Genomic DNA, 72,089 nt, shown 5'->3' on the forward strand with positions numbered 1-72,089 from the left:
TGTGCATCAGATTTGCCAAAAATCTCATCCACACAGGACAGCCAATCCATCGCGGATTCCCTGGCCACAGCATGTCTATTTTATTTTTTTTCCCCATTGCAGGCGCACTCTCCTCTATGGGAGCGCTGGCTGCCACGGTAAAGCATGTGGCGAAGCCGCTCCAAAACCCGCAGCTAAGTGCCACGGGTTTTGAAGCAGCGCTTTCCAGGCGGAAAACTCACATTTTTTCGCTGCGGCAAAACCACGAGATTTACACCGGGAATACATCCCATGTGACCCCAGCCTAACTGTCCCTTCATTTCACCCTTTTCCTCCCTGTGACGCACTATTAAGTCACTGCAGGGACTGTGGTCAGAGAAGGGAAGTTATATTACCTGGTGCCGTCCTTTCTCTGAATTCTGTGACACTCCATTTGTTTCTGAGCCTCTTTTGCGATCTCCCAAGATCGCCATGGTGCTCCTGCCAGTATTAAATGCACATTGGGCATCAGTAGTCAAATCCTGCCTGTTGCTTGCAGATTGGTCAGTGCTGCTCATATGAACTGTGCTGAACAATCAGAGCAGTGTGCACTGTCTTGGACTACTGATTCATCATCCATGTTCAGTGTGCATCGAGTAGTCTAAAAATTGACACAGCCATCTTGGAAGACCACAGAGGTGACCCAGGAACAAGAAGGGATGGGGAAAAAATTTCCACCTCCCAACTCCAGTCCCTTGACAAAATTTTACCTGGGACTGGAGGGTCATGTTAACATAAGACGCCATAATAGCACGTCACAGTGTATATTATTGAGCACACTGCTAAAATATTGCAGTAGATTATACCAGCAATACGAAGATCAGATATGGACATGATGTTCTGTTTCATCAGTTAGTGGCTTGATGAAGACCTAATAAGGTCGAAACGTTGCCTTTTTTAACAATGAAACAATAAAGGTGTCCTTTTAAATCGAGAATTGTTCTGTGCACCCTTTATGCTGCCACTTCTCTTTTTGTCTGTGCAATTTTGATAGGGGTACATATCCATGGCCCCGAAAGTGGCTCTGCATACTACAGTGAAAGAAAACCTTAAAATTGTTCTCCTCCCCAAGGAAGACAGTATCTGGGGATTAAGTGTGTGCTGCGGTGAATTTCTACTTTTCTGGAAGGTCAGATATTGAAGTCCTCTAATGAGGCGGCAAAAAAATCTGCAAAACGTTTTCAGAAAGATAAAGAATAATGAAGGAAAACAACACAAAAATCCCCTTTTTACCATTAAAAGTCTATTTATGGAAAAATAGATACATAATTGGTATTGCCACATTTGGAATGACTCATAAGATAAAATGAACACATTTTTATCCCACACAGTGAATGCTGTAAAAAAGGAAGCCAAAAATGTTATTTTTTGTTCATACCACATGACTAAAATACCCTGAACTACATGTTGAAATAATAACATAAAGAAATGTCCGTCCTTACCTTTTTACGTGTTTTGAGTTCCGCTGTGATAAGTGGCACAAGATGATCAGCTTGGAAATCAAAAATAAAATGTGTTACTTGCGACACTTATCATGGTCAAAAAGGTAAGGACGGAAGCATCTTCCATGTAACATAACAGGATGTCCACAGAAATACCTATCCAGAGGCAAAATATCCATTAGGGCTTGAACCAAAGAGCTCCTGTGCTCCAGGCAACAGCTTTCCCTGCTGAGCTATCCAGCCATCTGGACGGCTCCCCTGCTGGACCTTAGCCCTGTTTTTGGACTCCTGATCCAGTCTCCTGTCTTGGCTCCACCCTGCTCTTCATTGGACATACAATAAAAGCCCAGCCCTTCCAATGCATGATTATTGTGCCTCCCAGCCCATAGTCAAGCTCCACCTGCCTGCTTCTCTGAGACAAACTGCTACAACTGTGCACCCACTTCTGGCTTCCTCTGACTACGCTCCATGCCTACTCCTTTGTACTGCGAACTGATTGTTAGAGCTGGCTGCTGGGATTTGTTGTTCTACCTGTTTTCCCAGCAGCTCAGCTTCGCATATGTGGTTGATTGTGGTGGCTGGGTGTGGTTAGCTCCAGTTAGCCAATCGCTCAGGTCTGTTGCTTATATATACCAGCTGCTTTTCCAGTATCTGTTGGTTTTCCTCTTGCAGTGTGAGCAGTCTTGTGTTCTTATTTCTTTTAGGCCTTCTGATCTGTCTCTGCTGGCATGGTCGCCTGTTCTGTTTCAGTATAAGGTAAACTCAGCCTTCCATCCTTCAGAGCTCGGCAAAATGAGTACCCAGTAAACAAATTACCAGAGAGCATTGCAGAATAAGATGGTACTATACAAATAACAAGTCCCTCCTCCTTCCCATTACAAACCTCTAGCTTCCTCTGACTACGCTACATGCCTGCTCCTGTGTACTGCAAACCAATACTTCCCGTTACTGACCTCTGGCTTCCCCTGACAACACTATCTGTTATAACACAGAGACTCAAAACCAGAACCAAATCGTGACAATATCATAGTAGGAAGGTATGAGTGTAGAGCTGTTTCTTCTAGTTGTAAGTTAAGACAAATTTGTCAATATGCACATGGACAATTTAAAAAGTTACACCTTGGATACAATTTGCATTGGATAGCACACGGGCACCCCTTTATTATCCTAAAATGTTCAAAATTACATCATAAACTCCGATACAATGTTGTACACAATTGGAATTGACAGCATGTAACATTTTTGGGGTCACTATTTCACAGGACACTTATATTCATCTCTTCAATTCATCAACATCATGAGGTGTTGCTGAGTATCCATCATAAATAGCTGCCCTAAGGAGACCACCATGGGAAGAAATCCAGAGGTGTCAAATCTGGGGAATGTGGTGGCCATTAAAAAGGGTCACGTTGTCCAGTCCAGTGGGTTCCAAACCAAGCTGTGAGCAACTGACACACGTCTTTCAAGGAATAAGGTGGAGCACCATAGTGCTGGTACCAAAGCCATTGATGTTGCACCACTGGCAAGACATCAGGCCATTCATCCACCATGTGATTGTCATAGCACCCTTTAGTTGACTGATTTATTTTATTTCTCTAATTGCATTAATTCACTCTTGCATTCTTTAATTGGGACTAATGTATAACACATTGTTATACCACTTCATCTTAGGCCGCTTTCACATAGACCATTTTCTGCAACTAAACTACATGCACCAAAAAATCCCGTTTAATAGAATCAATCACTTCCTATGGAAACCTTCAGATGAACTATTTGTATCCGCATCAAAAAATTGCAACAAAAAAGATAGAACATCTGTGGCAGAATTCCCTGCTGCATCAAAAACTAGGTATTGACCTATCTTTTGCTAGAAAAGACTCCTATGGGAGACTATGCGAGCTGGCTGTTAAAAGGAAATGAAGGGATTTCCCCACAGCAGAGAAAGAGCAAGGTTAGAGGCTAGAGGGATTCCTCAGCAGCGGAGCTGGAAGGATATCCCTGCAGCTTGGAGTGAGGGATTCCCCTGCAGGGGGGAAGGAGGATTTCCCCAAAGCAGGGAGAGAGGGATTCCCCTGCAGGAGAGAAGGAGGATTTCCCAGCAGCGGGAAGAGAGGGGAACCCCTCTCTCCCCACTACTGGGGAATTAGTCCTTCTCCACTGCAGGGGAATCCCTCCATCACTGCAATGTGAATATCCCTCCAGCTCCCCTGCAGGGGAACCCCTCTCTCCCCGCTGAGATGAAGGGAGTCCCCAGCGATGAAGGGAAGCCCCTCAGAGCTTTCCTTTGTCTCTATGTCTCTTCCTGAAGCAGCAGCGCTTTTTTCAGTGACACACAGGTCTCAATCGTGTGAATGGGCAATTTCACAGCTAATTTAGCCCGGGACTTGAAAGCAGGAAATTGTCCATTCACACGTTTAGTGCACCTCATCACCCATCACAATGATGGGGTGCGCTAAAACACACTGGTGGTCGCAGGGAGCTGTGGCCGAAAACAAAAGTGAAATCATGGCACTTTGCGGCGTTTATGTGTGAAAGGACCCTAATTCCTGTGTGATTTTGTAGCCCATGTGAATTGATTCTCTTTGGTTATTTTAGTACTGGTACAAGCGCTCCATCCAACACACCCTACTGCAATGTTGGAAATATCGCTTTTGCCCCTGGATAGGTATTTCTGTGGACAACCTGTTTATATATGTACCACCAATATGTTCTGCAATAAAGGAGAATATTAGGAGAAGCAATAAACATAAAATAACTGGAAATGAGAACAGTGGAGCACCCTATTGTAGATTGCTAAATGGCAGCTATATGTAACTATGCAGTAATATGATAGGGGCTCATACTGGTGAATAACTAGGTGACTGTTATTCTGTGCCTTGTCCTATGTATGTGTACATACATAGATGCCTCTTCTGATATATTCATTTTAAGCCTGAGGAAGAGCCCTGAGTAGGTTCAAAAACTCGCATTAACATCATGTATTTTGGCTAGCCATTAAAAGGTATCATATCTACAAGATTACCTGGTTTCTTTGGCTGAGAACAATCAGATTTCGCTCTACTGGCTAAGGCCTCATGTCCACAGGGTGGGTCAGATTCCGCATGCGGGAGCCTACAACGGAATCCGACCCTGCCTGCAGCTGGCGACTCCACATACCTGTCCAGGTCTTTTTTCTGTACTTCTGATGTGTGCGGTATTGCCATCCACCGCCCCGGCGCACATGTGCAGTACAGTTTTTTTTTTTTTACTTCTGCTTTTCTGAAGAATCCGCGGTCCGTCCACTGTGTTAGCTGAGGACAGACCACAGATCGGATGGCTTCCATTGACTTCAATGGAAGCCATCTGCATGGAATCTGCCCTAAAATGGAGCATGTTGCAAATTGTTTTCCATATGTGGATTCTACAAATCAAATCCGCCCATGGACATTGGGCCTTACACGGTACCAAATTTTTTTTCTGTTTTACTAGTTGACTTGTAATGGTGGTGCAGTGTGCAAGGAGCAGGCCCCCAGCCGAGGAGACAGCGAGATAGAATAGTTAACCTTGTCACGGGGCTCTACCGTCTCCTTCCCGTAGGGAAGCTAAGGGACGCCACCTCGCGTTGTGGTGAAGCTTTGAGTTGAAATAAAGTAGTCCACGCACACAGAGTATCTTTTCTGGACAAAAGTCGGGAACGTTCAGCTCCGTCCTTTTACTTAATCATGTATAAATGATAGCAGTCCAACAATTCTTACAGTGGTGAAGCAGGGAGGATTCTCGGGGTATTTGAATCTCTACAGTCCCAGTTATCTGTAGGCATTAACTCTCCCAGTAAATCTCTTTCTCTCTCTCCTGCCACTCACTCACTGTCTCTCTCGCTCTCTGGTGCCTCTTGTACTCTTTCTGGACACATGCGGTTCTTGCGTGGCTTCTCTGGGTCCGGGCACATGCACTCTTAGGGTCTAGTTATGATGGGGAGTTGCTTGGGAAGGATAGGCCCAAGTGGGAACAGCAGACCACCTCTCAGCCTCCTACATGACTCCCAACTCTCTGTGTCTCTCCTCTCCACTCAACTGAATAACTCTCCTCTCCACTCAACTGATTAACTCCTACCAGACTCACTTCTGCGAACACATATACCACAGAACATCACGTGCACACAATTGCTACACACAAAACAATACATTTTCCAGACAGGACCAGACATACCAGACATTAATCCATTCATGTCTGCAGTCATTAAATACACATAACAACATTCAACAGCCAAGACAGTGCACAAGACAAACATGAAACAGGTATTAGTGTATCTTGACACCACCAGAAAGTCCAGGTAGAGTCAAGATTGACAGGGGGGTGACGCCCCCTGTACCTGATTGGCTGAGCTGCATCCTTGCCTGCAGATCCTGGGAGCCTACAAACTTGAAGCTGTACGAGGAACAGCTTAGCTAGCAAGTGGCCCTTAAGTTTTTTACATTAATGTACCCCGCAGGAGGTGCACATTGGCCCACCTGAAAGGCCGTTCCCCGACGCCCGTTCAAAACACAGCACCCTGCTCTGTGTTGAAGAGCAGAGCGGGGTCCGTGTGCATTGGGCATCATGAAAGCCCGTTCCCGGCCATCGGCTTAGAATACACCACCCCACCCTGTGTAGAAGAGCAGAGCGGGGTTGGAATTACAGACGGCAGAGTGCCCAGGAGCGCCAGTGAAGGTGCTTCAGCCCCCCAGGCAGCACGGAGGACACAGTGGTGGGGTGGGGGGACTCTCTGACGGCATGCAGGCACAGCAGCAGTGCACCAGGGACATGGCAGCGCCACGCTGCACTGCCTCTGATCGCACCTGCCGAGAGTGCATACAGTTCGGAGGCCACACTTGCGTACACGGGGTATGGCCGGTAAGCACACCTGGTCAGTTCCTTTGCTTACAGCTCACACTAATGCCATTTCACAGCTTTCAGGACCTTACAGTCTTTACCCTATCGGGAGCTGGGGGTGTGACACAGGTATTCCTCTGGTCAAACCCCTAGCTTCCGGTGGCGTCAAGATACACTAATACCCATGAAACATACATTCTGAGGTGCTGTGCAGTGGCCACAGTGGTTGTGATCTAGCTTTCTCAGGAAGAATATAGCTAAGAAACAACTCATAATTAGCAATGAATTAATTATTTAAGTCCAATATCTATGAGTCATCAATCAGGGTAAGCATAGCTCATTGCATATGCCTCATGTCCTGATCAGAGCCTTGTAAGAGTTTTGTAAGACTCTGGAGTGAGCCATAGCCAGTAAAGAGTTTTTGATGTTTGTATTTAAAAATTAATTACCAAAGTCAGAGCGATCTTTTAGTAGTGTCAAACTGTCTCAGCAATACCAGCAACATTTGAGGATATAAAGTAGAAGTGTGATGTCATCCTCGCAGCCCTTGCCTGTACATTTACATGGTCTCCGGTCAAGTAATATTGATTGGGATCTTGCCCTCTTGTTCTGAGTCATGGCTGTGCCTTTCTCTCACTCCTATTACAAATCCTGGTTCTACCGATTATGTTTCTATGTTCCATGAACTTCACTTCTGGTTTTACAGGCCGCATGGCTTTTGTGTGACGCCTGTATGGTAATATACTGATTTCACATTACTAAGTACTTGCCAACTCTCCCAGAATGTCAGGGAGACCTCCTGAAAAAGGGGAGAACTCCTAGACTCCCAGAAGAGCTGACAAATCTCCCGACACCCCAGTCCCCTCCCCATTCTTGCGCTAGAATAAACCAAAACCTGGCCAAAGGCGTATTCCAGAACTTTAACTTTTTTTATTCATGAACAACGGGTCATCAACAGATGATCGTCTGGGACCTGTTTGTTGTTTCCTTACCAATCAACTAATTTCTGGTGCTGCTGTTGCTATGGTCAGCAAAGGAAGCAGAAAGCACTGGCCATAGTGCAACATAGTGAATTCAACAGGAACTCCGCTGCAGTACCTACCCCAGCCATTGTGCTATCGTCAGCACTTTCTGCTTCATCCACTGGCCATAGCAAGAGCGGCTCCAGGAATCAGCTTACCAGCAGGGATTTGAGCGACTGGCCCCACTAATCATCTATTGGTGACCTGGCAGTCATCAATAGAAAGTTAACAAAGCCCCAAAATACCCAGTTAGTATTGCTATATGTTAAATTGTTGGAGTGTTTCTTTAGAATTTTGAGGTTATTGTAAGAATAGATGGCATAAAGTCTCATGAAAAGTCGAAATTTGTGGGTAATAAAAAAGGATAGTGCACATGTACACATGGCAAGCAGCTAGTTGGAGGCGACTTTAGTGCCTGACGTATGCTGTTCAATGGGAGAACAAAGTGGGCCCTTATGCTATGTTGAAGCACCCGTGTGTTCTTCACCGAGGACTAAAAAGAGAGACTGCAAATAAAGCTGTTGATTGGCGGGTTAGCTTTTTATTGAGACTGTTCCACTGTGCCATCTCATCATCAGGAAATATTTTACTGGTAGGATACATCATCCTGTACCCATGGCCGTATTTGCCACTAGGCACTGTATAAATAGCCTAAGGGCTTCTATAGATAAGTGTATGCACAGTGAGCAAGGTTGATTTGTCCACGTATCGGCAGATTGTACTGTATTTTTTGGCGCACGCAGGGACTGTTCATATGCACATGTGACAAAGCCCTGCCCTGATTTAAAAGGCTATTTAATTGAATGAGGTCCAGATGTGTTCTTTTCTCTGTGGTTTTGCACTGTGTTTTACGCATCCTCTTGCGTATTGCATGACCATTTGCACACCTCCCATAGTTTTTTACCGGGCCCTATTTTTTTACTACTCCCCATGTATTGCATGCGCATATTTCATGTACTACACTACTTATGCATGTGTCCCAACTATGCCAGATTTGGCAGGACTCTTCCAGATTCGATCATAATTACTGTGGTTTAGGGGGTTACTGGGCAGTATTACGGGATACAGAAGGTGTGGCTTAGCATAAAGTGGCATGGCTTGTCCTAAAAACTTGCTGCAGTGTCCTATATGCCCCACTATAGTCGTACCTTTTCTCATTGCTCAAGAGTTGGGAGGTATGTACACGTGAGAACTGGTTTTGGGTTTGTATACATGTGGGGACTGCTCTTTGAAGAATCTAAGATGTAAAACATAGGGCATCTTCAGAAGAGTGTATTCGCGAATACACATGTTTCGGCGCAACATATTTATGCAGTGAGCAAGGCTATTTGCGCATATATGGGCATAGTCCTGTACTTTTTTACGCATGCAGGGTATGTTCACATGCGCATGCAACACATGCCTGCCTTGATTTAAAAGACTTTTAGCCTAATGAGGTCCAGGTTTTTTCTCTTTCCTGCAGTTTTGCGGAGTGTCTCAGGCATCCACTTTCTTATTCACACATTTGCACACATCCCATAGACTTCTATGTGGTACTTTGGTGCGCCAATATGCAGGAAAATAGAGAAGGTCCAATTTGCACACAACCGAAATACATGCAAAAAAAAACGTAATGGGAAAGAATCCATTGATATCAATATGTTCTATTCTCCGCATATTGTGCACCAAATACTTCGGTCTGAGCACTTTTTTGTTTACCACTTAATTCTATTTATCTCCTTTATATTTTTCATGACTTCAAAATGAATTTATTTACAATGTAGAAAATGTGAAAAAAAAATAAAATGTTTAAATGAAAAGGTGAGTCCAAACTTTTGACTGGTCTACTAATTAACCCCTAATTGACCAAGCCTGTTTGCGCCTTAATGACCATAGCAAATTTTGGAAATCTGACATATGTCACTTTAACATAGAATAACTCCATAAAAGCTTTGCATATCAAAGTAATTCTGACATTGTTTTTTCGCCACATGTTGTACTTCATTTAGGTGATAAAAACAGACCGATGTGTATATTTATTAAAAGCGTCAAACTTAAGAAATTTTTTTTTTAAATATTATCATTTTTTATCACACTTTTAACTGCAATATCTCAAATATGTGCAAACATTTTTGATAAGATATACATTTCCATCTGTTTACTCTATTCATGATGCCCATTTGAAGAACTTTAGTTTTTTGTTTTTTTTTAACCATTTAGGAGACATACAAATTTAACATTACTTATCAACATTTTGAGAAACATTTTGTTTTCCTACACAAAGCCAAGATTGCAAAGGCTCATAGGTGTCAGAATGATAGATACCCCCACAAATGACCCCATTTTGGAAACTAGACCCCTTAATGAATTCATCTAGGGATGTACTGCACATTTTCATCCCTCAGTTTTTGAATGAATCTAAGTAAAGCAGAAGGAAAAAATTACAATTTTAATTTTTTTTGGCAATTGTGTCATTTTAAAAACAGTTTTTTTGTACAGCACACATAGGAATGAAGACTTTCACCCCAAAATGGATCCCCCTGTTTGTCCTATGTTCAGAAGCATTCCAATTGTGGCCCTAAAATTATGCCTGTATGCCCAACGGGGCCCAAACCAGCATTAAGGAGCATTAAACTTCATGTCTTTTTACTTTTATGTGATTGCCATTATCCATCTCAGCTACCTTTAGTAGCCAGGAGCAAGGTGATTTTAAATTTCTCTGGCCCTCCCCAGCTTCTGCGCTTGTGTCCGCCATTTTGGATAAGGATCTTGTCATAGGACATCGCCGGAGGCCTTAGGTAAGTAATTTCACCTCCCCTCATGGATTAACTTTTTTTAACTTTTACGTTAACGCCGTAATCCAATGGCCATGTACTGTGGCCCCCTGTGAAATCTCCGGGCTCTTGGCTACGTTTGGTAGCCAGGAGCAGGGAGATTTTAAATTACCATGGCAATCCGCTGCTTTTGTGCATGCATTTGACACTTTGGCGAAGGGCGCATGCGCAGAAGCCGGGGTAGGGTCCGCGGATAAATACGGGGGACTTAGGTATGTACTTTCATCTCCCCTCATGGATATGATCCATGAGGGGAGATGAAACAAAGTTTTTTTTTTGTTTTTTTTTACACCGGATAACAGCGATCATGTGACTGGTGACAGCTCCCTGCTTTTGACTACTCATACTAGCCGGTAGCAGGGAGTTTTTAAATTTCCCGGACCTTCCAGGCCTTCTGTGCGTGCGCGTGACGTAACACCATCTGCGGCGCGTGCGCTGACGCCGGCGTCAGGTCCTGGAAGACCAGAACGCCACGGGATATCGCGGAGGATGGGGGCGAGTACTCTCAGCTCCTTTTTACAGATTGGATCCGTAAGGGGAGCTGAAACTTTAAGGTTTTTTAACTTTGTATTTACTTTAAAGCGATCGTTGCTATCCATTGGATAGCGGCAATCGTGTGACTGCGGGTCGGATATCCCAGTCCCCATGACAGCTCCAGATTGTCAGCTACCTCCGTTGTTTTATGGCCCTGAGGATTAAAGCCCAGCCAGCCAGGACGTATAAACACTATGGGGTGGTCAACAAGGGGTTAATGTAACTGACCCTCTGAATGTTTAATTTTGAGTTCAAATTATTGAATAATGTACTTTTCTTTTTTTTCTCTTTGTCAAAATATTTCGTTCTGTGCATAAACATGATTCCAAGAGATGGAGTCACTTTGTTCTGCTCTCGACATATTACCGACCCACTTTTTGCTGTAACTGTATCATCCTAATAGTTATTGCACCAAACAGCAGTCACTAAGGATCTGTCAGTGTGGGAGTCACAATGTCTCAGCCTCTGAAGTATTGAAACAGCCAGAACTGGAGCCGGGAACAGACTATTGCTCATAAAACACAGGTAATAAAACTGTAACCATTTCAGGGAAGAGGCAGAAAAAATAACAAATATTCTGTGCATATAACAAGGAAAGAATTGGTAGAAGCCAATAAAACTACTAAAATGAATTATGCCAGCAGGCTTAATGGGGGTTTCAGTTTCAATAAATAATGCAAATTTATTGTATGATGAAAAGTTCTAAAAATCTTCCATAAACTTTCTGCATTGATTCTTCATATTCTTAACGATCTATCGTGTATCCCCAAAAATATGACACTGTCTTATATTATTTTTTGCTCCAAAAAGGGCACAGTGTCTTATTTTCGGTCCTGGTCCGTGATGTCTCGATGCCTCCCGATGGTCTTCTTCGGCGGCGGTGCTGCGGTAAGCTGCGTCCTCCTCGTCTTACAGCGGAGCTTCTGCTGGTCACGGGGCTTTTAATACCCTGCCTCCAGCAAAGTGAGTGCTGTGATTGGCGTTGCTATGGAAAGCGCAGCCCCCATGTCTACGAGCGGAGAATTATTGCAATTCTCTGCTCGCAGCCAGCAATTCACAGCATGCTGCGAATTGCAGCAATTCTTCGCGGTGAGCCTATCTGTCAGATCTGTCTGCCGGCTCCTGCTCTCGGGCAGCGGCTCCCGCAGCGAATCTCCACTGCGGGAGCCAGCAGACGGATCTCTGCGGCGATCCTATCTGACATTTTGCAACGCTCATGGACAGGCAGTCTTAGTCTCCTCTCAGCCTTCTTTTTTTGCAAGCTAAACATTCCCAGATCCTTTAACCGTCCCTCATAGGACATGATTTGCAGACCGCTCACCATCTTGGTAACTCTTCTCTGAACTTGCTCCAGTTTGTCTAGGTCTTTTTAAAGTGGGGTGCCCAGAACTGAGGGCTGAAATGAATCAAAGTGTAAAATTATAGTTATCACCTGGATAAAGCTTCTCCTATGTGGCCAAGGAATATTGGTTTATATTATTTTTAATCTCCCCAAACGATTCATGCCTGCTTGGGAATGGTACCAGGATGTATTACTAAATGGGCGCATACAATCAATGATCTCATTTGAGTCTAGGATCCTTTCTCTGAAGACCCGCCATTTCTTAAAGAACTTTGATGCTTGGGATTCTGCACATGTTTCTATTTCCAATCTCTCCATTTTTAAAAAGTATTTTAACTGCTGCAGTATATCTGATAGTACCGGGGACTTGGCTTGTAACCAGTTTGTCAACCAACACCTTTTGCTTATTATAAGGATGGTGTGTATCATTCACAAGCTTGTGGAGTTAACGGTATTGACAATCCTCTAATTTCACGCACAAGTGATTGGACAGCCTAGAGTGCTTTGATTTTAGGGCAATGCCAGATACAGTGTAGAAAGTCAGATTTTGGTTGGTAGCATCTAGGACTAGAGATGAGCGAACGTACTCGTCCGAGCTTGATATTCGTGCGAATATTAGGGTGTTCAGGATGCTCGTTACTCGTAACGAGTACCACACGGTGTTCCGGTTACTTTCAGTTTCCTCTCTGAGACGTTAGCGCGCTTTTCTGGCCAATTGAAAGACAAGGAATGCATTACAACTTCCCCCTGTGACGTTCAAGCCCTATACCACCCCCCTGCTGTGAGTGGCTGGGGAGATCTAATGTCACCCGAGTATAAAAGTCGGCCCCTCCCGCGGCTCGCCACACATGCCTTGTGAGTTAGCTGAGGGAAAGTACTATCGTGCTGGTGCTGCTGTAGGGAGAGCGTTAGGAGTCAGTGTAGGCTTCAAGAACCCCAACGGTACTTCTCAGGGCCACATCTACCTGTGTGCAGGCTGCTGCTAGCAGTGTTTTTGTTTGTTTTTTTCTCAAAATCGGCAGTGCAGAGCATTGCACCCGGCATTAGGGACAGAAGTGGTGTATAGGCAGGGAGAGTGTTAGGAGTGAGTGTAGCCTTCAAGAACCTCAACGGTCCTTTCTAGGGCCAAATTTAAGCGTGTGCAGTACTGTGCTGGCTGCTGTTAGCAGTGTTGCATTTTTTTTTTTCTAAAAATCGTCTGTGCAGAGCATTGCACCCTCCATTGATACTACAGGGACAGAATTGTGTAGACAGGGCCACAACACAGTTATTGTTCATTGAATATACACAGTGGGTCCTTCCCTTTGCTAAAAAGGACAAAAAATTATATTTGGCCTGCCTGTGTCAGTCCTAAGGTCTCCGTGTACGTGTGTGCTGCGTGTACAACGTACAAAAATCAGACGCAACCAGCTACGGTTTACTGCAGGCTTGCGCCATTGTCTTTCCTGACTGGCAAATACCTGCTCTGCTAGAGTTAATAACTCTGCTACACTAAAGTTGTGTGTCACTTTTTAAGGGCCACACTACAGTTCTAAAAGTTATTGTTCATTGAATATACGCAGTGGGTCCTTCCCTTTGCTAAAAAGGACAAAAAATTATATTTGGCCTGCCTGTGTCAGTCCTAAGGTCTCCGTGTACGTGTGTGCTGCGTGTACAACGTACAAAAATCAGATGCAACCAGCTACGGTTGAGTGCAGCCTTGCGCCATTGTCTTTCCTGACTGGCAAATACCTGCTCTGCTAGAGTTAATAACTCTGCTACAATATGGTTGTGTGACACTTTTTGAGGGCCACACCACAGATATTAAACTTCTTGTTCATTGAATATACGCAGTGGGTGCTTCCCTTTGCAAAAAAGGAAAAGAAATTATATTTGGCCTGCCTGTGTCAGTCCTAAGGTCTCCGTGTACGTGTGTGCTGCGTGGACAACGTACAAAAATCAGACGCAACCAGCTACGGTTGAGTGCAGCCTTGCGCCATTGTCTTTCCTGACTGGCAAATACCTGCTCTGCTAGAGTTAATAACTCTGCTACACTATAGTTGTGTGACACTTTTTGAGGGCCACACCACAGATATTAAACTTCTTGTTCATTGAATATACGCAGTGGGTGCTTCCCTTTGCAAAAAAGGAAAAGAAATTATATTTGGCCTGCCTGTGTCAGTCCTAAGGTCTCCGTGTACGTGTGTGCTGCGTGGACAACATACAAAAATCAGACGCAACCAGCTACGGTTGAGTGCAGCCTTGCGCCATTGTCTTTCCTGACTGGCAAATACCTGCTCTGCTAGAGTTAATAACTCTGCTACACTATAGTTGTGTGACACTTTTTGAGGGCCACACCACAGATATTAAACTTCTTGTTCATTGAATATACGCAGTGGGGTCTTCCCTTTGCTAAAAAGGAAAAGAAATTATATTTGGCCTGCAGGCTTGCGCCAATTTATTTCCTGCCTGGGAAATCAAATCACTGGTAATACAGCATGCTGAGGGGTAGGGGTAAGCCTAGAGGACGTGGACGTGGACGTGGCCGAGGACGCGTAGGCCCAAGTGAGGGTGTGGGCACAGGCCGAGCTCCTGATCCAGGTGTGTCACAGCCGACTGCTGCGCGATTAGGAGAGAGGCACGTTTCTGGCGTCCCCACATTCATCGCCCAATTAATGGGTCCACGCGGGAGACCTTTATTAGAAAATGAGCAGTGTGAGCAGGTCCTGTCCTGGATGGCAGAAAGTGCTTCTAGCAACCTATCGTCCAGCCACAGTTCTGCGCCGTCCACTGCTGCAAATCCGAATCCTCTGTCTGCTGCTCCTCCTTCCTCCCAGCCTCCTCACTCCACTACAATGACACCTGCTCAGGAGCGGGAACACTCCCAGGAACTGTTCTCGGGCCCCTGCTTAGATTGGGCAGCAGTGGTTCCTCTCCCACCAGAGGAGTTTATCGTCACTGATGCCCAACCATTCGAAAGTTCCCGGGGTCCGGGGGAAGAGGCTGGGGACTTCCGCCAACTGTCTCAAGAACTTTCTGTGGGTAAGGAGGACGATGACGATGAGACACAGTTGTCTTGCAGTGAGGTAGTAGTAAGGGCAGTAAGTCCAAGGGAGCAGCGCACAGAGGATTCGGAGGAAGAGCAGCAGGACGATGAGGTGACTGACCCCACCTGGTGTGCAACGCCTACTCAGGACAGGTCTTCAGAGGGGGAGGCAAGGGCATCAGCAGGGCAGGTTGCAAGAGGCAGTGCGGTGGACAGGGGTAGAGGCAGGGCCAGACCGAATAATCCACCAAGTGTTTCCCAAAGCACACCCTCGCGCCATGCCACCCTGCAGAGGCCGAGGTGCTCTAAGGTCTGGCAGTTTTTCACAGAGACGCCTGACGACCGACGAACAGTGGTGTGCAACCTTTGTCGCGCCAAGATCAGCCGGGGAGCCACCACCAACAGCCTCACCACCACCAGCATGCGCAGACATGTGATGGCCAAGCACCCCACAAGGTGGGACGAAGGCCGTTCACCGCCTCCGGTTTGCACCGCTGCCTCTCCCCCTGTGCCCCAACCTGCCACTGAGATCCAACCTCCCTCTCAGGACACAGGCACAACCGTCTCATGGCCTGCACCCACACCCTCACCTCCGCTGTCCTCGGCCCCATCTAGCAATGTCTCACACCGCACAGTCCAGCCGTCGCTAGCGCAAGTGTTGGAGCGCAAGCGCAAGTACGCCACCACGCACCCGCACGCTCAATCGTTAACCGTCCACATAGCCAAATTTATCAGCCTTGAGATGCTGCCGTATAGGGTTGTGGAAACGGAGTCCTTCAAAGCTATGATGGTGGCGGCGGCCCCGCGCTACTCAGTTCCCAGTCGCCACTACTTTTCCCGATGTGCCGTCCCAGCCCTGCACGACCACGTCTCCCGCAACATTGTACGCGCCCTCACCAATGCGGTTAGTGGCAAGGTCCACTTAACTACGGACACGTGGACAAGCACAGGCGGGCAGGGCCACTACATCTCCCTGACGGCACATTGGGTGAATTTAGTGGAGGCTGGGACAGAGTCAGAGCCTGGGACCGCTCACGTCCTACCCACCCCCAGAATTGCGGGCCACAGCTCGGTGGTGGTATCTGCGGCGGTGTATGCTTCTTCCACTAAAGCACCCTCCTCCTCCTCCTCCTTCTCAACCTCTGTCTCGCAATCTAGATGTGTCAGCAGCAGCAGGACGTCGCCAGCAGTCGGTGTCGCGCGGCGTGGCAGCACAGCGGTGGGCAAGCGTCAGCAGGCCGTGCTGAAACTACTCAGCTTAGGAGATAGGAGGCACACGGCCCACGAATTGCTGCAGGGTCTGACAGAGCAGACGGACCGTTGGCTTGCGCCGCTGAGCCTCCAACCGGGCATGGTCGTGTGTGACAACGGCCGTAACCTGGTGGCGGCTCTGCAGCTCGGCAGCCTCACGCACGTGCCATGCCTGGCCCACGTCTTTAATTTGGTGGTTCAGCGCTTTCTGAAAAGCTACCCACGCTTGTCAGACCTGCTCGTAAAGGTGCGCCGGCTCTGCGCACATTTCCGCAAGTCCCACACGGACGCTGCCACCCTGCGCACCCTGCAACATCGCTTTAATCTGCCAGTGCACCGACTGCTGTGCGACGTGCCCACACGGTGGAACTCTACGCTCCACATGTTGGCTAGGCTCTATGAGCAGCGTAGAGCTATAGTGGAATACCAACTCCAACATGGGCGGCGTAGTGGGAGTCAGCCTCCTCAATTCTTTTCAGAAGAGTGGCCCTGGTTGGCAGACATCTGCCAGGTCCTTCGAAACTTTGATCAGTCTACCCAGGTGGTGAGCGGCGATGCTGCAATCATTAGCGTCACCATTCCTCTGCTATGCATCTTGAGAACTTCCCTGCAAACCATAAAGGCAGCCGCTTTGCCCTCGGAAACAGAGCCGGGGGAAGACAGTATGTCGCTGGATAGTCAGAGCACCCTCCTGTCTATATCTCAGCGCGTTCAGGAGGAGGAGGAGGAGGATGAGGAGGAGGGGGAAGAGACAGCTTGGCCCACTGCTGACGGTACCCATGCTGCTTCCCTGTCATCATTTCAGCGTGTATGGCCTGAGGAGGAGGAGGAGGAGGAGGAGGATCCTGAAAGTGATCTTCCTAGAGCGGACAGCCATGTGTTGCGTACAGGTACCCTGGCACACATGGCTGACTTCATGTTAGAATGCCTTTCTCGTGACCCTCGCATTCAACGCATTCTGGCCACTACGGATTACTGGGTGTACACACTGCTCGACCCACGCTATAAGGAGAACCTTCCCAGTCTCTTTCCCGAAGAGGAAAGGGGTTCGAGAGTGTTGCTATACCACAGGACCCTGGCGGACAAGCTGATGGTAAAATTCCCATCCGACAGCGCTAGTGGCAGAAGGCGCAGTTCCGAGGGCCAGGTAGCAGGGGAGGTGCGTAGATCGAGCAGCATGTACAGCCCAGACAGTGCAACAGTCTTTAAGGGCCTGGCCAGCTTTATGGCTCCCCAGCAAGACTGTGTCACCGCTCCCCAGTCAAGGCTGAGTGGGCGGGAGCACTGTAAAAGGATGGTGAGGGAGTACGTAGCCGATCGCACGACCATCCTCGGTGACGCCTCTGCCCTCTACAACTACTGGGTGTCGAAGCTGGACACGTGGCCTGAACTAGCGCTGTATGCCCTGGAGGTGCTTGCTTGTCCTGCGGCTAGCGTCTTGTCGGAGAGGGTGTTTAGTGCGGCTGGGGGATTCATCACAGATAAGCGTACCCGCCTGTCAACCGACAGTGCCGACAGGCTAACACTCATCAAAATGAACAAAGCCTGGATTTCCCCAGACTTCTCTTCTCCACCAGCGGACAGCAGCGATACGTAAGCAATACGTATTATGCACCCGCGGATGGAAGCTACGTTCTCTCTCACCATCCAAAACGGGGACATTTCTGCTTCATCAATCTGTGTCTAATATTCCTCCTCCTCCTCCTGCTCCTCCTCCTGAAACCTCAGGTAATCACGCTGAACGGGCAATTTTTCTTAGGGCCACAAGGCTCACTCATCTAATTTTTCGAAACAATTTTTATATGTTTCAATGCTCTTAAAAGCGTTGAAACTTTAACTTGAACCAATTTTTCGTTAAACTGGGCTGCCTCCAGGCCTAGTTACCACTTAAGCCACATTAACCAAAGCGATTAATGGGTTTCACCTGCCATCTTGGTTGGGCATGGCCAATTTTTACTGAGGTACATTAGTACTGTTGGTACACCAATTTTTTGGGGCCCTCACCTACAGTGTAATCATAGCAATTTGTATGTTCTTCACCTGCACTTATGGTACAGAAGTGTGTGTGGGGTTGGCCTACACTTTAGCTACATAAATGTAACTTGGGCCTTGGCTATACTGCAGCTACTGAAATGGAACGAAGACTGCGCTCCCACTATGCTGCTGCTTCGGAATTGTTACTGGGGCCTGTCTTGAGTGCTACTATTGCTGAAATAGAACGAAGACTGCGCTCCCACTATACTGCTGCTTCGGAATTGTTACTGGGGCCTGTCTTGAGTGCTACTATTGCTGACATGGAACGAAGACTGCGCTCCCGCTATAATGCTGCTAGTGATATGTTAGTGGGGCCTGTCTTGAGTGCTACTATTGCTGACATGGAACGAAGACTGCGCTCCCGCTATAATGCTGCTAGTGATATGTTAGTGGGGCCTGTCTTGAGTGCTACTATTGCTGACATGGAACGAAGACTGCGCTCCCGCTATAATGCTGCTAGTGATATGTTAGTGGGGCCTGTCCTAATGCTACGGCTGAAATGTTACGAATTCTGGGCTCTGCCTATACCGCTGCTAATGGTATGTCTCTGGGGTGTGGAAACAGAGGCTTCCCAAAGACATGATGGCGGCGAGGCCATTTCCCACCAACGCGGTTACTGTAAAGGTGCATATAACCACGGACACGTGTAGAGGACACGTAGTGCCTCAAAAACATCCCCCTCCTCCTCCAACAGGGAAAACAAACATTCTTGGCAAATGCCTTTGCATTGGTTCGTCTGGTGGCAGTCCAAGAATTTCACCTTTACCGACACTACAAGAGAGACCCCCCACCATCCCCAAGCCACGGCCCACTTAATCCTGGCCACATTCCGAAAACCAACAAAATAAAACCGCGCTACTAGGTCCGCAGTCACCACCACATTACCACCAACGCGGTTACTGTTGAGGTACATATTACCAGTCTGACTGGGGCATGCAGAGACACCTTGACAGAATGAATAGTGTGTGACACATAGGTTCCCCATTGCTATGCCCACGTGTGCAGCTCCTGATGGCGGTGGCACAGGATTCTATTTCTCATTGCTTCTGTACAGCATTGTGGGCTATCGCCCCGCCACTTTTAAAGAGGGTCGCTGCCTAGCCGTGCCAACCTCTGCAGTGTGTGCCTGCGGTTCCTCCTCATGGCAGACGCACTTCTAAATAGACATGAGGGTGGTGAGGCATTAGGGCAGCTGACGGCTGCGCAGGGACACTTTGGTGTGCGCTGTGGGGGGGGAGGGGGGGCGGTTGGTCAGCATGTAACCCAGGAGAAGTGGCAGTGGAGTGTCATGCAGGCAGTGATTGTGCTTTGTTGGAGGTAGTGTGGTGCTTAGCTAAGGTATGCCATGCTAATGAGGGCTTTTCAGAAGTAAAAGTTTTTGGGAGGGGGGGGGGGCCCACTCTTGCCGCTATTGTGGCTTAATAGTGGGACCTGTGAACTTGAGATGCAGCCCAACATGTAGCCCCTCGCCTGCCCTATCCGTTGCTGTGTCGTTCCCATCACTTTCTTAAATTGCCCAGATTTTCACACAAGGAAACCTTAGCGAGCATCGGCGAAATACAAAAATGCTCGGGTCGCCCATTGACTTCAATGGGGTTCGTTACTCGAAACGAACCCTCGAGCATCGCGAAAAGTTCGTCCCGAATAACGAGCACCCGAGCATTTTGGTGCTCGCTCATCTCTATCTAGGACACATCTGTAGTCTGGCTGGGCCTCCAGGGTGCGGAGGAATATCAAAACCATAAGTCGTACCGTGTATAATTTTGAAAGAGGTTTTCGGGCATCTTTCATTTGTTATGGCCTTTCTTACGGAGGCCCAACCTTCAACTAGCTTTTGAGGTATTTCTGGGTCCCGGAGTTCCCGTATCTATCTTTTAAACAATGAGGTATTGTCTGGTACAGCCCACCCTTCCCTAAATCGATAATACAGATCGATGGCTGATTCTTGATGTGAACAGTCTGGGATGAAAGTACAGATCAGCTTCTACTTTAAATTAACAGAAGAGAAATTATATTTTCGCCCATTTTCCTCATAAACGATTTAGTCCACATTGAGATGCAGAGTAATAATGTAAACTATCCACTAAATGCCACCAGTCTAAACCAGGAAGAGGTGCAGAGCCACTTTAACACGATTAAAACAGACAAATCGACGGGTCCTGATGGCATACATCTCCAGGTGGCAGGAATTAAAGGGGTTGTCCCGCGGCAGCAAGTGGGTCTATACACTTCTGTATGGCCATATTAATGCACTTTGTAATGTACATTGTGCATTAATTATGAGCCATACAGAAGTTATAAAAAGTTTTTTACTTACCTGCTCCGTTGCTAGCGTCCTCGTTCCCATGGAGCCGACTAATTTTCGCCCTCCGATGGCCAAATTAGCCGCGCTTGCGCAGTCCGGGTCTTCTGCTGTCTTCAATGGAGCCGCTCGTGCAGAATGCCGGCTCCGTGTAGCTCCGCCCCGTCACGTGCCGATTCCAGCCAATCAGGAGGCTGGAATCGGCAATGGACCGCACAGAAGAGCTGCGGTCCACGGAGGGAGCAGACCCCGGCGGCCATCTTCAGCAGGTAAGTATGAAGACGCCGGACCGCCGGGATTCAGGTAAGCGCTGAGCGGTTTGTTTTTTTAACCCCTGCATCAGGGTTGTCTCGCGCCGAACGGGGGGGGGGGGGTTAAAAAAAAAAAAAAAACGTTTCGGCGCAGGACAACCCCTTTAAGTAATGTGGTAGATAGAACTTTGTTTTCTATATTTAAGGACTCTATAGTGATGGTATCTCTTCCACTGGATTGGTGCATAGTCAATGTGGTGCGGATATTCAAAAAGGTAAATCTTACTTCTATTGTGGATAAAATGTTTGAAGGATTATCAAGAGGTGCTATCCTGGAGGACATCAAGGAGAATAGCTGTATAACTCCGTTATCAGCACAGGTTTGTGAGAGATCGCTTCTGTCAAACCAACCTGATCAGCTTCTACGAGGATGTAAGTTATAGACTGTCTGGGAAGACTCACTGGATCTCGTGTATCTTGACTTTTCCACAGCGTTTAATACTGTGCCGCATAAAAGGTGGGCATATAAAATGAGGATGCTTGGTCTGGGCAAGAATTTGTGTAAGTAACTGGCTCAATGATAGAAAGCTAAGGGTGGTTATTAACCCCTTAGTGACCAAGCCTGTTTGCGCCTTAATGACCAGGCCAAATTTTGCAAATCTGACATGTGTCACTTTAACATGGAAAAACACCAGAAAGGTTTTGCATATCCAAGCGATTCTGACATTGTTTTATCGCCACATGTTGTGCTTCATTTAGGCGGAAAAAATAGACCGATAGAAATTGTGTTTATTTATTAAAAGCGCCAAAATTGGGAAAATTTTGAAAAAAATCGTCATTTTTTCACATTTCCAACTGCAATAGCTTAAATATGTGCAAACATAATATAGAAATTTTTGCTAAGATTTATATTTCCACCCGTTTACTTTATTTTGGGCGCACATTGGAAAAACTTTCGTTTTTTTTTAACTATTTAGGAGACGTACAAATTTAACATTACTTTTTAGCATTTTGAGGAACACTTTGTTTTCCTATACCAAGCCGAGATTGGAAAGGCTCATGAGTGTCAGAATAATAGATACCCCCCCAAATGACCTCATTTTAAAAACTACACCCCTTAATGTATTCACTGAGGGGTGGCATGAGTATTTTGACCCCACAGTTTTTTTTCAGGAATTAATTCAATTTAGAGGAGAAAAAGTAAAATTTCATATTTTTGCAAATCTGTCATTTTAAAGACATATTTTTTTCCTATAGTTTACATGAAAATCAGGATTTACACCCCAAAATGGATACCCCTATTTCTCCCGTGTTCAGAAATATACCCATTGTGGCCCTATTGTTATATCTGAGTCCACAACGGGGCCCAAAATGAAAGGAATAGTCAGTGTCTTTCAAAACAGAAATTTTGCTTGAAGTCCTTTTAGGCCCCATAGCACACATGTAGAGTTCTTGAGCGCCCAAAACCATAGAAAACCCCCACAAATGACCCCATTTTGAAAACTAGACCCCTTAAGGAATTTATCTAGGGGTGTACTGCATATTTTGACCCCACAGTTTTTGAATGAATTCAAACCAAGCAAAAGGAAAAAATTGTGATTTTCGTTTTTTCGGCAATTCTGTCATTTTAAAAACAGCTTTTTTTGTACAGCACACATATGAAGGAAGACTTGCACCCAAAAATGGATACCCCTGTTTGTCCCGTGTTCAGAGACATACCCATTGTGGCCCTAATCTTATGTCTGGATACACAACGGAGCCCAAAATGAAAGGAGCGACCGGTGGCTTTCGGAACACAAATTTTGCTTGAAGTCCTTTTAGGCCCCATTGCCCACTTGTAGAGTTCTTGAGCGCCCAAAACCATAGAGAACCCCCACAAATGACCCCATTTTGAAAACTACACTCCTTAACGAATTTATCTAGGGGTGTACTGCGCATTTTGACCCCACAGTTTTTGAATAAATTCAAGCAAAGCAAAAGGAAAAAATTTGGATTTTTGCTTTTTTGGCAATTCTGTCATTTTAAAAACAGCTTTTTTTGTACAGCACACATATGAAGGAAGACTTACACCCCAAAATGGATACCCCTGTTTGTGCTGTTTTCAGAAATATACCCATTGTGGCCTTAATCTTATGTCCGCATGCACAACGGGGCCCAAAATAAAAGGAGTAATCGGTGGCTTTCAGAACATAGATTTTGCTTGAAGTCCTTTTAGGCCCCATTGCCCACTTGTAGAGTTCTTGAGCGCCCAAAACCATATAGAACCCCCACAAATGACCCCATTTTGAAAACTAGACCCCCTAACGAATTTATCTAGGGATGTACTGCATATTTTGACCCCACAGTTTTTGAATAAATTTAAGCAAAGCAAAAGGAAAAAAATAGGATTTTCATTTTTTGGGCTATTGTGTCAATTTAAAAACAGTTTTTTTTGTACAGCACACATATAAATGAAGGCTTTCACCCCAAAATGGATACCCCTGTTTGTCCCGTGTTCAGAAACATACCCATTGTGGCCCTAATAGACTTACAGGACCCATGGCTAGGCCTACAATGAAAGGAATACCCGTTGGATTTCAGGGTACCACTGAATAAATTTCATGCCCCATTGCCCACTTATAGAGCCATTGAGCGGCCAAAACTATAAAGAACCCCCTCAAATGACCCCATTTTGAAAACTAGACCCCTTAACGAATTCATCTAGGGGTGTACTGCGTATTTTGACCCCACAGTATTTGAATGAATCTAAGCAAAGCAGAAGGAAAAAGTTACGATTTTCAATTTTTTTGGCAATTTTTTCAATTTAAAAACAGTTTTTTTGTACAGTGCACATAGGAATGAAGACATTCACCCCAAAATGGATACCCCCGTTGGTCCCGTGTTCAGAAACATACCCATTGTGGCCCTCATCTACTTACAGGACGCATGGCAAGGCCTATAAAGGACGGAACACCTGTTGGATTTTAGGGCACAACTGAATAAATTCCAGGCCCCATTGCTTATTTGTACAGAATAAAGATTGACTCCCTAAAAATTCCCCCCCTCCCCCTCCGCGCCCTTTTTGGCGTTCGCAAATCTTAGATAAAAGTAAAAATGTGAACTGTGTAGTATTTCCGAAGACAGGGGTAATTACGGAGGCTGGTTGGAATGGGCCCATGGGGCAATAAAACCGGGTATCCCCCCCCCCCTCCTCTCATGCTTTTTGGGGGTATTTCATGACCTCAGTGGCGGGTATGGGGTGTAAAAAGTGGCGTTCCGTGAGTCTCCGTAAGCTTGATGAGGTGCGGCGGTCTCACACAGAAGGCGCTCAACAAGGTGCTCCTGGAACTGCAGGAAAGTGAGCGTTCCCGGGGCTTCTTGTAAAATACGTATCACAGGTAGCGGTCTGGATAACGCCGGGCTCACGCGGGTGCAGGCGGAATCCGCTTGCGGAGGCCCACAGCGGATCCCATCTGTGAGCCCGGCTGTGACCCTGCGTACGGCTGCGTAATGTACTGCGCATAACTGCCTACTCACATGGGCGGTCATGCACAGTACACCTTTGTTCGTATTTCCCGCACCGTTGCTTAGCGATGACGCGGGTACCCGCAGCCCGTATACAATGTAGTTGCGTATGGACTGCGGGTATATCTGCGACCATGGAGCACAATGGGCTCTATGTTGCCGATATCCGCAGTAAAATAGAACCTGCTGCGTTCTCTTTTCTGCAAGTGGATTACGCAATTCTGACCCGCTAATGTGAGCGGAATTGTGTAATCCAATGCGATTGATCTGCGTATTACCGCGGATCAGACGCATGCGGAATCCGTCATTCCTATGCGGTCATGTGAGACCGGCCTAAGGTAGATCGCTACCTTTTTATCACGTGACCGGGGACCGCTCAACGAGGCCACCCGTCACTGCTCCAGGCTCTCTGTGACCGTTGGTCGCTGGGAGCAAGGAGATTTTAAATTTCCTGGGCTCCCTGACTGCTGCGCATGTGTCCGGCTTTTTGCCGGCAATCGCATGTGCAAAATTCGGGAAGGTCCACGGAGGAAGATCGCGTCGGGATTCAAATACGCAGGCCTCCGGTAAAAAGATTCATCTCCTCTCACCGATCGCATCAGTGAGGGGAGATGAAACTTCAAATTTTTTTTTTTACTTTTACGTGATCGCCATTATTGGATAATGGCGAACACGTGACCAGGAACCCCTCACCGCGGACCCCCATTAAATCTCCATGCTCTTGGCTACGTTTTGTAGCCAGGAGCAGGGAGAATTTAAATTATCCTGGCAATCCACAGCTTTTGCGCATGCGCCCGCCATTTTGGCGACGGGCGCGTGTGCAGAAGCTGTGGTAAGGTCCGCGGATAAATCTGGGGGCCTTAGGTATGTACTTTCATCCTCCCTCACGGATATGATCCATGAGGGGAGATGAAACATACGCTTTTTAAACTTTTAAAAACTTTTTTTTACTTTTTTTTTTTTAAACTTTTTTACACTTTTTTCTCACTTTACATGATCACTGTCATCCATTGGATGACAGTGATCATGTCCCCGGTATAATCTCTCTGCTCCTAGCTACACATGGCAGCCAGAAGCAGAGGGATTTTAAATTTCCCGGGGCTCGAGCCCGTCTGTTCACGCGCCCGATGTCAATCATCGGGCGCGCATGCGCAGACGGGGATTCGGGTCCCGGGACATCGGGACACCGCTGAGGACTGGGGGTGAGTATTTTCACCTCCCCTCATGGATCCGATCCATGAGGGGAGGTGAAACTGACTTTTTTAAAACTTTTTTTTAACTTTTTCGCGATCGCCGCTAACCATTGGATAACGGCGATCGCGGTACCGGGGACCGCTCACCGCAGTCCCCGCTGACATCTCCTGCCTCCCGGCTACCTACAGGAGCCGGGAGCCAGGAGATTTTAAATCTCCCGCGCCGCCGGGCCTTCTGCGTATGCGGCTGACGTAATGCCGCCTGGCGCGCATGCGCAGAAGACCGGCTTCGGGCCCCGGAGCGGCAGGAGAGCGGGGAGCAGCGTGCCAGACCTCGGTGAGTAATTTCAGCTGCTCCGATGGATCCGATCCATCAGAGCAGCTGAATCTTTAACTTTTATGTACTTTTATTTACTTTTTTTGCAATCGGCGCTATCCATTGCATAGCGCCGATCGCAATGCCGGGGGGGGGCTCCGAACAGCCCGGGATGACAGCTCCATGCTGTCAGCTACCTGCGGACACCGACAGCATGGAGCTGTCACGTCCAGAGCCCGAGGGGCATTATTCTCTGCAGGAAGCATGTTTTTACGTCCTCAGAGAATAGAGCCCACTTCGGGAGGACGTAAAAACACTATGGGCTGGTCGTTAAGGGGTTAATAGTACATACTCTGATTGGGTCACCGTTACTAGTGGGGTACCACAAAGGACAGTATTGGAGGGATCACTGTTACTAGTTGGGTACCACAGTGGTCGTTTTTGGGCCCTGTTTGTTTAAAATATATTTATTAAACACCTGGTAGAAGGCTTCCATAGTAAAATATCAATATTTGTAGATGATACAAAACTATAGAAAGTAATTAACATAAGAGAGGACAGACTATAATTGCAAGAGGATCTGGATAAGTTGGGGCTTGGGCAGAAAAGTGTCAAATTAAGTTTAACACTGATAAATGTAAGATTATGCAAATGGGCAGAGGAAATACATTCACCATTACACACTAAATGGGAAACCACTGGGAAACACCAACATGGAAAAGGACTTGGGGATATTAGTTAACTGCAAGCTTAACTGGAGGAACCAATGTCAGACAGCTGCTGGCAAGGCAAATAGGATCATGGGGAGCATCAGAAGAGGTTCAGAGGTACATGACGAGAACATCGTTCTACTTCTTTACAAGTCTCTGGTTGGATCACACATGAAATATTGTGTACAGTGTTGGATACCGGTACTCAAGAAGGACATAACAGAGCTTCAGTGGGTTCAAAGGCGGGCAACTATAGTAATAAATAGAATGGGTGGACTACAATACACAGAGAGGTTATGAAATGTGGGATTATTTAGTTTAGGAAAAAGACGGATAATAACTATGTATATGTGTGTGTGTGTATATGTGTATATATATATATATATATATATACATACACCCTGATCAGGGGACAATACAGAGATATCTCCCATCATCTATTTATACTCAGAACTGTGACTGTAACAAGGGGGTATCCTAAAATCATAGAATGGTAGAGTTGGAAGGGACCTCCTGATTCATCTGGTCCAACCCCCTGCTCAATGCAGGATTCACTAAATCATCCCAGACAAATGTCTGACCAGCCTCTCTGTAACTGTCTTAACGGCGCTGGATAGAGCCTCAGGTGTAATAGCTGCAGGTCTGGAGGGTAATCAGGGACAAGCCAGGCGTCAGCCATGGGAGGTCTCGGTTTGCAGTACAAATAGATGAGGCAGGTACTTAGTCAGATGGAAAGCCAGAGGTCGGTATCTGGAGGTCTTGTCAGGAACAGAGGTGGGGTCAGAACTAGGAGGTAGGAACTAGGAAACTGGGATCATGAAACAAGGCTGAGAGTCATGCAACAGAACTTTCCACTGGCTTGAAAGCTCAACAGCGAGAGCCACCGGCTGAAGTGCAAGAGTTCCCGGTTTGATTCCTAACACTCTGTTTGAAGACATCCATTGAAGGAGAACTCACAACTTCTCAAGGCAACCTGTTCCACTCATTAGTCACCCTCACTGTCATTTTTTTTCCTAATATCTAATCTGTGTCTTCTCCCTTTCAGTTTAATCCCATTGCTTCTAGTCTTTCCTTGTGTAAATGAGAATAGGGCTGATCCCTCTGCTCTTTGACAGCCCTTCAGCTATTTGTAGACAGCTATGAAGTCTCATCTCAGTCTGGTTTTTTGAAAGCTAAACATTCCCAGACCATTTAGCAGTTCCTCATAGGGCATGATTTGCAGATCACTCACTATCTTGGTACTTTTTTCTGAACTTGCTTCAGTTTGTCTATGTCTTTCTTTAATTGGAGTGCCCGGAACTGGAAACAGTATTCCAGATAAGGTCTGACTAAGGAAGAGTAGAGGAGAAAAATTACCTCACGTGATATAGACTCTATGCTTCTCTTAATCCATCCCAGAATTGTGTTTGCCTTTTTTGTTACTGCACCACACTGTTGACTCACGTTCAGTCTGTGATCTATTAGTGTACCCAAGTCTTTTTTACATGCCTTTGCCTAGCTCAATTACTCCAGATACTGTATGTGCATTTTTCCATTATTCTTGCCCAGATGTAGGAATTTTCATTTCTCCTTGTTAAATACCATTCTATTAGTTGCTGCCCACTGTTCAAGCTTGTATAAATCCTTTTGAATCCTGACTCTCTTTTCTAGTATTAGCTCTCTCTCCTAGCTTTGTGTCATCGGCACATTTGATCAGTTTCCCCTTAATCCCCTCCTCCAGATCATTTATAAAAGTGTTGAACAACAGTGGGCCTAGGACAGAGCCTTATGGTACCCCACTTGAGACATTCTCCAACTTGGACGTGCAGCCATTTATGATCACTCAGCCAGTTGTGCATCCACCTAATAGTTGCCTTATCAACCCAATATTTGGTCATTTTTTCAATAAGTATGGTATAAGATACTTTGTCAAATGCTTTACTAAAGTCAAGATATACTGTATCCACCACATGTCCCTGATCAACCGAGTCCGTGATTCTGTCATAGAAAGAAATTAGATTTGTCTGGCATGACTTGTTTGTTACAAACCCATGCTGGCTCTGGTTAATTACTCCATTCTTATCCAAATAGTTGCATATATGCTGTTTAATAACACTGGACAACAAAAATGCACTTTGAAATTTCTTTCTTTCTCACAAAAGTTAAACTACCCTAATTTGGGGTCACAAATATGACTAATCTCAAATCAAAATACTAAAAATAGGCTTTGACGTTTTTTCTTTTCTCAAAATAACTAAACTACCCTTATTTTGGGTCAAGGAAAATGAATGTGACATTATATTTTGTTTAGTAGGCCTAACTGGTTTTATAAATACACTAACTTCGATTAAAGTGCTTGTCCTGATCTCCTAACTGGATACCGAAATATTGGTGATATGCAGTCTCTATGATTGGAGTAATTCGACATTTCTGGGCAGAAAATGTAACCTCACCACACACTTAACAAACATTTTCAGAAGAGTTTTTACAATTACGAGGCATCCTGGATTCTAACCTAAAATTACGAAAAATAAACAAGTTGGAGAACAATTCATTGCATTTTTTAAATTATGATATATGCATATCAAGTCTAAGATTTAAGCATTACGGTATCTGATTTACATTTTAGTTATTCAACTATTTTACTATATATACTTTTGTTTATTTAATGATTTTACTTATCTCACCTTGTGGATCTGAATAAAGGTACATATTTAACTTAAATGGGCTGCATCTCAGACCCAAGAGCTAACTCAAAGTTTTCAATGTCATTTTCATTTCTTACATGATGAAATGATCAAAATATACCCATTTTCAAGTCGGAAAGATTTTCACTGTTGAGCAGTGTAATTTGTTCAAAGATCTTTCCCGGTATAGAAGTCCGGCTTGCAGGTCTGTAGTTTCGTGGATCCATTTTCTTCCTTTTTTTGAAGATAAGGACAACATTTGCCCTATTCCAGTCTTCTGGGACTTCTGTTCTCCATGCATTTTCAAAGATTACAGTGAGTGGTTCAGCAATTACCGCTATTGCTTCCTTTAGTATCATAGGATGTAATTTATCTGGACCTAGATACTTGAATTCATTTAAATTAGCTAAGTGTTCCCTCATCATCTCTCTGCTTATAGTTATTCTGTGTGTAGGTTCTGTGTTCATCCATCCTGGTCTTTTTAAATGTCTCCCCCTCTTCCTTTTATGGATTCTTAACGATTGTGCTTTGAGAATCTCATTTCGCAATATTTCCCAACCTTCTTAAATATTTCTGTCCTTAAGAACATCCAGCTATTGGATCCTCCTTGCCCTCTTTCTGAGTTCATTAAATAGCTAACCGTGAGGTCTGAGTCTACTCTGGTCTTCCTCCCCTTTTTATATAAAATTCAAAAAAAGCATGATCACTGCCTCCTAAGGTTCCAGCCATCCATACTTCCTCAGCCATTTCCTCCCTGTTGGTAAGAATTAGGTCCAAGATAGCAGATCCCCTTGTTTTATCTTGTACCTTTTGGAAGATAAAGTTATCGGCAAGAGCAGATAGGAATTTGTTGGACCCATTACTTTTACCTGAGAGGGATTCCCAACAAATGTCTGGATATTAAAAAATCTCCCATGATACTATGTCATGCTTTTTTGAGAACCTGGCCATCTGATGTAGAAAGAGTTCATCAATATCTTCTGCTTGTCCAGGCAGCCTATAGCAAATACCTATAATGGTGTCCTTTCTGTTGTTCTCTCCTTGTATTCTTACCCAAACAGTTTCTACAGAACTACCATGCTCTGAAGCTTGAATCTCTGTGGAGATTATTGTTTTCCTAACATACAACGCAATGCCTTCTCCTCTTTTATTAAGTCTCTTTCTTATAAATATGTTGTATCTTTCAAGCCTTGTATTCCAATCATGTGTATCATCCCACCAAGTTTCTGTGATGCCTATGACATCATATTTCACTTCCTGTGTTAGGAGCTCCAAATCCCCTTGTTTGTTCCCCATGTTATGTGCATTAGTGTAGAAATATTTTAGTTTGTGATCGGTGTCTCTTGCTCTTTTACTTTCCTTCTGAATTTTTATTTTTTGTTCTTTCTTTCCACTTCCAATAGCAAGGGTCTCAAATGTATTAATTATCTGTATATTTTTACCTGGCCTTTCACTTCCCTTCCCATATTGTTCTAGTTTAAAGCTCTCCTGATGAGTGTAGCAAGGCGCCTGCCAAATATATGCTTACTTGTCTTTGTAAGGTGCAATTCTTCTCTAGTAAGGAGTCTATCATATAGGCAATTCACTCCATGGTCTAGAAATCCGAATCTTTGCTGACAGCACCATCGACGTAGCCAGTTGTTCACATCTAGGATCCTGTTCCCTCTCCTTATACCATGGTCATCCACTTGGAGGATGGATGAGAAGACCACCTGTGTTTTCAGTTTCTTAAATTTTCTGCAAAGGTCTTCAAGGTCTCTGCAGATAGTTCCAAAGTCCTTTTTTGCAGTGTCATTTGTCCCTACATGTATTAGTAGAAATGGGTGGTGTTCTGTAGGACTGAAGAGTCTTGGAAGCCTATCAGACACATCTTTGATTTGTGCACCTGGAAGACAGCACACACCTCATGATGTTATGTCAGGTCTGCAGACAGCGGCCTTTGCTGCCCTTAATAGGGAATTCTCCATAACTCTCCTTTTCTTCACAACAACACTTCTTTTTCTCAATCCAAGAGGATTCTGAATGCTTACTAGACTGTTCTTTGTGGGCAAAGTTATTTCTTGATGTACCTCTTCGTTGTTCTCCTGCATGAGAGCCCATTACCAGTTCCTGAGCAGAATGGGTGCTGCCTGACTCCTGATCCTCCTGCTTCTTTGGGTCACATGCTTCCATTCCTCAACTTCTGAAGGTACATTAAATGTTTATTTTCCTTCAACACTCTGAAGACTTACTTCTGCTCTGTCAAGAAAATCCTCATCTTCCTTAATGAGTTTCAGTGTAGCTATTCTATCCTGAAGACTTTGCACCTTTTCCTCCCATTTTCTTCCAAGGGGCCTTGTGTGGCGCAGAGTGTTAACGCAGCAATATGCTGTCCTAAGCTCTCGCTCACTGCCTGAAGGTTGTAAGTTTCATTCCTGCATGGTTCAGGTAGCCTTCCATCCTTCCAGGGTCAGTAAAAGGAGTAACAAGCTTGCTCGGATAATTAATAAATAAATTACGTGAAAGTGCTGCGGAGTAAGTTAGTGTTAAACAAATAACAAGTCCCCAATTTAAACACAAGCTTTCATTACTGGCAGGTGACGTTTGGCTTTTCCTCTGTTAACATGTAGCATATGTTGCAGCTCACCATATGGCTGGGGTGTTTCAGCCGTATGGTGAGTTTATGTCCACTTCCGAACTTCTAAAAGTCTACAATTCTAGTGATGATATATAACCTACTTAGATGCTACTAAGTACAAAACTTAGCACGCCATGAGGTGCGTGGTCTGACGATATCCTATGAGCAGCTAGACTAGGCTAAACCCAGCAATCTTCCCACTCAGGCCTTAGTCAGCCGGGCGTTTTTAGCCGCGATTTGCGCATGCGCATGCGTCCGGCGATTTTATAAAACCATTGCTTTGCAATGGTATCGGACACATGAGCGCTTTTTATGCGCTCGTCCGATAAATTATAGAACAGAAATCGCAGATCGCACCTATGTGCGATCTGCGATTCCTGTTCTCTTCTCTATATGCGCTCAATGGGGCCGGCGGCAGCAGCGCCGACCCCATTGAGAACATATAGAATACAAATCATTCTTCTCTGCCACAGCTGTAACAGCTGTGGCAGAGAAGAACAATGTTTGCCCATTGAATTAAATGGAGCCGACAATACAACCGTCTCCATTGAAAGCAATGCGCTGCGGGCGAGCATGGGATGAATTGTCGGGAAGGGCTTAAATATATAAGCCCTTCCCTGCAATTCATCCTAAAATGTGTTAAAATTAAAAAAAAATGTATACTCACCTTTCCGCTGCAGCCGGAGTTCTGCCGCGGCCGCTGTCAGTTCTCCTGAACTGCTTCTCGGCACTATTCAGCCGGCGGGGCTTTAAAATCCCCGCCTGCTGAATGATCTGACTCTGATTGGTCACAGCCTGACCAATCAGAGGCAGGTTTCACTCACACACCCATTAATGAATTCATGAATGGGTGAGTGACTGCTGCCTCTCATTGGCTCAGCGGGACCAATCAGGGGCAGCTCCCGCTGAGCCAATGAGAGGCAGCAGTCACTCACCCATTCATGAATTCATGAATGGGTGTGTGAGTGAAACCTGCCTCTGATTGGTCAGGCTGTGACCAATCAGAGGCAACTCATTCAGCAGGCGGGGATTTTAAAGCCCCGCCGGCTGAATAGTGCCGAGAAGCAGTTCAGGAGAACTGACAGCGGCCGCGGCAGAACTCCGGCTGCAGCGGAAAGGTGAGTATACATTTTTTTTTTATTTTAACACATTTAAGGATGAATTGCAGGGAAGGGCTTATATATTTAAGCCCTTCCCGACAATTCATCCCGTGCTCGCCCGCAGCGCATTGCTTTCAATGTAGTCGGCTGTATTGTCGGATCCATTGAATGCAATGCGCTGGACAGCTCCAGCCCGTTTCTAATGAAACGCGGCTAGGAGCAGATTTTCGGGCGATTTTCGGGCATCGGTCACGCGATTTGCGGATGCGCATCCGTCATGCGATCCGCAAATCGCGCAAAAAAAACGCCAGTCTGACTAAGGCCTCACAGTGACTCTTCCCAGAATGCAGAAGGAATATGCACATTATCTTCCTGGAGCTCCAATCTTTACATCAAGAGTAGATTGGAGCTTCAAGAGGAAAGAAAGATTCTACACTGACATAGAAGGGAATTTGTATAGGGGTGGGAAATTAAATACATATTTTAATACCAAATTTAGTTTTCATGTAAAAAAAGGTTGGCCCATTGGTTTTGGCAATTGTTTAACAGTTACGTACAATAGGTGTATGTGACATATATGAACTCCTCACAACTTATTTTTTTTGCAGAATACCTTTTATTTACATAAGGGATGTGCTTAAAAGTGAAAACACACTGTCGTGGGCACAACTACGCTTGTCAGTACAGAACATAGCTACATCTGTATATGGGAGGTTTCTTCTCCCTTGCCAGCAGTTCAAACCCCACAACAGAGCGCAGGTGTTTGGAAAGAGAGGTGAGAAGATAGGTGCTGCCTGATCTTCCCTGCACGTGGTATTCCCTACGTATGGGGAACATAGGGCAGGTCCTGTCTTTTCTTTTTTTTTTTGTAAATCAGATTTTATTACATTTTAAATATATAACAACAATAACAATAACACATCAGTCATTGAGATGGGTTACAATCTTTGTCTTGAATCCATACTAAATAACTTTAACATAGCCCTCGCGGCTTAGGAGACCCCACCAATGACTTACGAAAATTCGCTTAAGGTAAGCTGTGGTGATAATCCTCCCAGTCACGGGGACCACTCCAAACTTCCCTGGCAACATGCAAGGGGGTTCTATATACGTATAGAGTAATGTACTTTTCCCATCTCGCCACCAACAGGGCTTTTAAAACATCTCTACAACTAAACATGAGGGATGGGGGAGGGACAACGATGGGGAACGGGGGGGAAGACATAGGTAAGAGGTCTTGGGGGGGGGGGGAAAGGCCGGGAGGGGGATATCTTAAGTATCCTTCACGTCTCTTCGATCAAACTGGTCCAGGGCATAAGTATATGGGAGGCGATGGAGCCCGATGTATATATATATATATAAATATAAGGCTCTCCCCTAAGGGAACTGCGCGGAAAAGATTCCTATACAGCGTCGGCTATGATGATGTTTGCGCATTGTACTTCGTTTATGGATCATAGCTCTGTAGATGAGATTACCCGATCACCTGAAGGTTCCGCTGCCAGACAATCGCTTTCCAGGGAATCCACGTATCTATAAATTTGTCATGTGTCCCTCTAGACCAAGCCGAGAGCTCCTCTAAATTCGCTAGGGTATCGACTCTATCACGCCATTGAGTTAATGTAGGTGGGTCTCTCTGTTTCCATTTTAACGGTATCAGGGCTTTTGCAGAGTCTAACAGCAAGGCGGTCAATTTATTCCGCAGTGGGTGGAATGCGGGAGTCGGTCTCCACAGGAGAACCACCTCAGGGGAGAGAATAAGTCCCGGAGAGATCTGCCTCAACACCTCCTCCACCTCTCTCCAAAATTTAGTCAAAACCGAGCACTCCCACCAAATATGGAGGAAGGACCCAGTAGCATTCTCGCACCTCCAGCATAAATCATGTGTGGTTAGTTTATGATCGTGCAGCCACTGCGGGGTTCTATACCATCTTGCTAACAGCTTGTAGTGAGATTCCTGTGAGGTAACGCATGGTGACAGACCAAAAGCGGTCTTTAGAATGAGTCTGGTCTCACTTGGGGTTAAGGAGATGTGAAGTTCCCTTTCCCACGAAACAAGGAAGGCAGGACTTGTCTCCACTGGGGGGGAGACGAAGTGGTTCCGAATGTAAGAAACCTTTCTGGTTTGGGCATTGCTTCCCGCTAAAGTTTTCTCCAGCGCTGTTAGAGGTCTGGTGGTTTTGTAGTCTTTTAGAAAGTTATTAATAACTTTCAATAAGTGTGTCGAGGTAAGGAAGGATAGAGGATGACCAGGTAGTAGGTCCTCCAGCGATGAAAGAGGGAATTTGTGTGCTAGGTCTACTACGTCTTGGATTCTTTTGCCTGCCAACGGCTTCCATATTCTTGCTGTATATGGGTCCAAAGAAAGACCCATATACCTGTGTAATGCAGATAGGGGTGCACATGGGGAAGGGTCTGGGGCTAACTTTGCCCCCAAGGTAGCCCATGTCTCCAGTAATCCCTTTGTAAGGGGATTAACTTTTTGTTTCCTCTTGTATTTCCCGCACGGGACCCATAGTTCCTCCAACAGGTGGGGGCCATGAGCTCCTATAGCTAAGGACTGGAGCAGGGGGTCCCTAATTGGGCTCGTCAGTTCCAGCCAATGGTTCAGTTGTGCGGCCATATAAAACTGTTTGGGGCATGGAAGGTCCACTCCCCCCTCCGAGCGCCTCTTAACTAATAGACAATGCGCCAGCCTCGGCCGTCCACCTCTCCACAGATATCTTGTGAAGATGGTACGCAGAGATTTGAAAAAGCTCGAAGGAATAAACACTGGGAGTAATCTGATTTTATAAAGTATAATGGGAATGATGTAGGCTTTTAATACATTTTTTCTGCCTAACCAGGATATGAAGGGGAGGTCATAGGATCTCACTAGGTTCTTAATCTTTCCTAACAAGGGAGCGAAATTTGTTGCATATAAATCTTCTGCTTTTTTAGTTATTTTGATACCCAAGTAATCAATAGACGAGTCGGCCCAGGTAAAGGGAGAGTTAATCTTAATCGCTTTAAATCTATTGGGTGGGATGGAAATATTTAGTGCCGTCGATTTGGACAGGTTGATCTTGAAATTAGATATCTCCCCAAAATCCTCCAGTAGCCGTACTAGGTGAGGAAGGCCTGTCTCGGGGTTCGTTATTAAGAATGTTATATCGTCTGCGTATGCGGACGCAGAGAGGGTTCTTCCTCCTACTCTCAGGCCCTGTATCAGGGGGTCCATTCTAATTTTTTGGAGGAAGGGTTCGAGGGCAAGTATGAAAAGCGAGGGGGACAGGGGACATCCCTGTCTCGTACCATTATTTATGTTGAATGGGGAGGAGAGGGATTCATTAATTTTAAGCCTGGCATGCGGTGAGGCGTAGAGGGAGAAGATTGCTGTGACGAACTTAGGAGGAAAGTTGAAGTGTTCCATGTACCTGTTCCATGTAGACCCAGTTTATGCGGTCAAACGCTTTTTCCGCATCTGTACCCACAAAAGCTAAGGGGATGTTATTTCTTTGGGCATATCTAGCAGCGTGGAGCAGGCGGAGGCAGCCGTCCCTTCCCTCTCTACCCCTGACGAACCCTGACTGTTCAAAGTTAATCAGTTTAGTGATAACTTTTTCTATTCTTTTCGTTAGGGTTTTCGCCCATAATTTCATATCGAGGTTTATCAGAGAGATTGGGCGGTAGCTGCCGCAGGATTCGGGGTCCTTATTTTCTTTGTATACTAAAGTAATGTGCGCTTCCTGCGCCTGTCTCGGGAGAGGGGTACCTTGCAGTAGTGCATTAAAGAGTCCCGTTAAATGGGGGAGGAGAGTACTTTTGAATGTTTTAAAATAAGTGAGTGACAGACCATCAGGACCTGGGCTTTTTCCGGGTGGAGAAGTGTTTATAAGGTCCTCTATTTCTTGGTCCGCAACCGGAGCCATGAATGCCTCTAAGTCCTCCTCTTCTATTTTTGGGAGATCTAAGTCTCTAAGGAAGTTATTAATCTGCTCCTTAGCATTTATAGAACCCTCTGGAGTTAGGGGTTCTCTGAGATTGTAGAGGGAGGAGTAAAAGCTGCGGAATTCGTTCGCTATTTCGGTTGTGGAAGATACCAGTTGGCAGCAAGAGGTTTTGATGCACTTTATGTGATTCCTGGACTTAGCCTTTTTGATGAGATTAGACGTGTATCTACTCCCTCTGTTGCCCTGAGCATACGTGATGTGTTTTAAATATAGATGTTTTTTATTAAATTTAGACTCCAATATGAGCTTAAGTTCCTTTCGGAGCACAGTTAATTCCTCCAGAGAGGTCTTGCTGATCGAGAGCTTAGAAACTCGCTCTAATTTAGCGATTTGCCAGAGTTTATCGTCTATTTCCTTTTGCTGTCTCTTTTTTGCTCTGGATCCCGCAGCAATTAGAAGACCTCTAACGAATGCCTTATGGGCCTCCCATACCAGAGGAGCTGACAGTTCCTCTGATTTGTTTATCTGGAAATATTCCTCTAATGCAATCTTCAACTGTCTCCTCTCCTCCTCATTATCTAAGAGGGAGGGGTTGAGCCTCCACCGCCACTCACTGGGGGATAGGGGAGGTAGGCGTAGGTTTAAATGGACCGGCACATGATCCGTAATCAAGATAGGGTCAATAGTCGCGCTTGCTACATGCTGTAACAGGGAGGAAGATATCAAGATATAATCCAGGCGCTGGAAGGAGGAGTGAACCCCCGAGAAAAATGTGTAGTCTTTAATATCTGGATTAAAGCTTCTCCATCCGTCCACTACATCGGCCTCTACCATAGCGCGTTTCAATTTGTTCAGCTTTCTTTGAGAAATTCGAGATTTGCCCTCTGAAGAGTCTAATAGGGGGCACATCGTGAGGTTAAGATCTCCTCCCAGTATTACCTGGCCACTGGCAAACTGTCTTAAAGCCTCCATCTGTTTCACCAGCCATGGTACCTGGTTAGTGTTTGGGGCGTAAATATTGCTAGAGTGACTTTATTATTATTAAGGACACCCCTCAGAAACAGAACCCTGCCTTCCTCGTCCACGTAGCGTCCCTCACAGGTGAAGGTAAGAGATTTGTGTAGCAAGATGGTAACACCCTTTGAAGCAGACGATGGGTGCGTATTGTGATATGCAAGTGGGAACTGTTTGCCCGGTAAGGACAGGCACCTATCTCCCCTGAAGTGGGTCTCCTGCAAGAAAACAACCCCCGATCCATACCTTTTCAGAAGTACCGCAATGTGGTGTCTTTTAGCCGGGGAATTAAGGCCGTTCACATTTAGTGTGGTGATTCGGGTTACCTCATCCACCGGACCCCCGCCGGAGAGTCGATTATTTCTCTTTCTCTGTTCCAGCGTGAAAGGGGAAAGACAGCGAGAAAAACGTTAATCTCTAATATTCTATACGAATCCTTAAGTTTATTAGATTGTCGGCGTAGCAGTATCAGGTGATGGATAGGGAAATAGGGGGGGTAGGGAAAGAGACTGAGGGAAAGACAAGAGGGATAAGACAGACAACAATAATAACAATAAATACGTATCAGGGAGATACGTAGATGTGTTGTAAAACTATCCCCCGGGTCGGCGGTCTTGGCCTCAGACCCCGGATCAAACCAACCCTGGGAGACTGGGGGTAAGATAGGAGGGGGGGGCGAGTTGTCTAGGCCTCCAACACTGAGGCGTAGGCAACAATGAAATCAGCCTGATCCGTCAGGCGCCCCTTGGGTCTAAAAATCAAAACTTATAACTTAGATCAGTACACGTCTTTAACTTTTAGAGGAGAATCAGTTTGTAGGCCGGAGTACAGCATAGCATATGATTACTCAAATCACTCTAAGGTAATATATCAAACATAACACAGAATTGCATCACCCGTCTGCAAAAACCACAGAGAAGGTGAAAAAGGAAAAAGAAGAGTCCCGACTGTGGAAACAACCAACGTCGCCAAGGAGGAAGCATCCAGTGGGAAAGTCCTCCAGCATCCTCTCGGGATCGTTCTAAAACTAGGTCCGCTGGACCACCATAAAGAGAAAAAAAATAAATAAAAATACTGCACCGTCTTATGTTATCAGGTGTCCAGAGTAGCAGTGGGTTCTTTCGCCCTTTTCTTTTTTGTTTTCGGCGATTTAGGGTTGCTTGCCACCTGCCACGGCTCAGGTAGTGTTAATCGCGGTAATGTAGGAAATTCAGGGAGAGGCATCCAGGAGGGCAAATCTATCGGCTCAATCAGGAGGCTGGAACCGGCACACGTCATGGGGCGGAGCTACGCGATGATGCGTACAAGGGGGCGGAGCCAAAACGCCGATGCTTCCAAGACCAGCCGAAGGGAGAAGATGCATCTGCGCAAGCGCGTCTAAAAAGCAAGAAGACACCGAAGTTAGACGGAACCATGGCAACGGGGACGCTAGCAACGGAGCAGGTAAGTGTATAACTTCTGTATGGCTCATATTTAATGCACGATGTATATTACAAAGTGCATTAATATGGCCATACAGAAGTGTATAACCCCACTTGCTGCTGCGAGACAACCCCTTTAAAACTTTCTCTAATGCGATCGCATGTGTGGAAACGGTAGCCGTCACAGACTCCAGCTCCTCCACTCTGCGCCCCATCAGCTTAAGATCTTCCTTAATTTCGGCAAGGTCAGCGACTATGGGGTTCAAAGCATTAGCCAGCAGCTCCCTCATGAATCCCCTCGAGACCCCACTATCATCCTCTTCATCTGAGGAGATCTCTCCTCCTCCCGCCTTACTGTTAGATGCAGCAGGTTCTGCCGCCGGCGCCATCTTGACAGACGGGTGTGGGGAGCGGGAGCCGCGCTCCTTCAGGAAGCGCTGCCTGCCTGTTTGGTTTTTCGACGATCGGGGTGTGCAGGTTAGGTCTCCGGTCCTCTCCTTCGTTGTTCTCCTCATTGTTTGCGTCTATTAGCAGGTTAAATAGACCCTCTAGGGCGCCATGTGGAGGGAGCTCCCGGCTTAAGCGGCCATCTTGCTCCGCGGCAGGCTCCGCCCCTCCAGGTCCTGTCTTTTCTTGATCATAGTAGTCATGGCCAAGAAATCCCTGCAATGCAAATGAAACCGCTGAACTCCTATTGAGATCAATGGTGATAATATTATTTTATGGGTCAGCACAATTTCAGCGATACCAAGGTAATAAAGTGTTGCTATTTTTGTACTCAAAAATTATTTGTTTATTTTTTTTAAAGAATTGCTTTTGTGTCCTTGCATTCCTAGAGCCATAGCATCTTTATTTTTCCATCAACTGAGCTCCATGGGGGCTTGTTTTTGCCGGATGAATTTTAGTCTTTATTTATCCAATTTTTGGGAACATATAACATCTTGATTGCTTTTTATTCTATTTTTTTCTAGTGGCAAGATCAACAAAATCTGCAATTCTGGCATGTTTTTAGTGGCATTCACTATGCAGTATAAATGATAAGTTAAATTAATTCCACAGTCCAGTACAATAAACCAATACCAAATTTATAATTTTTTTTTCTTGCAACTTTTTCACACTTTTTTGAAAAAAAAATATTTTTTGCTTATTGCTGCATTCAAAGACCCATAACATTTTTTCTTTTTTGTCAACAGTGCTGTGAAACGGTTTTCTTTTTCACGGGATGAATTGTACTTTTTAGTAGTACCATTTGTTGATCCATCTGAAGTTTTGATCACTTTCTATTCCGTTTTTTGTAAGGCGAGATAAGCAAAATTAACTGTTTTTGCTTTAATTTTTGTATTTGTTTTTTATGACATGCACTGTGCGGGTTAAATAATATACTAACTTTTTTGTCTTTATGAACGCAGCGATACCCCATATGTCTTTTTGATACATATATTTTTTGTTGTTGTTGTTGTTTTGTTTTCAATATAGTAGAATGGGGAAAGGTGGAGTATTGGTGTTTTTATTTTTAAAATTTTTTTGAATTTTTTATACTTTTTTTACTTTTTATTATTGTCCCACTGGTGGACTTGGTTATAATAATTATCAGCATCTTTTATCTTTCTAGTGCATTAGAAATTTATATTTAAGCCTCCATGTGTCATAGCAACCCATTGTAATCCCACAATCACATCACGGGGATTCAATGGGTGACAGAGGGAGCCCCCTCCCTCTGTCAGCCCTTTACATTCCACGGTCACACTGATCGCAGTGTGTAAAGGGTTAAACACTGGGATCCAAAGTTTCTTCAGTCCCCCGTGTTAGAGCAATTGTCAGGCTGTCATTCGACAGCCAAGCACCCAGTTTCCTCAGCATCGGAGGCCTGCACTGAACTTCTAATGCTGCAGATCAAAGCCCTTTAATGGCCACCAAACAAAGGTGTATGGGCATTCATTAAGGGGTTAAGGACACCACTTTTCACAGGGTATGGATTGAGTTATAGCATGAATTGAAGGTTAGTAAACTGTTTGCATTGTATCCAAATAATACTATTGCATATTATTGCCATGTTATTCTTTAATATTCAGTAAGTATTGTTTGTTCAACTGAACTATGTAAAGCCTTCCCATCACCAACGTCATACTCCTCACATGCTAGGTACAGTCTGCTGCGTGCTTTCTCAATTAATACAGATTTTCCGTAGTTTAGTCGCTTTTTGTGTACTATACATTTTTGACAGATTTGTGGATGAAGGACAATTACTACATGGCCTCTTTTCAGAGCACAAGATCTTCTAAATGTAGACGCTTGTAATGTAAGATTTAATGCATTTAAAGAGAATCCTGCTTGTCAAAAAATTCTATGAAGGTGGATATGATTGTTATGAACAGCATGTCAAGACTGCAAGTTGTCTGCTTTTAGGAAGCTGCACTCATTGTTCGCAGAACTATATTTTATCCCTGTATTTTATATACTGATCAGCCATAACTTTAAAATCACCTCTCTAATTTTGTGTGGTTCCCCCTTGTTTAGCCAACGCAACTCTGAGCCATTGAAGATGGACTCCACAAGTCCTCTGAACTATCCTGTGGTATGAGGCATCGAGACAGCAAATCCATTAAGTCCTGTAAGTTGTAATGTGTGGCCTCCATGGATCAGACATGGTTTCCAGCACATCCCACAGATGCTCAATCGGACTGAGATCTGGGGAATTTGGAGGACAAGTCACCACCTTAAACTCTTTGCTAAGTTCCAATGCGGCAAGGGTCATTAGCCACTTTTAGGGAAAATTGCTGCCATGATGGGTGTACTTTGTACAACGTCTGGGTAGATGGTATGTGTAAAAGTAACATCCACATAAATTCAAGGACCCAAGGTTTCCCAGCAGGACATCGCCCAGAGCATCACACTGGATCCTCCAACATACCTTCTTCCCATAAGTGCATCTTGGTGTCCTCACAATAACGTTCACATGTAAGGAGTTGCTCTGACGAGGACTGGTAGAGCACTCATCTACCCCTTCTACATAATATATCCTTATAGTGGCCAGTGCTATTTTTAATGCCATGTTAAAGATAATCTGTCAGCTGGAACATGCTATCCAAACTGCAGGCAATATGTTATAGAGCAGGAGGAGCGGAGCAGATTGGTATATAGTTTTATGGGCAAAGAATCAGTAAAACTTGTATTATATTCATTTATATCTCTGCACCTTCTGAGCTGAACAGTCCAATGGGCGGTCCAATCTGAGAGTAACAGCTACCCCCGTATGTACAGTCATACACAGATAGCTGCCAATCACTGATAGGACCGCCCATTGGACTGTTCAGCTCAGAATGTGCAGAGATATAAATAAATAAAATACAAGTTATACTGATTCTTTCCCCATAGAACTATATATCAATCTGCTCAGCTCCTCCTGCTCTATAACATGATGTCTGTGGTTAGGACAGCATATTTGATTTGAAAGACTCCTTGTAAGTTATGTTATACTGTGCTGTATTATACCAAGTTTATGAATGAGTTGTTTAACATCCACTTTATTGCAAGCGCTGAACTAGCGGTTTCGTTGCACAATAGCCTGACAAAGTTGCTAGTTTCTTTGTGGAACAAGTTGCTATATTCCTTGTTCCTGGATTATGCAAATAAAGTTATATTTGCTTATCCAAATCCAGGTGGAAGAAGGAGAAGAAATAATTTTAGTAGGTTTGGCTGAGATGAACCACCAGGTTCGCATGAACTAAACTTTTATCAAAATTCAACTCAAAATAGGGTTCGACTGTAAGGAGTGGTTCGAAAATTAAATGTACCCCCTATAATGGTATATCTGAAAACAAGATACACACCCCTGGGTCAAACAGTGTCCCTTTAGTTTCCCACAAGAAAATGTTGTTGGCGAACAAGTGGGAGACTTGGTTCCAATGGGTTTTTTGCGCGAGATAGGTCCTCCAACAAACACCTCTCTTTTTCAGTCAAGAAAAGACACAAAAAAGGTTGGACACCTACTACATGGTCCATGACCTCCGCGAGGGGACCAAGTTAAGGTTCTGGACTGCCCCCTAGTGGTCCTCACCCCTCATGACATCCAGAGCTTACGCACTAGGGTGATGACTTTTTAACTTTTTTTCTCAAAAATAATTTCCTGTAGGATGAGGGAATGAACTTTTGCCTCTTAATAACTAAAATGACCTTTATTCCATAGAAATATTGAAAAAGGTCACGCACAAATCATTATGTTATGTAGGCCACTGAATGACTACCCAACAGGTAGCTTTGAATGACTACCCAACAGGTCTCAAATGTTTGAAAACCCACTGGAAAACAGATGAATCTCCAATCAACAGTCCCCGAAGCAAGCAGTGCTGTGAGCGTGCGATCAAAGTTATGCAAGACTTGCACAAATTCTGCCACAACAAGAACAATGTCCCACTGGGATTCATCCTGTCCAATGACATTACTGTGAATAATTGACTTCCTTTTGTGTTTGATGGCCCTATATAATGTTGTTGTATAATGTGACTCTAAAGCTTGTATTTAATTTTGTATCTTGTAACTTCAAAAAATGGGCAAAAAAAGCAGATAAATAAAATTTTCTAATCATTTTGTGCATGAGGTTTTTTTATCAAATCATCTTGAAAATAAGATTTTAAAAGAAGAAATGGACTAAAAATGGGAGCAACAGAACAGGACGGCGTATGTCAAACAGTCAACAGAACTTGCCTACCACAGTTCCTGTGTCCCATGATGGCCCAGCTGATGTATGGAAAGAAGCACCTATCAAAAGCTGCAATGATGTCGGCCCTTGAACAAGGACAGGTGACTCCTGGGTTCTCTGTAGCTGCTGCATCATGTGTCCAGTCTTGCATGATCTGCGCCATAGGCAACCCAGGGCAGAAGTAAAGGGGCCACATAACACTTGCCTAGACCACTCTACCCATTTCAGAGATTGCAAATTGACTACATTCAGCTCCCACTTGTTGGGAAGTATGAATATGTGCTTGTTGTTGTTGATGTATTTTCAGGTTGCAGGCCTACTCTCTTACCAAGGTAAATGAGCAGGTAACCGCATAGAAGCTCATGAACGAGGTAATCTGCAGATATGGGGTACCGGAAGTGATTGAGTCAAACAAAGGTACACACTTCACAGGTGAAATAATGCAACACATCATGTCTTCTCTGGGTATATCCCAGGTCTTTCACACACCCTACCATCCACGGAATAGGGGGAAAGTAGAAAGGATGAACGGTACCCTGAAATTTAAGATACAAAAGGCAATGGAGGAAACAGGCAAACCTTGGACTGAGTGCCTTTCATTAGCCCTTTTTCTCAGTTAGGTACATACCTGGTAGCGCAGGGAAAAAATAAGTTTAGAACACTGTGTATTTAGAACACTGACATAGGTTTTCGCTCAGATTTTGCTCCACTTTTACCTGCAGTGCACCCTGCTCATGTCACTCAACATGCCAGTGTTACAACACCCCCAGTCCAGCTACCTTGCTGCCTCTGGAAAAGGGGGGAGGGGGAATAATCATCTGATAGTTTTTTTTCCTTTCAGATAGACTTGACTATGTACTAGCTAGTGGCCCAGGAGACAGGGAATTCAATCATGTTGATCAGTCATTAGATAAATCAGATTTTGCACTCTTTGTGGATGGATCGAGATATGGTCAAGAAGGCAGGTTCTACACAAGTTATGTTGTGCTCTCCTTACATGATGTAAGTAATCAAAGCTGAACCTCTTCTAACCTAACGTCTACACAGACTCCCTCTATGCCTATGGCATTGCTCATGACTACGGACCCATCTGGAGAGCGGGGTAATTCTTGAAAATAAAGCAATTAGAAACAGAAAAGGTGTACCAGCACTGATGGAAGCCCTTTTGCTGCCCGAGAGAGTGGCGTGAAAGTGCAACAAAAGCCACTCCATAGATGGCACGTGAGGCAACCATAAATCACCCGGCTGATCAGGCTGTGAAGACAGCCACACACCTAAGCCCAGACTTGATCCTTCAGGGGTTGGGGAGGTACAAGCACCTCCTCAGACGTCACCCCCGGTGGATTATGACCTGTTGATTCAGTTACAAGAGGAAACTAAAGAGGGGCAAAGAGACACGTGGGGATAAATGGATGGTATCCAACAAGTCTTGTCTCTCACAGGCCCCTATCCCGTCATGGCCGTGGCTTCAGCCTCCTATGGAAATACACACCTGTCACAAACAGCTGTGGTTGCTAGTCACTGGTTTGCACCAGGATTTAGCATCACGGCAGCCTCACACACACAGGGCTGTCTGATTTGTGCACAGAAAAACATGGGTAAGTCTGTATAGGCTCCCATGCAGTGCACCCCTTGTGCTGACTACCCAATCCAGCATCTTCAAGTAGACTACTTCCAACTGCCAAGGGTGGGCAGGTACGAGTTGATTCTGGTCTGTCTAGCCCATTCTCAGGGTAGCCAGTCTGGCATACCTGCCCACAAATGCCACCAACAAAAACTAACCTCTGAGGTGGTATACAGGTACAGAGTACCGGGGACAACTGAGAGTAACTGAGATACCCCCTCCACGGGAGAAGTGATGCAGAAAGTAATGAAAGTGTTGGGGCTAGAACTGGCCTTTTATGCTCTGTACCACCCACAAAACAGTGGTAGAGCAGAAAGTTTTATTTGGTACCTTAGAAACCATAATCCAGAAGGCTATGGCAGAGCTCAGTAGACCATGGACCGAGTGCCTCCCCTTGGTACTCTTCTCCGGAAGGTACACACCTGATAGAATAGGCCTCAACCCATATGAGGTACCCTATTTGGTACCCTATGTGGAGAACAAACCCCCACACCAAACAAAAAGAAATTGAGACCCCAGGAGGTAGCTTTGACCCCCCACGTGTACACAGATGCCATAGGGGTGCCTAGGGGGGTACCAGATGAATACAAAGCCAGGGATCAGGTTAAAGCAGGATGGCAGTCGTTATTTACCATTGTCACTGTTAGTAAAAGCATAGATTGGATAAACTATCTCTATTATAACCAACAGAGATTTGTAAATTACACCAGAGATGCCTTACAGGTAATTGCTGACCAGCTAGTAGTAGGGATCGCTGTCCTGTGTGTATTAATTATCTTAATCGTTGTAGCTTGCTGTGTAATCTCTTGCATCCGGAGGACCTGTGAAACCACCTCTGCCAGTGCTGCTCCCCAACATGAACCTGCTGAACGTGTTCTCAGAGGAAGTGAACAAGCCTCACACCCCCTTGAAGCCTCTGACCCCTGTCTACAACACAGTCCAGCCTTAGGGCTAGATCACCCTTCTTGGAACGAGTCAATGGCTATGGGCGACCCAGGCTAGCTGTGGTCAAGTCGCAAGGGCTGTGAAAAACCTGTGGCTGGCTGAGAGAGCTTGCCGTGGTTGGCTCGAAGGGCCTGCCTTGATTTGGGAGGTCGAGGAGAGTCCACCAGTGAGGACTGTGGGGTAGTGTAGGGACAGTTAGTGAAACAGACAGTTTCAATGGGGGGTTGTGGAGGATATATATATATATATCCTGTTCTGCTAACCATTATCAGAATATGCAGTTTGATAGAAATACATGCTCATAAACTCAGGGCGCATTTTTTACCCGCACATAACCCTCAGGCATCATTTGACTACACATTGCTCATTCCCGCTCCTGCCCCCTCCATCGAACACCTAAGATGTCGCTGTTTTTTCATCTGAAACCACACTATGTTGGACGTCCATGATGACAGAAGCTTACGCAGGATCGGACGGAAAAAGACCATAATTGGACTACCCAATCCTATGCTTTGATTTCCAATCACGTATTGCTTCTGGCATGCCCATAAAGTGCAATTAACCCATAATGCTATAAAAGATGCTATACGCCTACTAATAAAGGAGAGTCCAGGAAGACTTTCTACACTGACAGCCTTGTCTCCGTGTGATCTCTTCCATTGTGCGCACAATCTTTGAACGTGAATCTGGAAGGGTGTAAACATTCCTATTGATTACGCCGTGGATCCCAAATAAATCCATGACAGCTCAACACTACACAGGCCCCTAGGCCACTTTTAGTAGGTACAACCACTGCATACTGGGAACACCACCAAGGGTCCTGCAGTTTTGGAGTTGCTCTGACCCAGTCGTCAAGCATTCAAAATTTGGCCCTTATCAAAGTTGCTCAGATCCTTAAACCATTTTTTCTGCTTCCAACGCATCAACTTCAAGAACTGACTGTCCACTTTCTGCCTAATATATCCCACCTCTAGATAAATGTCATTATACCAAGATAATCAATATTATTCATTTCAATGGTTTTAATGCTATGGCTGATCGGTGTAAGTTAGCTTTTTTCCAGTTTAAAACCAGTTCCGGTGATTCTAGAAAGATATGCTCATGTTGACATAGGCATGAGAGCTATATATGAACTTTGTACAATACATTTTGAACTTTTTATTTTAGAAGGTATTGTATGTCTAATTTTATTAGCCACAAATATGAATTTGTATGCATTTTTTAGGAAATATTATACTTTAGCACAAAATTGCATGAAGATGCCTGTGTGTTTAAAGGGCAGAGCAGCACTTTGACAATGTGCCAGGTGTCTACTTTCAGAAAATATATGGCTATGGGGTTTAGTATGAATATTTGTATAATTTATACAGGTCAAAAGTGTGAATATTGTCCAGGCTACAAGATGTGTACAAGATCCAAATAGCTGTGACAGTGAAGGGGTTAAAGAAAATGTCACCTTCGCACACAAAACAATGTGGTTTTTTACAAGATTTTTGGTGCAAATCCACACCAAAATCTGCAGCACAAAGTATACTCCAGCTTTTGATATGGATTCACTCCACAATCTCAAAGTGTGATCTATTCATTTGGTTATCGGACTGCTTAGGGCGCTCTCACTTGCTGTGAATTTGCTAAAGCGGCCGCAAAATCTGCACGCCAAATGCGCAGCAATTAGAATCCATTGATTTCAATGGGTTCCTTAGACAAATTTTTTTTTTCCGTGCACATTTTGATCGCAGGGAAAAAACCATGATATGTTCTATTTGGTGTGCACCAAAGGCCCCCGTCTGCCCGAAATCACGTACTGAACTGCACGATTTCACGGGGATAAAAGAATAACAACTGGGCCTACTAAGTCAGCTGACCCGCATACTAAGTAGGCTGCCCCGCCTACTCAAATATGGCGCTGTCAGAACTGCGCCTATGTGAGCTGAGAAAAAACTGATCTGTCTACAGTCCCTATTAATTTCTACGGGTCTTAAATAGCATACAAGATAGAAAAATATACAACCATTCTGAGTGCTGCTCTTCTCTGTTGAAAGGACACATGTCTAAATGCTGCCCCCGCTTCTGGATGGGTGTTCCCAGCATACAGACAAAGGGGTGCCATAGCCCCGAAACGTGTCTACTTATGCTGATTTCAATAAAATAGAGACATTGAGCTAATCTCCTGCTGTCTTGTGCTTCTCTAAGACGGTCGTCCATATAGCCAGTTTTTTAATATATGTTCTCCTTGAAAGTTGAGACGTGATTTAAGTTGGCTGCACCTGCTCAAAAAAATTGTAATCCCATTGGGGAACCCAAAATACTTTTTTTCCTATGGAAAAACTTGCCGGTTTCTTTCTGGGGTTACTTCATCTGTCTTTTTTGAATGCTTTGCTTCTCTGACTTTTTGTGGGAACTGGTGGTCTCTTGTTGGTGAGACAGCGAGAGGCAGGCAGTATCTGCTGCAGTGTAGTATGATGACAATTTATGCCGGTCTGCCGAGACACTGGGCTCTGAACTGCTCAAACCGGACAACCTAGGTGACACTAGCTCTGCTAGTCACCCAAAACAGGAGGCATAGCAATTAAACTGGAGTATCCGAACGCCTGCTCTCCACTGCTGAAGCTTGGCGCTAAGCCCTATCCACACATACCCTGCAGAATGATGTTGCCATTTTCAAGATTTGTATTAAAAGTTGTTGCAAGCAAGGAAGGTGCCGTTATGTGGTTGCGTCCACTGACAACCCTGGTATATCGGTTGCACATCCGAAACCCCTGCTTCTGGGACTTTCATCAGGAATATGCTGCGAGACATTTTTGCAACAAGCTAAGGCTGCAGGTATCCGACTCACCTGAACCCAGATCTTCCATTTTCGACCTATCCGTGGACTCTTAGACAGCCACCCTTAATCCGTTATGTTACACATATGTATTTTGCTGCAGATTAGTGTCCGATTTCTACATAGAACGGGGTGAAATCTGAAGCAGAAATTGACAAGCTGCAGACTTCAAAATCCACAGTGCAGGTCAGTCCCCGCAATTATATTTCCCACCGCATGTTGATGAGATTTGTTGAAATTGCATTCACTTGCATTGTGCTCTAATCTGTGCAGATTTTCTGTCTACAAATCCAGAAAGAAAGCAATCTGCAATATGTGCAGAAAGTGCATCAATTACAAAAATGGAAAAACATTCGTGTGGACCAAACAAAGTTTCTATTTTTGTTGGTTTTGTAAAAAAAAAAAAAAAAAAATTAACTACAGAACTCAATTTAATGCAGGTTGGTGTCAGTTTGTGTCCCATAGAAATGAGTAAAATGTGTTTTTGGGTCATGGCTATTAAAAAATAATACACATACTCAAGTGTGTTGCCGGCCTTAGACAGTGATAATGTCCTTATTTACGGGATGGTCTTACTTGTTACAGTAGGTGTGCTCTTTGTTCAACACAATCCAAATGCTAAAGCAAATCTATACTGACACCATGTGGAAGTAATGCCAATCTAACCTCTATAAACTGAGAACATGTACATAGAGCCACCTCTATGAGGGGTCAGGGAGGAATTCTACCATGAAGGATAATACAACTAGACACATGAATAAGCAGAAGATCTACTTTTATCTACCGCTTTCAGTAAGGCCACTTGAGGACATGTATTGTGGCCACAACTTCCAGGTCCCCCTGGGTGATCCTGATACAAGCTTAGATCACCAGGCCGTACTATAAGGCCAGGTTCACACAACACTTTTTCTGATGTGGTTTCTGATGCCAATTTTTAGCTAAAACCAGGAGTGGATAATAAAAGAAGGGAAAGTGTAAAGGAAATACCTATTCTTTTCTTCGTTTTTCTATATCTACTGGTTGTTGTTTTTTTTGCTAAGACTACGTTCAAACCTCATTTGTGCCCTATGCCAGACACAGACTTTTTTTTATTACACACATGAATCTTCCTGCCATTGCCATTCATTATAAAAATGTATACTTTTTAAAGCGCTTTTCTATATCAGACATTTCTTGGCATATCCAAAAGTCCAATAGATGGGAGTCTTGCTTCTGTGACCTGTACCTATTGTAGGTGGTTAAAGGGTGAAGTTGTGGATGGAGTGTATCTCCATCCCAGGCTTTTAGTCTGGGCAGGGTGGCGGTCCAGTCCACAACTTCATCTTAGTTCTCAGGAAGCACAGCTGCAGGCACTGGTTCCATTAAAGGGGTTGTCCCGCGCCGAAACGGGTTTTTTTTTTTTTCAACCCCCCCCCCCCGTTCGGCGCGAGACAACCCCGATGCAGGGACTTAAAAAAAAAACAGCACAGCGCTTACCTGAATCCCCGCGCTCCGGTGACTTCTATACTTACCGGTTGAAGATGGCCGCCGGGGTCTGCTCCCTCCGTGGACCGCAGCTCTTCTGTGCGGTCCATTGCCGATTCCAGCCTCCTGATTGGCTGGAATCGGCACGTGATGGGGCGGAGCTACACGGAGCTACACGGAGCCCCATAGAGAACAGCAGAAAACCCGGACTGCGCAAGCGCGTCTAATTTGGCCATTAGACGGCGAAAATTAGACGGCAACCATGGAGACGGGGACGCCAGCAACGGAACAAGTAAGTGAAAAACTTTTTATAACTTCTGTATGGCTCATAATTAATGCACAATGTACATTACAAAGTGCATTATTATGGCCATACAGAAGTGTATAGACCCACTTGCTGCCGCGGGACAACCCCTTTAAGGGAGCATAAAAGACTGCAGCTCCAGGAAGCCAGGGCCTGACAGCTTAGGAGAGACATACAGTCTAACCATCTGAGGAGAAGTTTACCTGAGCACCCTGCGTGGTGCAACATTGCACTTTGTTCCTTAATGGACTTTATTTTGTGTTGCATTTTCCTTTGTTGCCTGGAGCACAACAATAAAACTGAAGTAAGTTTGCACGTTTGGTGTCCAGAGCATCCTTGTCACCCCACCCCCTGAAAGAACTTGTTACACTATCTTGAGAGCCACCTCCTGTGTTTCACCCTCCGACTATACTTGGTGGCCAAGGTTGGTCAGGAGTTATGGAAAATGCCAAGCAGGCTACGCTGGGATGTTTCTGTAACTCCTATAGAAGCATATCTAACTGTTTTTGCTGTTTCAGTAATCACCATTTACTTCTACAGGAGATACAGAAACAGTGTAGATAAATCCATTGAAGCAGAGTGGTAAGAAGCATCATCTCTGTTTGAACAGGGCATAGGCACAGGAATGGAAAGACTTTCATCGTGGACCAGGGAAGAGGCATTGGCGAGCTCTAACACTTTCGCTATAGGTTGAGTTAAGAGTCTCACTTCTCAGACTGTTCACCTCCACAACCAACACAGCTTCCAGCTGTCTTAGTACAGCTTCCGAATCCTGATACCGGTGGATCACATGGCCTCCTTTGGTCTCATAGCTCTTGTAAAATCCCAGGTTACATGGAAAGCATGACAGTAGGCGGAACACCAGCATGAATTCACGTCTTTGCAAATAATTAAATTTTACTGTAAGTGTTGCACAGGCTGTTTCAGAGGTACAAGCAGCAATAGGTACAGAGTCCACTCAAACCAGTTGAGTTCACACTACCATTTGTAAATTTAGTCTTGGTTTGGTGCTTAGCTTTCTCACCGGGTGCTCTTCCACTGCTTTATTGGCTCTTGAGCAATTCATCCATGTTCTCCGATACCCCCTGACTCTTTGATGCACAGGGGCTTTTTTTTCTCTGTGTCTCACTCTAAACTTCAAGATGGTGCTAGGTGCACTTCCTCTTTGTATGCAACTTCATATTCCAGCTTAAGCATCATTTGCCCACTGTCGCTTTACATTTTACCAACATTTAAAAATATATCCTCTAGTAAACCACAATAACATTTTTAAGACCTTACACCATTGTTAGCATTTTTGGCTGAAATGAGTGGAATAATTCTAAATAGCCCAGAACCACGGCCAGTTAGCTTACGTGTTTTGGCCAAAATACAAACTAAAACCCGCATTTGTCAGTGTTTTTTTGCATGCAGGGTGCTATACATGTTGGGGGAGCCCAGGATGTCCCCTTGGAATCAGTTCATATGTGTGGACTATGTTGTCTGCAGTCATCCCTCCCCCAATCTTGGGTTTGAATTGAGTGGCTGCTGATTAGGGCTGTTTCACACTAGCATGCTTTTAGCACAGAATAGGTGCGTGAAAAGAGCACTTCCATAAGAACCAATGGTTTCCTATAGAAGCATTCACATGAATTAATTTTAGACGCGCAAAATACTCACACCTTCCAAAGATAGGACATGTGTGGCTACAATGCTGCATCTAAGGTCCATACTGCGTAAAAAGATAGGACCTGACCTTTGGTGCATGCTGTGCAGGAGTTTTTATTGACTCCTATGGGAGCAGGAGTCTATGGAAACTCCTGCGCAGGAAAATAGGATTACAAGTCATTAGGAGGATTTCTGCCACCCTAAGGAATTCCTAGCAGCTGGAGAGAGGTGGAAGGAGTCCCCTACTGCCCCAGGGCTGAAGGAATTCCCAGCTGCTTACAGCAGGATATTTTAACCATGCTGCCCAGAAGCACATTTTAAATGTCCCTCTGTAAACTCCTGTTAGTATCTGCAGGGATGAGGGGAATCCCCAAGGGTTCCCTTAATCCCCAGGGGAGCTAACAGGAAATTACAGCAAGACATTTAAAATGTGCTTTGAGGCATCATGCTTTAAATGTCCCTCTGTAAGCAGCTAGGAATTCCTCCAGCTCTGGGGCAGTAGGGGACTCCTTCCACCTCTCTCCCCAAGGAATTTCCCTATATCAGGAAGAGAGAGGGCGGTGGAGTTACAGGGCTTTCCCAAGAAACTCCCTGAGAGCATGGGAGGAGAGCGTGGGGCTAGAGGGATCACTCTACCCTCTAGCCACGCCCCCTCTCTTTGCTATGGGGAATCCCTGTGAGAAGCCCTATAGCCCCACCCCTCTCTCTAGCCCCACTCACTCTCTCTGCAGTTTGGAGATATCCCTCAGAGATCCCCAGAGCAGGGGGAGAGAGCAGAGCTATGAGTTAATCCCCCATAGCAGAGAGAGAGAAAGCTGGGTTATGGGTTAATCCCCCATAGCCCCATGTAAGTTGGTGCTTTGCTATTTTTGTGCGATGCGTTTTTAACATTAGAAAGTCCCATTGACAATCGTGTGAAATAAATGTGCAAGAAAAATGTAAGTGTGCAGGAGCCCTTAGTAATATATATCCTTACTGATCCCGTGTAGTAATTAATAGCATTACTGTCTGTCTGTACTAATATATAGCCATACTGTACCCTTGTACTAATAGTCATTTTGCACCACTGCAGTAAACAATGAGATATATTGTCCTTGTTTAGTAATAAAAAGCTATAATGCCCCCTATAGTAATAAATAGCCATACTGTCCCGCGTAGTAATAAATAACCAAAATGTATACCCTATAGCAGACATACTGTCCTCTGTAAGAGCCAAACTGTCACCTGTAGTAGCCATAATGTCCCCTTTAGTATTAGCCTTTTGGAGCCATATTGTGCCCCATAGTAAAATAGTAAAGTCACTCACATTCCTCATGGTCCCCCAGCGCCTTCCATCTATTGCTGGGCCTCTTCTGTCCCACATCTTGTGGAATGACGCTGGAGACGCATCACATAGAAGGCGACAGGCCACACTGCGGGGAGCCCAGTATGGCTTTTGGCACCAGCGCTGCCCCTGTTAATTGTATCCGCATCTCAAAGACGCAGATACAATTAACTTTAAAGGGGTTGTCCGAGATCTATACATCCCACTTCCTCTCTATCCCGTACTGATGCACAGGCCTCCACCTCAGGCTCTGTTTACGGGTGCAGTCCTGCACAGTTTACTGGATGTCACAAGGGCTGCAGCCAATAACAGAGCTTGGCGACTGAGTTCAGATATGAGTAAGTCCGGTTATTTCAGCCATTGAGTCAATTGATGCTTTTATTAGTTTAGGTATAGAAATCTTTCGTCTTTCGTTCTAATTGAGGGCTCGTTCACACAAGCACGGTTTTAGCGCAGTACAGGCACTTGAAAAGACCGCGGCTATACTGCACTAAAAATAGCGTGAATGGGCAATTTCCAGCTATTAAGTCTCAATTAGCATTGAAATTGTTCGTTCACATGAGCTGTAGCTGTTATCCAGATCCCATAGAAGTCTATGCAGTCTCCATTGCATCACGCACTAAAGATAGGTCAGTTCCTATCTTTTCTCGCAGCACGGACCTTAGATGCGAGCATTGCAGTCGCATGTTCTATGTTTGCTAGGTGCGAGTTTTATGCGCATCTAAAATTCCTTCACCTGAACGGTTCTATAGGAAACCATTGGTTCTATTAAAAGCGATCTTTTCACACGTCTATATTGTGCTAAAACCACGCTCATGTGCACGAGCCCTGAAGCTGATATTTTATCTGTCATTCACTTATCTTTTGGCTGAATTAGGTTAATCCTAATCATTAAATGTCCAGAGATCAATGCATTTTGAATCTAGACACAGTATTAATCCATAAGGGTCCTTGTATATGGGACATATGTCGTTCCAGCGATAATCGCTCATATGCTTTTACACAGAAGTGATGATCACTCAGTGAATGGAGCCAGAGCGGGCCGGAGATCTCTTCTGACCGTCCCCCTTCATTCACTGTAAACTGTCAGTTGTTCATAGATGAATGACTGCCTGCTTACACAAGCCGATCGTCTAGTTTTTATGCCTGCTGAAACTGAATGACGAACAATAAGCCAATGAAGTACCATTCGTCATTTAGTTGCTGGGAGCGAGAATCTGAAAGTAATCATTCCCTATGCTGTCCGTTTTTTAAGAAATGCAGAAGAAAAGAATTGGGCTGTTTTTTTTTGCAAATGTGAACAATGAATGCACATGAAATTACAAAAATGGAAAGCCGATGGATGCACATAGAATTGCACACAGATGGAAAAACATCCGTTTTTTGCGGACGCAACACAGACATGTTTTTTTTTAATGCTTTTTTGCACCTAGCCTAAAGGAGTGGTCCTGTGGTTGACAGCTATCCCCTATCCACAGTATAGGAAATGACTTTCAATTCAGTGGGGGGCAAACTGCTGGGACCCCCAACAATCCTAAGAATAAGGCTCCATTACAAGCAACAGATGAGTTCCACGCAGTTGTTACAAAACATACGATGCACACAAATTTGGTATCACCTAAGTAAGAAACTGTAAGACCCCCACCTCTCCGCTGCCTCACGTCTCTGTCTTCCCCTGCAGGTCTCCTCACAGCCATTCCAACTGGTCAACTTGAGGGCTATGGATCAGTGTCTTCCAGTGCCATGAATGGGGAAATCGGAGACAGTAGTGTTACTACTGTACATACTGTTGAGCGTGGAATGGGGTACCAGATGGGGGGCCACACACACACCAAGTAAGGAGGGCATCAAGTATGTTGACTATATTTTTGCAATGTATAGTCAAATTTAAGTTTTGGACTGGAAGGTTGTTTTAAGTCTACTTTATGACCTTGTCTCATCTGTAGGTGATTAGTTGCGGGCCATTTTATTAGTATGATTCCCCGTAGCTTCATGTGTACATGTAACATCCACCACGGCAGGTTTTACTATTCCTTCGCTACTAAACTTTACCTTTAGAAACCAGTAAATGTATCCAGGCAATTTGCGTTCTGTAACTATTATCCATATTATGAATGTCTAATGCTTAGCAACATGATTATTGTCTTGTCTTCAATGCACCGTGTTACTATAGTGACACTGAAACCATGCGTTGGTTTAAACAAAGAGTTAATTAGTAGTATTATACTCGGCTAATGTAACATTTCCTTCTTATGTGAATTACCGTAATTCTGGGCTGTTTACACACAACTCCAGTCTGTGAGACTAGTAGTAATGGAAATTAGCTCTATAGCTACAAATTATCCGCAGTTATGTTATGACACTGCTACACTGTTTTTGCCCTTGAAGCAAGACAAATCAGTAAAACTGTGCTTATACACTAGACCTGTATCCATATATGATGCCCACTTATCTATACATATCCATAGAGGTGAGTGGGGGTATCAGAAGCAAACCCTATCACTCCCATTCGTCTATGTAGAAGTGGGTCAGGAAGGGTATTCTTTCTCCTTAAGGAGAGCACTTGGAAGGTGTGAGGAGACTTATAAAGCCATGCATGCTCCTCTGGGAAATATGCAAATAGGAAGATGGAACAATACCTCTGTAGCGCCACCTATTGGAAGGAGGCATTTCTGCAAACCATACTTTTTAAACAAGTCTTAGAACAATGACTGGGGAGAGGGAAACTGCATAGTTGCCTTGGTTTAAGGCCAATAATGAGGACTGAGGTTACATTCAGCAACGGTGTTGTCTTTTCCCCATATATAATGATTGCTCTGCTATCAGATCCTTTGCATTAATTAGACCATAAGATGAATAAATCCTGTGGCAGCTCTTAGTACTGATTGCATGTATGCAGTAGTTTTGTCATCCCCTGACCCCTGAACCTCCAGTCTGTCCACACCCAACAGTTCGCCTGGATCATTCAGTCCTCCCTGTCCCACATCTCTTTCCTCCCCTGCCCTAACCTCGCAGTCGAACACTACCACACCACCCTCAGCCATGCCCTGAATGAAACGATACCTCCCATGACTCAAGCCATCAGCCGCCGACCATGGCAACCTTGGCTCACGTCCCAAGCGTGCTTCATCCGGACAGTGGTCTAGGTGCACGGAGCGGCTGTGGCGAAAGTGCCCGTAGACTTCCGCCACTTCAAATTCATGCTTAAAACTTATAACCTAGCCTTTCACCATGCCAAACAAGTTTATTTCACCTCCCTCATCTGCTCTCTATCTCACAACCCCAAACGACTCTTAGACACCTTCCACTCCCTCGTCAACCCCAAAGAACAGGCCCCCATGACAGATCTGACTGCTGAAAAACCAGCTGCCTTTTTCAAAGAAAAAATTGACAACATCCAAAAGGAAATCTCCAATAACTGCATCGCTAGCCCCGATCCTGGTCTCCTCAGCACTGCATCCAGCACCTACTCACTTTCTATATTAGAACCAATGACAGAGGAAGAAGTCTCCAAGCTGCTTTCCGTTGCCTGCCCCACCACTTGTGCCAGCAACCCTCTCCCCTCTCACCTCCTCCGATCCCTTTCTCCAGCTCTCATTACTCACCTCACCACAATCTGCAACCTCTCCCTAACCTCTGGTACTTTCCCCTCCTCATTTAAACATTCCATCATATCTCCTCTGCTTAAAAAAAACAACCCATGACCCGACCAATGCCACCAACTACCAACCGAACTCAAACCTCCCATTCATCTCCAAATTACAAGAACGTCTGGTCTACTCCCGCCTCACATGCTTTCTCTCTGGCAACGCACTCCTCGACCCCCTCCAGTCTGGTTTCTACTGTCTACACTCAACTGAAACCGCCCTCACAAAAGTATCAAATGACCTGATGACAGCAAAGTCGAGAGGTGACTACTCCCTACTAATCCTTCTTGACCTCTCTGCTGCATTTGACACTGTCGACCATGACCTCCTTCTCACTATGCTCTGCTCCATTGGCCTAAAAAACACTGCTCTCTCCTCGTTCTCCTTCTACATCTCTGACAGGCCTTTCAGTGTCTCCTTTGCTGGTTCTATGTCCTCTCCACGTCCTCTTGCTGTTGGGGTACCCTAGGGCTTGGTCCTTGGTCCCGTTCTCTTCTCTATCTACACAGCCGCAATTGGATAAACCATCCTGAAATTCAGCCTCCAAAACCATCTCTAAGCTGATAAAACATCTTCCCATGAGATCTCCGAACCATTACTTCAAAATATCAGCAACTGTCTGTCTGCTGTCTCTAATACTATGTCCTCCCTTTTTCTCAAACTTAACCTTTCTAAAACTAACCTTCTCGTCTTTCAGCCTGCCAACCGACCTCCCCTCAATATCGTCATTCCAGTGTCTGGCACCACCATAACCACCAGACAGCATGCCCGCTGCATTGGAGTCACGCTGGACTCTGACCTCTCCCTTACCCCCTATATTCAATCTCTGGCCCAAATATGCAACACGCACCTCAGAAATATTGCTAAAATCCAGCCATTCCTCAACACGGACATGCTAAGGACACTCATGGTCACCTTCATCCACTCTCAACTCGACTACTGCAACTCGCTATTCATCGGCCTTCCACACACAAGTCTCGTTCCACTACAATCCATACTACATGCAGCAGCTAGGCTCATTTTTCTATCCTGCCATTACTCAGACGCCTCTGCATTATGCCAGTCACTGCATTGGCTGCCCATCCACTGCAGAAGGAAATTTAAAGGGGTTGTCCCGCGCCGAAACGGGTTTTTTTTTTTTTTAACCCCCCCCCCCCCGTACGGCGCGAGACAACCCCGATGCAGGGGTTAAAAAAACAACCCGCACAGCGCTTACCTGAATCCCGGCGGTCCGGCGTCTTCATACTTACCTGCTGAAGATGGCCGCCGGGATCCTCTGTCTCCGTGGACCGCAGGGCTTCTGTGCGGTCCATTGCCGATTCCAGCCTCCTGATTGGCTGGAATCGGCACGTGACGGGGCGGAGCTACACGGAGCCGGCATTCTACACGAGCGGCCCCATAGAAGACTGCAGAAGACCCGGACTGCGCAAGCGCGGCTAATTTGGCCATCGGAGGGCGAAAATTAGTCGGCTCCATGGGAACGAGGACGCCAGCAACGGAGCAGGTAAGTATAAAACTTTTTATAACTTCTGTATGGCTCATAATTAATGCACAATGTACATTACAAAGTGCATTATTATGGCCATACAGAAGTGTATAGACCCACTTGCTGCCGCGGGACAACCCCTTTAAACTCCTCAACCTCACCCACAAAACTTTCCATGGTGCCGCACCACCGTACATCGCCTCCCTCCTGTTCGTACACCACCCAGCCCGCACACTCTTATCCCCTAACACACTCAGACTAAACAACCCTCTAATACGAAACTCACATGCTCACCTACAGGACTTCATCAGAGCAGCACCCATCCTCTGGAACGCTCTACCCCAAGGTATCCGGACAATTCCCGATGCACGAAATTTCAGACGCACCTTAAAAACTCACCTCTTCAGGGAGGCATACCAAATTCCCTGACCTAGTCCCCTTGCCCCTCCCTATGCCTCCCCACACCTTCCACCCTGCCTATCACATACGACCTCTACCCCTGCACCTCCTTACCGCACCGTTTGCTTTCTAATAACTGATTTAGAAAGTATGGAATTCCCATACTGCCTGTGTTCCTCCATGCCAATCCCCCCCACCTTGTACCTCCTGTATCACCCCACTCCATTTGTTTCAAACTGATTGTATATCATATGTAATTGTTGTATTGTTTGTATTTTTCCCATGCTTGAAAGCGCTGCGGAATAAGTTGGCGCTATACAAATAAAGATTATTATATAAAAGTTCTTTTAGAGGAATTTGACATTTTTACACCAGGGTAATGATTTGGTGCACGAACATTCAGATGAACATTCGTTCCTGATCCTTCTGCTCGTGTAAAAGGCCTGTAAAGAAATCTAGAGCCAAGCTGCATATGGAAACCTTTCAGCATCCAAAAGATATGGCAGGAATGGCGCTACCAGATTTTAAGCTATAATATTTAGCCAGACAAGTTAGATATATTCGTCACTGATTATCGAACTCCCCCCTCCCAAACATCATCTAGTGGTTTGTCTGTCCGAAATATCCCTTTGGATCATTCTTGAAAAGCCAGAGCTACTTGCCAGGCAGATGCTTCCCATTCATAAACTGGCAGTCAGAGTGTGGCAGACATGTAAATCATTGACCAAATATGAAGGTACCCCTTTAGAGACCCCTCTGTGGGATAAGAGAACACTTCCACATCTTGGTGAACCTACCAGATAAGCAGTTCTGGGTGAATCTGGGAATTACCATGTTGAAACATCTATATATATTAATGAGGTACTAGCCTCCTTTGAACAGCTACAGTACAGCAACTTTACCGGGTCCCTAGGACTGGTTTTTACTTGCAAATTCTGCATGCTTTTATGACACAATTCCCAGAATCCAGGCAACTTTTTTCTCTATATCCTCTGATAGGCGTTCTGGCCCCAAGTATCTGATATTAGTATTATATACCCATCTACTACATTCTAAAATTTCCTATACGCCAATGACAGTGATAGAAAGATGGAAGGAGCTTATCTCCTCCCTCACTGATGAGAAATGGGATGCTACAATGTCTTCATACACCATGGTATCACCAGCTGCAAATAATCAAGTAACTCAATTGTATATACTTCATGAGTGGTATCTAACACCGACCAGACTCTATAAAATGAACTGGGTAGCTACCACCCAATGTCACCGATGCTAGGCACTTGGTACAAATTTTAACTATTTGTGGAGCTGGCCAGACATCTACTTGCACTGGGGGAAGGTCACACAATTTTTAACACAGCTAATGGGAATGCCAGTTTCACGTGACCCGGCCATATGTTTGTTGTGTATTTTGGATGAGGAACACTGGCAGTTTCATGATCGGGTATTTCTTATTAAGGTGTTGTTTCTGGCCCATAAACCGATATCTTTACACTGGATGGACAGACGTCCCCTAACACTCTCAAAGTGGCACAATATTGTTAACGCCACCTTGTCGTATGAAAATATAGTCTATAAAAATAGAAAATGTTCGGAGAAATTTTATAAAGTATGGAGGAGATGGTGTGGCTCAACGGATACAATTTTCACTCAGGATCTCTTGCAATGTTTGTTGAATAGAGCTGTATATAGATCTGTTTTATAATGTAGTTGCCAATTGTTGAACTTTACTGATGCTGAAGCCAAATGCACTAATACACTGTAGTTATATATCTGCTACGAGCAATGTACCAGTACTATTGTACCTTGTCTCCACCCGAAGCTAGGGGTGTGACAGCACTTAACAGGAGGGAACGCCCCTGTCAGGCCACTAGCTACTGATTGGCTGGGAACACTAGCAGCACACAGTGGAGGGTGACGGCAAGACTCACCGCTTGTGTCTGGCAACAGGCTACCTGGATGGAGGGTGAAGACAGCATTCTGACAGCTGGATGAGGGCATAGACTACAGGGCCGGCAAGTGGACTGGGTGGCCGGCTTCACAGACAGGATCACAGCACATATGGGAGCCGCTGGGGGTGACAGTGCATGGGGGTGAAGGGAAAGCAGCCACGAGACACACTGGAGCAGGGAGCAGAGATTATGGACACCAGGTGGGGTGTAACGAGGACAAAGACTGCAGCCCCCACCAGCTGGCAGCGCACCCGCGATTACAGGAGCCGGGAGGTGAGACTCCGACAATCACAGGTCTCCACTGCTGTGGATAACACTGTCCCCGCTGCTGTCACTTTGCACCCCGCTGCTGTAGATTACACTGTCCCTGGCACTGCGCTGCGCTCATCCAGTGCTGTCACTGTGCACCCCGCCGCTGTGGATGAGACTGTCCCTGGCACTGTGCTGCGGTCATTCTGACGATAAATCCGAGCCTCTGCACAAACTGCCAATCGTAAGCTAGGGGCTTGACAGGGGGTGTTAACTCCAGCAAAGCCAGGTCAGCCCCGAGCTTCCGGTGGAGACACAGTACAATAGTACCCAATGTAACTGAGTATCTCCTGTGGAATAAGTTGGCGCTATACAAATAAAGATTATTATTATTCTCTCTCCCTTCATTTGAAGAATTTACGATGCACACAAAGTTACATTTACTCATATACTGTATGATGTGTTTTATTCTTCAAAAAAATGAGTTGTTTTGTTGTTTTTTTAAAAAAGGCCTGTAAAGGGGGTTTCCAGGCAGTTTTTATTAATAACCAATCCTCTTGAATTACAGGCTACGCAAGGGTTGAAGTGATCTGTCCCCTGTGTATTTTACCGGTTACAGTCGGAGCCTCAACAGCTGCTCCCAAACTGTGAACCCCAGCCAGTAAACTACTAATGATCTGTACAAAGGTTAGGTCATCAATAAAAACTGCCTAAAAAAAACCTTTAAAGCATCCTATTTTCATGCTAAAAAAGCCTAATTTTTCTAGCCTGTCATTATAAGAGAGACTTCCCATTCCATTTAATAATCTAGTCACTTGAATCATCTTCAGATCTTCTATATCCTTAAATTAATTTGGAGTCCAAAAAGTAATTCCATATTTGATATGTGGACTTACAATGGCTGTATAGAGAGGTAATATTACATCGAGGTCACTGGCAGCTGCTGCTTGACATCGAGTCCTACTTAGCAAATTACATTATCTCCTAATAATTACCATCGTGGCAAATCTGGTGTAGATTGGTCCAATCGTTTGGCTGTGCATGAAGAACAGACAACAAAAATGTATATGTTCCCCAGTAACGGGGTCAGTGCCCTCAGCAGAACTTCCTCAGAGCTAGGGTGAAGTTGTGGACTGAACCGCCACCCTGTCCAGACTAAAAGCCTGGGAGGGAGATACACTCCATCCAACTTCACCCTTTAAGTGCCTACATATCCCCCCCCCCCCCCTCTTCTCCAGACCGCAGGGCTGGGTCTCCTTGGTGATCAGACAATGCACCCTAGACAGGGCATCAGCATTACCTTGTGACTTGCCTGGTTTATACTCGAGGGTGAACTTGAAACTCTGAATTGAAAGAAACGACCTCGTCACCCTCGCATTCTTTTCCTTATTTTGCTTCATCCATAGCATCAATAATAACATAATTCTTCTCCGCAGGAGACAATTTCCAACATAAATACACTACTGGATGTTCTTCCCCATTTATGGACTGGAACAACACTGCACCCAACCCTATATTAGAGGCATGTGTCTGCACTATAAACTCTTTCGAGAAGTCGGCCGTTATTAACAATGGTTGTTTACAAAGAGCCGGCTTTAAATTTTGAAAGGCCTGCTCAGCTGTCCACGCCACCATTACTGACTTGCGCCATTTAAGTGGTGCTGCAATGGAGGCAAAGTTAGGCACAAATCTACAATAGTGTCCGGTCAGTCCTAAAAAAGCTCTGACCTGTTTTTTTGTTAAACCTTGTTGACCTGAGGTTTAATGAGGCCATGGCCAATAACATAGCCAAGGTACATGGCTTCTTCCAAGGCTACTGCACATTTCCCAGGGTTTAAGGTTAAACCTGCCCCTTTTATGGCATCCATAGCCGCCTGCACCTTCCCAATGTGACTCTCCCAATCGGTACTAAAAACTACAACATCGTCTAGGTATGCGGCAGAATAGTTACAGTGAGGCCTCAAAATCCAATCCATTAACCTTTGAAAGGTAGCAGGTGCGCCATGTAACCCAAACGGATATCTTTGTACTGAAACAAGCCCTCTGGGGTTGAGAAGGCCGCTTTCTCTTTGGCCTTGTCAGTCAGGTATTTGCCAGTACCATTTGGTTAGGTCAAGTGTGGTGATATATCTGGCATTACCCAATCTCTCAATTAATTCATGAACCCTGCGCATGGGATATGCATCAAATTTGGAGATTTCATTTAACTTCGTGAAATCGTTACAAAACCTCCAAGTACCGTCCGGTTTGAGAACTAACACAATGGGGCTTGACCACTCGCTTTTTAATTTCTCTATCACTCCTAATTCCAGCATGCGCTTAACCTCAGCAGCAACTGCTTCCCTATTGGCTTCTGGAACCCTATACGGTTTTAAGTTTACCTTCTTCCCCGGTTCAGTTATGATATCATGTTTTATGACGTGTGTACGACCAGGCAGGTCAGAGAATTTGTCTCTGTTTCTTTGCAGGAACTCTTTTGTCTCCTGCCGTTGGCACACCGAGAGAGCTTCACCTAATCTAACATCGGGCAGGGAGGGCTGTGGCCCACCCCTTCTGATGCTTGAGGTGGCCAACGCTTTTCTATCCTTCCAGAGTTTTATTAAATTAACATGGTACACCTGATACGGCTTCCTTTTCCCTGGCTGGTGCACTCTATAGTTTACGTCGCCTACCTTCTCAACGATTTCGTATGGACCCTGCCATCTAGTGAGGAATTTACTCTCTACAGTAGGTACAAAGATGAGAACACGGTCACCAGGACTAAAAGTTCTCACCTTGGCAAAACGATTGTACACTCTGCTTTGGGCCTCCTGCGCCCTCTGCAAGTGTTCCCTGACAATGGGTATTACAGTATTAATGCGGTCCTGTATCTGAGCCACGTGTTCTATGACACTCCTATAGGGAGTAGACTCGGACTCCCAGGTTTCTCTGGCTATATCCAGCAACCCTCTGGGGTGCTGACCATATAGCAACTCAAATGGCGAGAAGCCTGTGGTACTTCCCGTATGGAGAACATGAGATAAGGTAATAGACAGTCCCAGTCCCAACCATCTTTCTCCACTACCAGCTTTAGCATTTGCTACAGGGTCTTATTGAACCTCTCTATTAACCCATCCGTCTGAGGGTGGTACACTGAGGTTCGTATGTGATCAATTTTAAAGAGGTGGCACAACTCTTTTGTTACTTTGGACATGAACGAGGTTCCCTGGTCCGTGAAGATTTCCCTGGGAAGAGATACTCTATAGAACATAAGGGACAATTCTCGTGCAATGTTTTTGGCAGTAGGGCTTCTCAAAGGAATTGCCTCAGGGTACCGGGTGGCATAATCTAACACGACCAAAATGTATTGATGTCCTCTAGCTGACTTGACTATAGGACCCACTAAATCCATTCCAATTCTTTCAAAGGGAACCTCTATATCAGGAGAGGCACTAAGGGACTGCGGAAGTGCGACACAGGAGCGTTGCTCTGACAGGTGGGGCACGACTCACAGTACTCTTTTATGTCCTTGTACACCCCCGGCCAGAAGAACCTTTGAGGAATTCGATCCTGTGTTTTATCAGTTCCTAAATGTTCGTCAAACACATGATTATGTGCCAAGTCTAGAATCTTGCGCATGTACGGCTTTGGCACGACCAACTGTTCCACCACTTTTTCGCCTATTTTTCTTACTCTCTCACCTATTTTTGTATACAGCAAGTTATTATTCATGGCAAAATGGGGGAACCGTTGGTCAGAACCTGGTTCCTGTAACACACCATTTATTACCCCGACATTTTCTTTTGCATTAACAAGAGTGCAGTCCCTTAATTGGGCTGTCCCAAAGTTCTCAGGCGCATCCTCCAGATCGGGCACATCCTGAACCAAGGGGTATTCTTCCTGTTTCGCATCATCTCCAGCCAAGACCTGTAAAGGAAAAGTTACATCCTCGAGTTCAATGTCTACATTTACCCCACTATCCTGCGGAGGTGTAAGGTCAGCTAGGTTTGCGTCAGGGATTATCACCTTCACCCACAAGTCCCAGAATACAGGGAAATCGAGTCCCAATATCACGTTGTGCATCAAGTCTTTGACAACACCTACATCGTAGGTTACAGTTCCGGCAGGGGTCTCAAAGTTGCACTGCGCCATAGGATATACCTTGGTATCACCGTGTATACACACCACACTTATGCGCTTACCCAGTATGAAGCCTTCTGCGATCAGGCTAGCATAAACCAAGATGACCAGTCTACCCGAGTCCAGTAGAGCCTCCACAGAATGGTGGTTTTTCCTTATGCGACACAGTTGAGGCTCAGTCTTTAGTCGCTGTGAGGCACCGCAGCCAGGACCTGCGAACCAGGATCGGTGCCAAGCACCGTCACACTCCAGAGGCTCATCTTTCGCCAAAATTTTTTCCACGGACATTCTGGGCCCGGCCGCAGTCAGAGCTCCGTCTTTCCTCCAGGCCGAATACTTGCAGAGGACATCCATCAGCTAGTCCACAAGCGCCAACAGCTCCTCCACAGCCAGTGTCGGCGCTCGCATTGTAACCGCAGGCCTCATCCAGAACACTTACCAGGTGTCGCGCCATTGCCCTCAGCAGCCGGGATTGCTGCCCGCATCCGAAACACCACATGTGATAGTTTGTCCTCCAGGGAAGGGGCGGCAGCGACACACTGAACTCCAAGTTGTGGGTAAAACTCACTTCCGTTTTATTTAGCACGGCACACTCCAACAAAAGCAACACAAAGTCCACACAAGACGTGCAATTTCTGCACCACGCAGGGTGCTCAGGTTGTATGCCTCTCCTCAGGCTGTCAGGCTGTATGCCTCTCCTCAGGCTGTCAGGCTGCACAGCAACACAAAAGGTCTGTATGACACAGTCCATCCAAAACTGCACCACACAGGGTGCTTAGGTCCACCAGGCAAGCGGTAATCCCACCTCAAGCTGTTAAACACTGACTCCTGGGAGCTGCAGCTTTTTATGCCCCAGTAACGTGGCCAGTGCCCTCAGGTGAGCTTCCTCAGAGCTAGGGTGAAGTCATGGACTCCATTCACAACTTCGCACTTTAAGTTCCTACAGTATATATATATATTCTTTTTGTCTGTTCCTTATGCACGGCCAAACGATTTGACCAATCTGCACCAGATTTGCCGCATAGATAATTATCAGATGATTCGGAAGCTTATAGATCATGTTTCAACTCTCTTGGACCTACCGTTCTCAACATATTTACAAAAAATCAGAATACAAACCCAACGGTCACCTGACTGGATCAATCTGCCCCAAATTTGCCACATAGGAAAATCAGACACTTCAAAGGTTTTAGCTCTCTAGAACCTACCTTTCTTGACATAGTTGCAAAAAAATGGAATATAAATGCAAATATTAAAGGGGTCATCTAGTTACTGGACAATCTTACTTCAATAGGAACTCCCTGTTTTAAAATAATAAAATGAACAAAACTTGCCCCTCCAAAGACGCCAAAATCCAGCGCTGCAGCCCCAATATGGTCCCAGATGATGTCAAAGAACATCAGATGACCACAGCAGCCAATGGGAGGCTGCAGCGTCACGTTTCTGAACTCCTAGCCTCATGGCGCTCGGGATGTGAATGTTGATGCCGGGAGGACAAGCAATAATGCTGCAGCCTCTCATTGGTTGCAGTGGCCACCTGATTTTACAACAAATACCATTACCATAGCGGGGCTACAGCAATGGATCCCGGCAGCCGTGGAGGGGTAAGTATAGTTTGTTTTATTATTTTAATACAGTGGGATTGTCCAGGAAACCAGAAACAGGATTGTCCAGTAACTAGACAACCCCTTTAATTAAAGTCTCTTCGTAACGCCACTGGCAAAACATCAGATTTCTGCGCATAGCAATCGAGCCCTGTTTCTTTACGCAGCGTGAATGGACTGCACATTATTATGTTCATTATGTTGGCTTCATATCAGTAGCAAACAACATTTTTAACCACATACACAAACAGTTACATGAAATAAAGGTGCAAAGTTGGGTGATTCTGCTAGTTACTTTGTATAACCAGAACACCCAAATCCTTCTCTAGTTCTGTCATTCCTAGTTAAATTGCATTTAAAGGGGTTGTCCCGCGAAAGCAAGTGGGTCTATACACTTCTGTATGGCCATATTAATGCACTTTGTAATGTACATTGTGCATTAATTATGAGCCATACAGAAGTTATCAGAAGTTTTTAACTTACCTGCTCCGTTGCTAGCGTCCTCGTTTCCATGGAGCCGTCTAATTTTCAGGGTCTAATCGCCGGATTAGACGCGCTTGCGCAGTCCGGTCTTCTTGTTTTCTGAATGGGGCCGCTCGTGCCGGAGACCGGCTCCTGGTAGCTCCGCCCCGTCACGTTCCGATTCCAGCCAATCAGGAGGCTGGAATCGGCAATGGACCGCACAGAAGCCCTGCGGTCCACCGAGGGAGAAGATCCCGGCGGCCATCTTCAGCAGGTAAGTAAGAAGTCACCGGAGCGCGGGGATTCAGGTAAGCGCTGTGCGGTGTTCTTTTTTAACCCCTGCATCGGGTTTGTCTCGCGCCGAACGGGGGGGCTGTTGGAAAAAAAAAAAAACCTTTTCGGCGCGGGACAACCCCTTTAATGTCTATCCAGTAATCTGATTCCTGTGGCCTAAGTGCTTCACTTTCACACTTATCAACATCCAAATTCATTGGCCATGCTCTTGCCCGTGATGCCAACATATACAGGTGTTTCTGAAATACATTACAAGCAGGCTGAGTTTCCAGTATCCTACATAGTTTTGTCTCATCAGCCAAAATGGACACTTTAGATTTATTCTTATCCACAGTGACGAGAACATGGTTCTTCCTCTTTACAAGTGACTGGTCAGACCACACATGGAATATTGTGTAGTTTTGGGCACCGGTACTCAAGACGGATATATTAGAGCTTGAGCGGATTCAAAGGTGGGCAACTAAAGTAATACATGGAATGGGCGAACTACAATACCCAGAGAGGTTATCAAAATTGGGGTTATTTAGTTTAGAAAAATGACAGTTGAGGAGTGACCTAAAAAACTATGTGTAAATATCTCAGGGACAATACAGAGATCTCTCACATCATCTATTTATATCCAGGACTGTGACTGTAACAAGGGGGCATTCCCTACGTCTAGAGCACACATGTCAAACACAAGGCCCGCGGGCCGAATCCTGACGCCTATCCACAAGTTCATTAATAAAGAGGTTAAAAAGAATTGGGCCTAACACAGATCTTTGTGGTCCCCTCTGCTGACTGTAGCCCATTTTTTAGTATGTGTCACTTACAATGACCCTGTTTTCTGTTGCTCAGCGAATTCTTCATCCATGTGCATACATTGCGGCCTGGTCTATGCATCTGCAGTACACGATGGTTGTGTGATACAGTATGAAATGTTTTTGCAAAATCTAGATATCATATCAGCCACATGACCATCATCCAGATTCACACTTATCTCCTGATAGAAACCAAGCATGTTGATTAGTCACGACCTGTTTCCGTGAATCTCTGCTGGTTATCAGTTATTAGATTATTCCCCATATATTTTTGATGTTCATCATGAATACCTTCAAATATTTTACATACAATAGACATCAAACTTATCATACTCCAATAGGGTCCTTGTTACTAGTGAGTTACCACAGGAGTCAGTATTCTTTTTAATATATTAATGACCTGGTAGAAGGATTGTACAGTAAAATAGCAATATTTGCAGATGATACAAAACTATGTAAAGAAATTAAACACAACAGAGGACAGAATGTGGTTATAGAGGATCTGGATAAGATGGGGACTTGAGCAGAAAAGTGGCAAATGAGGTTTAATACTGAAAAATGTAAGGTTCTGCACATGGGCAGGGAAATACATGTCACTAAATGGGAAACCACTGGGAAACACTGACATGGAAAAGGACTTGGGGATTCCAGTTAACTGTAAGCTTAACTGGAGTAACCGGTGTCAGGCAGCTGCTGCCAAGGCAAATAGGATCATGGGGTGCATCAAAAGAGATCATGGGGCACATGATGAGAACATTGTTCTTCCTCTTTACAAGTCACTGGTCAGACCACACATGGAGTATTGTGTACAGTTTTGGGCACCGGTACTCAAGAAGGACATATTAGAGCTTGAGAGGGTACAAAGATGGGCAACTAAAGTAATAAATGGAATAGGTGAACTACAATACCCAGAGAGGTTATCAAAATTGAGGTTATTTTGTTTAGAAAAATGACAGCAAAGGGGCGACTTATTAACTATGTATAAAAATATCAGGGGACAATACAGAGATCTCTCCCATCATCTAGTTATACCCAGGACTGTGACTGTAACAAGAGGGCATCCTCTATGTCTAGAGCACACATGTCAAACAAAAGGCCCGCGGGCCGAATCCTGCTGCCTATTTTTTTGCAACAACCTAAGGGCTTTTTCATATGGGGGTAGCAATTTTCGATCGGTCATGTGTCATGGCCATAGTGCGGCTGAAAATCGTGTGAATGAGAGACAGCCATGACTAAGTCATCTCCCGTCTGTGCTCCAGTTCAGATAGCCTGGTCCGGCGAGTATAAGCCAAGTCCATGATACCGTTGGGCAGTGGGAGACAGTTTAGCTCTGCTAAACTGCTTCCCCCCTCTCCAGCTCTCAGCAAGGGGAGGGGGCGAGATGGGGCGGGAACTAGTGTACTAAGCTCTCGACCTCTCTCAGCCCCTAGTCAGCTGCTAGTAATGGGAGGGGAAAACAGACAGCAAGGGGTAGAGAGGAGGAGGGAGGGATGTGTGTTTACCAGACAAGCTGCTAAACTCCTTCCCTCCTCCCTTCTACGGCAGCTCCCATAGGCTCACATAGTAGTCTATGGGAGACACTGTAACATTCCCGGAGCGGGTCACTGCTACCACTAGGGCCACTATGGGGGTCACTATCACTACTGGGTCCACCAAAGGGGGTCATTGTTATTACTGGGGCCACTGTGGGGGTCACTATTATTACTGGAGTCACTTACTGCTGGGGTCACTATTATTACTGGGGTCTTTATGGGGGTTATTTACTACTGGGACTACCATGGGGGACACTATTACTACTGGAGACACTCTGGGGGACACTATTACTACTGGGGCCACTATGGAGCCCCTCTGCTTACTGTGGTCACTTACTACTGGTGTCACTATGGGGGGTCACTATTATTACTGGGGTCACTATGGGTGTCACTGTTACCACTGGGGCCAGTATAGGGGTCACTATTACTACTGGGTCTATTATGGGGGTCATTGTTCTTACTGGGGCCACTATAGGGGTCACTCTTATTACTGGAATATGTATGTGTGGCAGCATATATGAGTGCAATCAGTTATTCAAAAATGAAAGAACTTTATTGATCCATGTAGCCAATTCAGGCAACGTTTCGGCCACACATTTCAGCATGGACTCTTTGCCTGGTCAGATGGCTTAATAAAGGCCGATGTGTGGCTGAAACGTTGCCTGAATTGGCTACATGGATCAATAAAGTTCTTTCTTTTTTGAATAACTGATTGCACTCATATATGCTGCCACACATACATATTCTGGATGACATCTAGGTTGCTAGTTCACAACCTTTTGTGGCTATTGCATTCCTTGTACTGAGGAGGTTCCTCCCTGATGGGAGTTTTTTTGTAATCAGTGAGTGCTGCGGGCTTCTAGTATTTCGGTTAACTCTCACTATGAGGGTCACCTACTACTGGGGCCACTATGGGGACCCTATTACTACTAGGGTCACTATTACTACTGCAGCCACTATGGAGGTCATTACTACTATACTGTCTTACAATTACAATCGACCCTTTAAAGGCACCCATGAGGCTGATGTGACCCTTTGTGAAAAAGAGTTTGACACCCCTGGTCTAGAGGAAAGAAGGTTTCTACACTGACATTGAAGGAGGTTCTTTACTGTAAGAGCAATGAGACTATGGAACTCTCTGCCTGAGGATGTGGTGATGGCAAATTTACTAAAAGAGTTTGAGAGGGGACAGGATGCCCTTCTTGAGCAACACAATATTACAGATTATAGTCACTGATTACTTTAGTAGTCGGTGATCCAGGGATTATTGCCAGATTGGAGTCAGGAAGGAATTTTTTTTCCTTTAATGAGGAAAATTGTCTTCTACCTCATTGTTTGGTTTTTTTGCCTTCCTCT

Source organism: Eleutherodactylus coqui, chromosome 1 (genome assembly GCF_035609145.1).
Source record: "Eleutherodactylus coqui strain aEleCoq1 chromosome 1, aEleCoq1.hap1, whole genome shotgun sequence".
NCBI lineage: Eukaryota > Metazoa > Chordata > Amphibia > Anura > Eleutherodactylidae > Eleutherodactylus > Eleutherodactylus coqui.